This window comes from Erpetoichthys calabaricus, chromosome 3, assembly GCF_900747795.2.
Source record: "Erpetoichthys calabaricus chromosome 3, fErpCal1.3, whole genome shotgun sequence".
In the NCBI taxonomy this organism is placed as follows: domain Eukaryota; kingdom Metazoa; phylum Chordata; class Cladistia; order Polypteriformes; family Polypteridae; genus Erpetoichthys; species Erpetoichthys calabaricus.
This window is the reverse complement of record NC_041396.2, coordinates 79,214,775-79,286,863: the sequence shown is the minus strand read 5'-3', so window position 1 is coordinate 79,286,863 and position 72,089 is coordinate 79,214,775. Positions and strand designations below refer to the sequence as shown.

General features: G+C 38.0%; 1 long non-coding RNA gene across 2 annotated transcripts; it reads left to right on the top strand.

The window, feature by feature from the left end:
* Window positions 1–21,021: 21,021 nt before the first annotated feature.
* LOC114648128 (uncharacterized) lies at window positions 21,022–58,693 on the top strand. 2 transcript variants are annotated; one of them, XR_003715653.2, is made up of 3 exons: window positions 21,022–21,307; window positions 21,807–21,923; window positions 58,386–58,693. It is a non-coding gene; the product is annotated as an uncharacterized LOC114648128 (long non-coding RNA). The 2 variants fall into 2 exon arrangements; XR_007934429.1 differs by lacking the exon at window positions 21,022–21,307 and having other exon boundaries at window positions 21,314–21,923.
* The last annotated feature ends 13,396 nt before the right edge of the window (window positions 58,694–72,089 follow it).

Sequence of the window (72,089 nt, the reverse complement as noted above, 5' to 3'; positions counted from 1 at the left end):
TTTTAGCTTGGCTGTGCGATTGATCCCTGCAAAGAATCCAGTATGTTTACTTCTTGCCTTAATCCCCAGTGCTGCTGGAATAATATTAACATAGGTATTTTAACTTCAATAAAATACATATGGTGTTAGGTTACTCGTTACTTTAAAAAGTAAACTGACTATGTAATGAATGTTACTTTTAATGTACTGCTTTTAAGATTGAGTTCCTGAGTTTAGCACTGTATGTTCAGCCCATCAACATAAATTTAGTGATTTCTGAAATACTGAGTGTGACAGGTGGCTGGCCATTTATCCCGGCCAATACCCCCAGGCCGCCAGGTGGAGCTCTCCTTGCAGTATGGAGGTACCCCGAATGCCAGCAGGGAATTATGGACATTGGAGTTTTCCTTTAAAACCCTGCTGGATACCACGGGGGTCACCAGAAGGCACTGCAGGGAGGAGCAGTAATTATTTTCCCTATGCCCTGGAAGTATATCAGAGTCACATGAACAAGAGAAATGACGTGCTTCCGGGGTGAAGAAAAGGATTTTTTTCTGACTCGGAAGTGTTCCTAGTCACGTGGACAGAGAGGGTGAAACACTTCTGGGTCAAGGACTATAAAAGACTCAGAGAAACACCAGAGCGTTGAGCTGAGCTGGGTGGAAGGGTGGCAACACGTCTGGGAGTGTGGAGGATTGTTATTGATTTGTTTATTTATGAGTATAGTGGAGTGGAGGGTGCTTTGCACACTTTATTATTATAATAAATATTCATTTTGGACTTTTATCTAGTGTCTGACGTCTGGTCTGAGGGTTCAAGGAGTCGACAGTGCTTCTATCTTTCACAGTGGCGTAGTCTCGGCAGGATTCTCTGGCCGTCGGTTTGGCAGAGGACCTGAATTTAAAAAATATCTGTGGACAGAGAACCCCAATAAGACAGCGTCAGGACGCTCAAGAAAACCACCACACTCAGTAGGATGCACTGCATAACAGAAAGCCTCCGTAAACATTGGTACGTGATGGGGAAGAAGTCTGGGAAGAAGAATGGGGATCGCCCAAAGGAACAGACCCTAAATGACGCCGAGCGGTTATGGACATACCTGACGGGAAGCGAAGAAGACAGAGCAATGATTGATGCCGAGAGGACCCGGGCATTACGGCAGTGGGATGGCTGTCAGGCTTCAGACGTACAGGACAACCTCTATAAAATAAGAGGACGCAATCAGAGTCCGGAGGTATGTGCCACAAAAACGTCCGATTTGCCGGGACCTTATTTTAATTACTTTTCAGAGGCTTGTTTTCTCGTTTCTGACGACGAGTCGGAGATATACTTCCCACCCAGGCAAGATGGCCGCGATGACGAGGAATCTAGCCCATCTAGGAGTCGAAAACTGGGGATCCTATTCGACGAGAATAGTCACGTGGACTATCCCGGAGCAGGCTGGGAACACCTAAAGGACTACAGCTGATCATATGACCATGAGGGCCACCTCCCATTCGCCGAAACTGGGCACATGATCTCCCCAAATGGATTATGGGAAGGAGAAGGTCAACAACAGTCCATAGGTGAGGTCGTCGTTTCCCTGACAGAATCGAGCTCCCAAAGGGGGAAGGGGGAGGCAATCGAAGCAGCGCTAGCCTTAAATACAGGTAATGAGGGACAGGATAGGACTGAACGGTCTGCCGCTAAATTAGAAAAGGCGGATCGCAGTCGGCCAGTGGCGCCACCCCGGCCCTCTAAAATGCGAGACTCCAATTCCCAAGAACCTGTGCGCAACCCAGCCGAGCACGTGTCAGGAGCGGACGTGCTCATTGGCTCCCGGCCGGTAGGTAAGGCAAACAAGGAAGTAAGCTTGCCTCCGGCCGAAGTAAATAACATTTTGGACTTGCACGAACTCGAGAAGTTGCTCGAGCCCGTACACAGTTTCTTCCAGGTATTGGCGGATGTGAAGAAACGGGTGGAGGAGCTGGGAGCAACAGCCGAAGCGCCACTGAAAAGGACAGAGGATTACCTACGGCGATTTGGTCGGGAGTCTCCCGTCATGATTGATGCGGTGGTACAGGTGAGTGTGACCGGTACCGTACAGCATACAGGGACGCAGTGTGATCCGGCCCGCGTTTAATAAGTAGCGGGTGCCAAATCACTGCGTGACCTACAAGAGAGTGCGGAACGTTGACCGAGTGGTCGGGGGAAGGACCAATCGAACCGGAACAGCTGGATGGTGCTGCGTCTCAGAGCAATTCGATCCTGAAGACCCCGACCCGTATTATAAATAAATCGAGAGGGGTGCAAACAGTAAAGGGGCTCTCTTTTATTAATAGAGAGACTCAGACTGTGGGAAAGCCCCAGAGTAAGCAGGAGATCCCAAAAATACAATGTGGGTCTCCTGACAAAATAGAAAAGAGAGCTGAAAGCTCAAGGGCGGCTATGGGACGTCCCTCGGTGGAGAAAAGGGCGGAGACAGAGTTCCCAGGGTGTTTCCAGTCTCATGGAGGAAGGCTACCAGGAGGACAGCGGATCTGCTATAACTGTCGTCGGCCGGGCCATGTATGGCGAAGTTGTCCTCGGAGGACAGGGGATCAGAGGGATTCCTGTTATAACGTTCCCCCTAGGTTCTCCGGGGGGGCTAGACAACGCAGCCAAGACCCGTTCTACAGATCCTCCTGGAGGAAGATGTCCCTCGCGGGGCAACCCACGGTTTTCCGCTGGGGGAGAACTACTGTGATAGGTGGCCAGCCATTTATCCCAGCCAATACCCCCAGGCTGCCAGGTGGAGCTCTCCTTGCAGTATGGAGGTACCCCGAATGCCAGCAGGGAATTATGGACATTAGAGTTTTCCTTTACAACCCTGCTGGATACCACCGGGGCCGCTAGAAGGCGCTGCAAGGAGGAGCAGTAATTATTTTCCCTACGCCCCGGAAGTATGTCAGAGTCACAAGAACAAGAGGAATGACGTGCTTCCGGGGTGAAGAAAAGGATTTTTTTCTGACTCGGAAGTGTTCCTAGTCACATGGACAGAAAGGGCGAAACACGTCCGGGTCAAGGACTATAAAAGACTCAGAGAAACACCAGAGCATTCAGCTGAGCTAGGTGGAAGGGTGGCAACGCGTCCAGGAGTGTGGAGGATTGTTATTGATTATTGATTTATTTATGAGTATAGTGGAGTGGAGGGTGCTTTGTGCACTTTAAAAGGCAAAGCCCTCACTGACTGATTCACTCACTCACTGACTGACTGACTCACTCATCACTAATTGTCCAACTTCCCGTGTAGGTGGAAGGCTGAAATTTGGCAGGCTCATTCCTTACAGCTTACTTACAAAAGTTAGGCAGGTTTCATTTCAAAATTATACGCGTAATGGTCATAACTGGAACCTCTTTTTTGTCCATATACTGTAATGGAAGGCAGCAAGATGGCCGTAGGAGACTGAGTTGCGTGTCGCGTCATCACGCCTCCACGTAATCACGTGAACTGACTGTGAACTCAGTACGTAGAAAAGAAGGAGGAGCCCCAAATAGCGCTGAAGAAAAACATTCATTACACAATTGACAAGGCAGCGAAACAATAAGAAGCAAGTGAGTGACGCATACAAGCATCTTCATAAGACACGAGGTATAAAAAAGCACGGTGTAAACCGTAAGTCTAAATTAACTTTATAGAAACGCTCCCGCTGCCGTTTGCAATACCATATTCGCGAGATACAAGTTTAATGAGAAGACACGAGGTATAAAAAAGCACGGTGTAAAGCGTAACCTTAAATTAACTTTATAGAAACGCTTCCGCTGCCGTTTGCAATGCCATATTCGCGAGATACAAGTTTAATGAGAAGACACGAGGTATAAACGAGAGTTTGCATCACTTTGTAACAGAGTTAAAATTGCTGTAGTGAGAAACTTTTAACTGCCGGGTCTTAGCTAACATTAAATAAACCCGTGGACATCGCAACATCACACAAGAGAGCGGCTCACGTGAAGTGACTGAACGCAGCAGGAGTGATCACTTCCATGAATCAAACCTGTTCAAAAAACACATTACACAATTGATAAGGTAGGAAAAGAATATGAAACAAAGCACGGTATAAACTGTAACTTTAAATTAAGTTTATAGAAACGCTGCCGTTTGCAATACCATATTCGCCCCTGCGAAGCGCGGTGATTTTGCTATATATATTAAACTATTTCAACCATTGTATGATCTGCTTCTCGCAACTGAAAGAGGGCACCGCGGCAGAAGTTAGCCGACTTGCTCACCAACCACAAGCGTTACCTGGTAGGTAACCACTCATACAATCAGATTGTGAATCAGACTACGAATGCCTGCAATGTAATTTCCCCGATCTACATGCTGTCAAATGAACGAACCACACGCCGTGGCACAACGTTAGGGGCTTCGCCTCTACGTCCGAGGATCGATTCCTGTAAGGGAGTGCAGTGACTGTGTACTCCTGATGAGCCCACAATTACGGCGAAACACGTGTCGCATACTATGCATCTTCAAAGCACGGTGTAAACAGTAAGTTTAAATTGAGTTTATAGAAACGCTCCCGCTGCCGTTTGCAATACCATATTAGATGACTTTGTAACGGAGTTAAAAATTGCTGGAGCGATAAATTTTTAACTGCCGGGTCATGTCGCGTGTTCTTGGGTAGGTACACCAAAAAATGTATACATTTATGCATGTAATGGGCAAACAAAAAATGTACTATACCCGAAAGCACTACAGTAGTACTCAATGTATCTTTACTTCTTAAATGTTAATGTTTTACTGTTTAATAATTTATACGCTTCTTATATGTTATTCAGATTCTTTTATCAAAATACCAGTAACAGCGCACTGCATGATAACGTGGAGTGAATACACTTGACATGACCATTCATAGTATTTATCCCCTTTCACTGTACGTTTACCATTCGTTTGCTCAGAGGTTGATGCGCTTGCTGCTTAATGAGCAGCTCTTCACCCTAGCGTCCCGCTGCTTTCTTCTTTCGTCGGCATCTTTTCCCGTTAAAACTGATTTTTTTTAAAACTTAGTATGTTTTCTTTAATTTTTCAGTTAAGCTGGCACTTAAGTCTTCAATCTGCCTCAAGAATGATTAGCGAAGGTGGTAGACAATGAAAACGTCAGCCGTACGCATCCGCCACGCACGCACTGGTGCGCGCAGCTGTGACTTGATTCTACAATAAAATAAAATAAAGATAAAAAGAGTAATAACTTGCAGCACCGCTATTCAATTACACTTGTCTAACGCCTCTCCTAAGGGGAAATACTGTGGGATCTGGGCATCCGTCAAAGCAGCAATCACAAGCCCGATTAGAAAGCGGGAAGCTGTGATTTGTCCTCTCCCTCCCATGTAACAATCACAGCCCGTGTTGCAACGCACTATGTATGTATATGTATATATGTGTATGTGTGTGTATATATATATATATATATATATATATATATATATATATATGTATGTTCATATGTGTGGGAAAGCGAATAGTAGACTTGACGTAGTATATGTGTACCAAATTTCAAGTCAATAGGTGAAACGGTTTGCGAGCTACAGCTGATTTAAAATCCTGGACAGACAAACGAATAGCCACGGTAGCGTATTATAGAAGAACATTTTACTGTTAAATAATTTATATTTATATGCAATGTGCTTCATTTATATTACTTCATATTCTCATATGATAATGATGTTAATGTTGTTTATATTGATTTCTATGTTATTGTAAGTGCTCTTTATTTGTGGAAAAATAAATTTGGCAATTAAACTTATTTTATACATACATTTTATGTTTTTCTCTTGCACTTAGTGAGCGAATCCACTGGGTAATCAGCTATATATATATATATATATATATATATATATATATATATAATATAGATAGATAGATATATGTGTATGTATGTAGATATACAAATATGTATATGTATATATGTGTATATATGTGTATATATGTATATATGTGTATATATATGTAGATATACAAATATGTATATGTATATATATGTATATATGTGTATATATATGTAGATATACAAATATGTATATATATATGTAGATATACAAATATGTATATATATGTGTCTGTATGTGTCTATATATATATATATATATATATATATATATGTGTGTGTGTGTATGTATGTATGTATGTGTGTATATGTATGTGTATATATATATGTTGATATATGTTTATATATGTGGATGTGTATATGTATATATAAATGTATATATGTATATATGTTTATGTATATATATATATATATGTTTACATAACCTCTTTAAACACACTTCTTCTCCGCTGCGAAGCGCGGGTATTTTGCTAGTAATAAATATTCATTCTGGACTTTTATCTGGTGTCTGACGTCTGGTCTGAGGGTTCAAGGGGTCGACAGTGCCTCTATCTTTCACATGAGACATAATTTCAGTCAGGAGATGGAACAATGCGATCCCCCGAACATTTGCTTCTGGAAATGTATTTTGTGGACGCTACTAACCAGGGCTGCTGAAAACATGTGCAAAGCAAATACATGTGTAGTCTGATACAATTCAAACAGACAATTGCAGACTATAAAATCCTAAATAGTAACCCGATTAAGGGTTTACATGCCACATAATCGTGTTATTCCTCTGTTAATCGGGTTTCTCAGAGGCACATAACCCAATTTCTTACCGGAATAAGGGTTTACATGGTATTTTAGAAACCTGGTTTCTATGAATAATCAGGTTTCTGTGCTACATGTAAATGCACCTACTGAGTAAATGATATGTGAAAAAAGGGCTGTGTCATTGTCTTGACATGTAAAGTAAAAGATACTCAACTTAGGAATGATGATTATGTTGGTAAGTATTCCTCATAAGAGGGTAATAAAATTAATATATATTAGAGAATAAACATAGCATTTTTCATGAAGATTTGGAGAATAATAATGTCATCAAAAATAAAGATGTGCAATTTCACCTGTAGATGCAAAATGTCAAAATTAGGAAGAAGAGAGAGACAGTTTCAAAGTAATCAAAAATTATAATTAAGATGAAGCTAAACCATGTCCTCAAGTACACTTAAACTGCACATGAATGGAGAACAAATTGCTTTTGACAAAATGTGTATTATTTTATTAAAAAATATACATTGTAAAGACTTTCAACTAAATCTAAGTTTTACTAAAATTTAAACTGTAAAAGATTTACAAAAAATGTGGTGTGTCTAACGTGAAATTCTCTACACAGATCTGAGATTTTACCCTTAAAATATTGTACACCAGTATAATGTAGAATAAAGATTTATACCCTTCTTCTCCAGCTGTGCTAATGTTTGGGCAAAAATCTATGTGAAAAAACAAAAAAATGCATTACTTCTGTAGAGTTACATTTTCAGAGACAATTTTTTCAACATTTTACAGGTAGTAAATATGTGATTTGCATTTGAGATATTGTGTCCACAGATTCACACACAAATGTCATTCTGAAAGTGGTCAAGTTATGTTCAGGGATACTTAAAATGTGTAAATTTGTTGAAAAATAGAAGTCAAAATTATAACCCTGTAACAGTACTTTTCCCTATGTGCATACCGTATATATACCATAAATTATACATACCAACTACCATGCAATAGAGTGGAGTGCAAAAGTAAATATGCACCATGAAAAGGTGTGCCTTTTTTAAAATTTTTAGACAAAAGAATATTTGATTGTGTAACACGTGAGTTTGGCATGCATTTTGGGAGGATCACTGTAAAGGCACAGGAGAGCAATGACAGAAAAACAAAAAACAAACCTTTAACCAAATCCATGCTTTCCTTTCTAGTGTTGAAATGCAAAAAGCTGGCGGACATTGATGGCATCACTTCTGGTTGAGTGATAGCTCTGATGCTTCTGGCCAATAGAGATAAAAGGGTGACGCTGACCAATAATGAACTGTCATCTGATAAACCACATCCAAGGAGGAAACAACCCAACCAGAATCCACTGTCATTTCTTACATCTTTATTTTTGAAAAACCTTGTGGCAATTAATTGGGGTGTCCAACCCTTTTGGCAATCTGTCAGGCTCTCATACTAAAAAAACTAAGCATCAACGTTTCAGATGAGGCCTGGCCCCAAACTTGAGAAGCAGGCTTCATGGTCTGAACGGGTCAAAATCAACAATGCTGGGAAAGATAGAGAGTAACCATAAAATCCCTGGCTGACAATAAAACAATAGAGTTCCTTTAAATTTAAAGATTTAACAAACATTTATGAAAAATAGAAAAAAAACAGGAACAAAAAAGGAAGCAAAAAATGTACCCCTAAATGGTAAACCTAATGCAAACAACACCAATCTCTAATTCAATAATCAGAAACCAAACATAAGAGCAGAGTTTATAACCAGAAGATCACAAGAAGTAAACAAAAAATTTAAAAAAATTAAAATTCAAAAATCACAAGACAGAGCCAAACAAACATGAACAAATGTCAATGCCTAAGCGGTATGAAGCTTTTGCAAGTTTATATAGGCCTGAGGACTATCTCACAGCGCAGTGTTAGGGGCCCCTAGCCCCTCTGCCTCAACACACAGGACAAGGTACAGAACTAAAAAGTATACAATCAGTATGATACAATAATATAAAATAAATGAATAACAGGACAGTATTGTTTAATAATTAATAAAATAAAACAGAAAGAAAACATAAACAGAACTTAAAAAGTGCCTGTAATAACCCAAGCCTTCAGCAATTTCCAGCCACGCAATATGGTGGCCATATAAAGAGACCTCTGTGGTCTCTTTAATCTTGTATCACTAAAACAAGTTAGACATCGTTTTACTGCCATTTTCCAGGCAATTGGCCGTGAGCAATCTGCACATTGTAAACTTCTACTAAAACTTGTTAATACAGAATTAATGTGATAAAAATTCAAAGTTCAAATGAAAGCCTCAATGTATCTTTTAATTTTGCTCTAGGCAATGCAAGGACATAGTATCTCATTTTACTCTACAAATGAGACAAAGGCTGTAGATAATTTGCAAAAGGTTTCTTGAAGATAACTGATGATCCAGGATGCATCGTTGTTTTATCCTGCTAGGATTGTAGAAATTATTTTTAGGTATAATTTCCAGGGCCTGTTAACTTCTAGATCTTTTGCAGTTTCCATGAAACAAACTTGGATTGTTATATACCTGACATTTCAAACTTTACATGAACTATGCAACAGTTCTTTGCTTAGCAGGGGTCCAGAAACAGACCCATGGTAGACCTCAAGAAAGACAAAGAGGCCTGAGGACAGCCCTTTGGCATGTACATCCATTGCACAAATGGTGACAGAACAGAGTCAAGGAAGCTTAAGATTGCCAATGTAATATTAATAATGTGGGCAACTGAGACTCAATGAGGCTATGCATTTGTCAGCCCTTTTCACATCTTGTGCATTCAAAGGTATATATACTGAATACAAGCAGGCAGCAGTGATGCACTTCTTTTTCCTGCCCATTAGAAAAAGGTTAAAGATAGTTCTTTGTGTCAGCATAATATACCATTTTCTGATTATCAAAAACATATTGGGTAGGTGGCTAAAAATTTACGGTTAACTTTGAAAATGCCTGTTGATCAAAGCCAACTTGTATGCTAGAACACAGTCCAGGAGTTATTGACAAAACTTTATTATTAGAGATGAACATTTTGATAACTTTAGTATTCAGTTACTATTACATTAAACCCTCATGTTCAAATAATTGGGGAAAATAATATAATGTGCTGTATCAATTGAGTGAAATTGCCATATCATCAGTTTACGCCAGCTCTGAACATACTACAATTTCCTGTAGTAAGGTTTATCTGTATGATAATAGGAACCTGTTTAGTTTTAAATTTTGTGCATTAAGAACAGACAATGAGTAATATTCGGACACTTGGCAGAGACTACCAGATCTACAAAATATACAGGAGATTGGATGAGATGGGAGTCACAATTGAACAATGGTATTTCTTGGTGGGAACAGTGGAAGACAGAGCTCCATTAAACTACAAGAATACTCCACACAAAAATGATTTTTTTGTATCTGTTACTTACCCATCATTGTTTGTAGTGATGGCACATTTAATCTCATGCTTTAATGGAGAATAGATATTTTAAGATTTCTAATAAAATAGGCTTCAATGGGGGCGGCGCAGTGGTAGCGCTGCAGCCTCGCAGTTAGGAGACCCGGGTTCGCTTCCCGGGTCCTCCCTGCGTGGAGTTTGCATGTTCTCCCCATGTCTGCGTGGGTTTCCTCCGGGCGCTCCGGTTTCCTCCCACAGTCCAAAGACATGCAGGTTAGGTGAATTGGCGATTCTAAATTGCCCTAGTGTGTGCTTGGTGTGTGGGTGTGTCCTGCCTGGGATTGGTTCCTGCCTTGTGCCCTGTGTTGGCTGGGATTGGCTCCAGCAGACCCCCGTGACCCTGTGTTCGGATTCAGCGGGTTGGAAAATGGATGGACGGATAGGCTTCAATGGAGACCCAGCTTGAACAAAAGCAAAAAATACCAAAATATCCATTAAAAAATCTTAAATTTCTTGTATCAAATAATCCAATTATCAAATATCCAGTTGTATGCTCACAACATTCCAAACACATGTGTTTTGGCAAGAATTTTATTAAACAAGCCACTTCTATAAAATGCCCTCATGCATTACAGATAAACACATTCTAACAAGTCTTGGCTCTCTTTCATTTGTTGTGCATTGAATATTGTCATTGTTTGGGTGAAAAATTCCTTTACATTTTCACTTGCGCTTAAAACATCTAAATTAAACAGGCTGACAGCATCATGCATGAACTTTAAACATCTAAAGCAGACGTTCTTAAACTTTTTAATCTGAGGACCCAAATTTTAAAAAAAACTGGTACTGTATAAGGACCTAAGGAGAGGATTATTATCATAGTGACAAAGGAATCATAAGCATACATATAACAAATGTCATATAATAAACAGTAAATCTTTTTGCTTTCTCTCAAGCATATTTTCTCACATGAATATTACTAAAAAAGAAAAGGTTTATCCATATTCCAAATATGTTGATTCAGAGAAGGGTTATGGAGCAGCTGGAGCCTAGCCAAACCATAGGGTGCAAGGTAAGAAAAATCTCTGGACACAATGTCAAGCCAGGACCAGCAGTCCACCTAACCTGCAGGACTGTAGGTGGAAACTGGAGCACCAGGAAGAAGCCCACACAGGCATGGGGAGAACATGCAAAATCCGCACAGAGACATCCTGGAGCTTAAACCTAAAACAAATATTATTATTTAAAACAGGAATAGATTCATAAGGTGTGTCACTGTCAGTGGAAATGCTTAGTTTAAGCTGTAGTAAAGCTGAAAGAAGGAATTCTTTGGTCTGTAGTGTGAGGATATGATTTTTATTTGACTCATGGCACCAATTAAGAAATGAAGTAGATAAAAAATGAATCAATCTATGCACCTTATTCACATTGTCTTAAATATTAAACAAAAAAAAGATTTTTCAAATGAGCTCCACCATTAACAATACATTTTTCTATGAGTGCAAATAGTTTAAGATACTCAAGTTCAATTAAGCAGAAAAAAATGTAACTTATTCCTAAAATATACATACACTGTAAACTTTATCCAGGTAGTAGGATAAATCTTGCTGAATAATTTAGTGAACAGTCCACTTTTAATTGTTTAAGTCTACTGGCTAATATCATGCTGAATATCTACTGCTTGTCTCACCCTTTTGATAATTTCCAGTGTTCTTGCAGTTCTCAATGGTTTAAAGACAAGTCTTTCACAGTACCAGTAGATTGATATTTATCAAACTACTTTAAAATTGTGTGACAAGAAGGAATTCTTCTTCACGAGGGCATGTTAAACTTAATAACGTTTACTTTCCACCTCAGTTGCCAGATATACAGTAGATTCAATGTATATCATAAAGTTGAACATTAGAAGTACCAACCAGTTGAGCATGAACACTGAAACTTCATTTAGCATTAAACACTGCCATGGTGCTTTATATACCCTTACAAACCCCCAAAAGTTGTCACATCCTTGTGCCGCCCCTGCTTTTTCCATTTCAACATTTCAAACTAGCGTCAGTCATGTCTTCCTCTCTCTTACTTTCTTATAGGTGTCTTTGCAGCCAGTCTTACCATTTTGATTTTTTCACTGGTTGAGAGATGGAAGGTGGGAATATTTATATTGCCACAGAAACAAAAGCTCTCCGCATTGTGTAAATGGCATTGTTTCACATGGTGTGTGCCATAAACAGTATTATTGATAGCAGGTGGTTTATCAGTCGATACAGAATTTGCACTTGGACAAACTTGGTTACTTTTACCACATGATTATTCTGCAGCCCATCACAGACATGTCCATGACCAATAGTTTAAAAAAGACTACAGTGGAGTTCTACTGAATCGATTACAGATGAAATGAAAAGAGCCCTTCAGAAAGAATGAACAGTTCATTTGACTGTAAAATGTAACACATTGCCATATAGAAATGGAGTGGAGTAGAAAGTCGAGATATTTGTCAAAAGTATCCACAGCAAAATCTACTTAAGTAAAGAACACATATGTGAAAAATGCATTTAAGTATAGTAACGAAGTAACTGTACTTTGTTACTTTCCACACCTTACAGTAAGTAACCTACAAATATAAAAGTTGTGAAAGTGCCAAAACAAGTGAAGATGCTTTTTTAAAAGGGATCATTTTTTTTCTCTTTTACCATTTCCGTTTGCACGTCTCTATGCAAGTTACAGCTGCTGCTCTATTTTAACATAATTTTCCCTAAAAATTTAAGTTAGCTTTAGCTCTAAATTTTTTGGCATGAATTATGTAATTGCGATCATGTACAGACGAACTAGAATGCCAATGCAGTAATGCCTTCAAAATCTTGCCTCATCTAAATAAACATTTTATGATCTAAAGGTTTATAATAGATAACAGTGAACTGAAAATTTTGTAGACATACATTTCTAGAAAATATTCTGCATAAACACTATTTAAGGAAATCTTGGTGATGTTTTTCAGAATTTCACTTTATTGTAAGCTCTACAAATCTCAGCTTACAGCAGAAAATGTTCTTTAGCAAAACTCAGTTTTGGAATAATCACAGCATTTTAGAATTTAAGCCTTTTTTTGCAGAAGTTGCTCACACTGAAGAAACTTGATATATAAATAAAACACACACACATTCATATTCTACCAGACTTACTTGCCATTACTCTGAAAATACATGTAATGACTGACATTTTAGAAAACCGTAAAAAGAAAAACATTTTTCTTTTTGTAAGGCATGGATATTTATACTGTTTATCCTGCAAGGGGGCAACTTATCCAGGAGAAAGTAAGAGCAGGCGTAGAGGAGACATGCATAAGTAGAATGGTAGGAATGAGGTAGCAGGGGGCCTGGACTTGATGGCAGAATGTGCTAGAAGTGGAAGGACACCTGGTCTGACATCTGGCAGGCAGAGCCCTAGCGCATAAAATTCCTGATCCAGGCAGTGTATGATGTTTTACCAAGTCCAGCAAATCTTCACACCTTGGGCAAGAGTGAGACACCGACTTCCTCCTTATGCTCAGGAAGGGAGTCATTAGAACACATCCTCAGTAGCTGCCCAAAAGCCTGTGGAGATGGTCGCTATCATTTGCAACATGACCAGGTGTTATGAACAGTGGCAAAAACTGTTTCCTTGGCCATCTTTGCCAGCAATCATCATCGCCCACCTAGCAGGAACACATCCCAGTGCAGATAGCAATAACATTGAAACAACCAGACATGGCTGTACTATCAGATGCCACGAAATAACTAGTAATTATAGAACTCAATGTTTCCTGGTAGGATCGCGTACAGGAGTCATACGAGGGGAAGTATGCCAAGTACAGGGACCTTCTGGAGCAGTGCTGGAGACAAGAATGGCGAGTTTGATGCCTACCAGTGGAAGAAGGGTTGTAGGGGCTTTGCCGGCCACTCACTCTAGAGAGCCTTCAACCTGCTAGGCATGACAGGAGTCGAAAAAAGAAGAGCAATCAGTGCCATGACAGAAACTGCAAAAAGAGCCTCAAGGTAAGAAATTGGAAAGGGCATCTCTTTTGTAGTGATATTTAAAACGTTTTAAAAATCCAAAATATAAAATAAATAGGAAGATTAAAGCAGATTATAATGGAAGCCAAGTATGATATTTATGGTTCTAGTGCACCTAATACTCAGATAGACTTAAATGAGACACAGTGAAAGGATTTGAGTATGATATAGACACTCGCTTGTTTTCCTTTTCATTCATAAAACAAGATAATGCAAGAGGAAGATAAAAGCATAATATGTCTGTAGTCAAAAGTGGTCTACCTCTGAGGCAATTCCACTTACAGGTAGAGATAAGCCTAAATGATAAAAGAAAAGTTGAATAATAGCTGGTGCAGTGGTAACGCTGCTGCCTCGCAGTTAGGAGACCTGGGTTTGCTTCCTGGGTCCTCTCTGCGTGGAGTTTGCATGTTTTCCCCGTGTCTGCGTGGGTTTCCTCCGGGCGCTCTGGTTTCCTCCCATAGTCCAAAGACATGCAGGTTAGGTGGATTGGTGATTCTAAATTGGCCCTAGTGTGTGCTTGGTGTGTGGGTGTGTTTGTGTGTGTCCTGCGGTGGGTTGGCACCCTGCCCGGGATTGGTTCCTGCCTGGTGCCCTGTGTTGGCTGGGATTGTCTGCAGCAGACCCCCGTGACCCTGTGTTCGGATTCAGCGGGTTGGAAAATGGATGGATGGCTGAATTAATAGCTCATTGTTTTGAAATAACAGGCCAGGCAAAAATTATGAGTGGCAAGGAGTTTGAGGAAGAGTACAACTAAATGAACTATCCTCCCAAGGAGGTAGTGAACAACCTGTGAACCATGGCCTTTTTTATTATTTTTTACTTTCTTGTTACTTTAAGTTCTTCCTTATAAATTTCTTTCTTAGTTATGTTTTATTCTGTAAAAAAAGGGATACTTATTTCTGATATACCTTTGACTCCTTGGCATTGTTCTAGGTTCAGAGATAAAGAAAGTGGGTAAGAAGAAAAAAAAAAAGGATTACCATTAAAAATAAGGAGAATAAGCAGATGATTAAAAGGGGATTTCAAATTACTGGTGTAAGTCATGAAAAATGATTTCCAGCGGTCACACACCATGTTGCTGTGTCCACAATGAATAAAAATCTGGACCTAAATAGGGTATTAAATATATACAGGAACTCAAATGAAATTGCCATATTTGGAAGTGTCCTAGAGGATTGCAATACTGCTAGCTCCCTTTCTCCAAGCTCCTAGACTGCACTTGGCATTTCCAGAGTCATGGTACTCAGACATCATCCTTTGAACCATTTAGCATAAAACAGAAAACAAGGTTGTATAGCACAATTGGTCACCAAGCCATCATCATCATCAATTGGTCATCAGCCATTTTTCATCTGCTGTTTGTGAAACTGGGCAGCACGGTGGCGCAGTGGGTAGTGCTGCTGCCTCGCAGTTGGGAGATCTGGGGACCTGGGTTCGATTCCCGGGTCCTCCCTGCGTGGAGTTTGCATGCTCTCCCCCATGTCTGCGTGGGTTTCCTCTGGGCGCTCCGGTTTCCTCCCACATTCTAAAGACATGCAGGTTAGGTGGATTGGCGATTCTAAATTGGCCCTAGTGTGTGCTTGGTGTGTGGGTGTGTTTGTGTGTGTCCTGCGGTGGGGTTGGCACCCTGCCCGGGATTGTTTCCTGCCTTGTGCCCTGTGTTGGCTGGGATTAGCTCCAGCAGACCCCCGTGACCCTGTATTCGGATTCAGCGGGTTGGAAAATGGATGGATGGATGTTTGGGAAACTTGCACCAATGATGTGACATTCTGCTTGTTGAAGCACCTCATACTGTATATTCACAAATATGAGGCATATTTTCCATCTGATAACATTTCTGTTCATCTTTCTTTACTTTTAAATTTTAATTGTACACCTCTCTCAGGCCACTCTCTGCAATGTTGGTAACACACAAAGCTCCATATTAGCTACTAAATGAGCTGTTACTGACAGAAATCCTAGTCAATGAATGAGAAGAGAGATGAGTCTCTGCCATTCATGAGAGCATTTTCCGGAGGTGTGCGGGTGTTTTTTGCGCTTTTTCTTTTTTTTTTAAACAATATTTTAGCAGAAAATACATGTTTAGGATGTTTCAAGTATCTGACATTTAGGTTAGGCAACATGAGTAATTTGAGGTGTTTTGATATGATTGCAGTTGTTACAATGGAATCCCACTGTTCCAAGAACTTTGGTGATCTCTGTTCTCCATAAACAAGACTTTAACTGTTTTGCTGAACCATCTACAAACAACCAGGGGTAATTAACAGAGACAAAAATTATCATGGGAATATGGAGTATTCCTTATGAAAAACCCTCTAACACCTGAAGATTTTCTGGGATTACATTAGAAGTAAGTCCAACTTGGGAATAATTTCTAGCGCAGAGGTCATTAATTCTGGAAACTGTAGGAAAGTGGGGAGATAGTTTATAAGGGGAGAAGTACTGCTAGACGATACAGAAGCAGTATTGAAGGCGAGACAGGGCTTTCATTAGAATGTTTTGTTGAATGTAAGTGCATGACTCATTCACCCTAGAGGACTGGGCCAAGCACCTGTCTAATAAAGACCAGAGACGTGGGCAGAGCTTTGATTGCTCTTAATACTACTTTGGTTCATATCCAGCTTTATCTGTTCTTCATATCTGTAAATAAACAGTTTACTTTAAAGTTCTTTTTACCCATTATATTTTTTGTTAATATGTTCTGCCTCTATGTACATTCTATTTTATGAAAATTGTTTTAGAATAGGAAAGTGTTTTAAATCATCTTACATAACTTTTAGTACAAAATCTCTGACATAATTTATTAAACAGTGAAGGAAATTCTAGCATATCATCGTATAGTTACAGTGATACCTCGCTATATCGCGCTTCGCCTTTCGCGGCTTCACTCCATCGCAGATTTTATATGAAGATATTTAAATATATATCGCGGATTTTTCGCTGCTTCGCGGGTTTCTGCGGACAATGGGTCTTTTAATTTCTGGTACATTGCTTCCTCAGTTGGTTTGCCCAGTTGATTTCATACAAGGGACGCTATTGGCAGATGCTGAGAAGCTACCCAACTTACTTTCTCTCTCTCTCTCTCTTGTGCTGACGTAGGGGGGTGTGAGCAGGGGGGCTGTTCGCACACCTAGACGATAGGGACGTTGCTACCTTCTGTGTGCAGCTGCTTCCTGAAGGACATGCTGCACGGTGCTTCGCATACTATAAAAGCTCAAAGGGCACGTATTGATTTTTGACTTTGTTTTTCTCTGGCTCTCTCTCTCCTCCCTGCTCCTGACGGATGGGGGTGTGAGCTGCCGCCTTCAACAGCTTTGTACCAGCGGTGCTTCGCATACTTAAAAGCCAAACAGCCCTATTGATTTTTTTTTGACTGCTTGCTTTGTTCTCGCTCTCTCTCCTGACGCGCACTCCTTTGAAAAGGAAGATATGTTTGCATTCTTTTAATTGTGAGACGGAACTGTCATCTCTGTCTTGTCATGGAGCACAGTTTAAAACTTTTGAAAAAGAGACAAATGTTTGTTTTGCAGTGTTTGAATAATGTTCCTGTCTCTCTACAACCTCCTGTGTTTTCTGCACAAATCTGTGACCCAAGCATGACAATATAAAAATAACCATATAAACATATGGTTTCTACTTCGCGGATTTTCTTATTTCGCGGGTGGCTCTGGAACGCAACCCCCGCGAAGGAGGAGGGATTACTGTATAGTTCTTGTAAAAAACCTATACAATCATACCAGCTAAATCAATATTTTAAAAATGCCATGCACTTGTCTCTGCTTGAGCCAGCTCATTTGGGCCTATTTTAATAAAATGCTATAATACCGCAGAATTGTGATTTCTTATTTTAATGTTCAGGAAGAGCAAGATCAATTTAAATTTTATCTAAAATCAACTGTTTGAAATGGCTCTCTCAACACACACAAATTTAAATTAAAGGGAAAAATAAACTTTCACATTGGTAGCTATGAGAGCAAGTAGTGATGTATAAGAAGAACACTTCATTTCTAATTTATTAGCATGACCTGTTTCAAAGCCCTATTTTTGTAGTACTAGTTGTGTTGTTACCGTGTTAGCCATTATGAATGTAGTGAGAAGTCAAGCATCTTCAGGCCAGATATTTTTAAAAGATATAGGCTATTGATTTTGACAATGCACTTTGATGCTCAAGCAGAAATAAATTTTGGATTTGCACTAAGGACAAAAATATCAGTATGTCAACTCTATCTATAATTTATGACATAAACAGTAATGTTCATGTACCAATTATGTAGATCTAATTATGCTGCACCTTTGAATGTTGGATAAATACATCAAAAGGAAAATTTGTTTTAATAAAGCAAAACTTTAGACTGAGTATTTGTTTTCAAAAATGTAGATAATTTTTGTAAACAAATGAGTCAAACAACACATCTATGTGGCAAATATTACTATCCAGCCAGAACTGCAATCATAGACCCTATTATAAAAATTACTCAACTGCAAAATATCTGTTGAAATGTAAACAGACAGTTGTTACAGTATATGCAATTAAGAATATCTGGATTCACTTACAGAATACAGGGTTTTTAGAAACATTCTGTCTTTAAGTACTAAGATATAAGAAAGATGTGATTAGATGTGTGATTCCTTTACATCTAAATGCAGACAGTGATAGTGCATGCACAACCCTGAGTCATGTCAATACATTTCTAAGCAAGTTCACCATGAGAAGGCAAAGCTTCATAGTTACGTCACTCTGGACAAGCCACTTGATCTTCACATGTGTACTGCAATCCAGAGAAGCATTAAAAGTCAAATGACAAACCAGTACACTCCAAAATGTCTTAAACTTCTCCAAAGAAAATATATGATACTTTTACTCAAACAGCATTTTTTTGGGGTCTTGTTACATTGTGTTGATGGTAGACTTTCAAAATGTATCTAGTAATTACCATTGAAGCACTTTCTAAACCATCCATGTCATTTTAACTAAAACTTCCTTAAGCAAATGGTTTGTTTTTATTGACAAAATTCAGTCAATTCTGAACCTCCCAGTAATTCTACCACCTAATCCTTTAGTCAAATAAACACATTAGTCTCGGCACCACAGAAATGAGATATGAGTTATATTTAACCAAGTCTAGGAACACAAGGAAATTTTCACCTGCAGAAAAAGCTATTCAGAATCATCAATTAATAATAAACTGAACTATCAAGACAGAATCAAAAATTGTATGTTTTAATCTTCAATAGAGTACCATAAAACAGTATCATCTGCACATATCACATAACTATAATTTTTTATATATTTAATTAAATAATGCAAATATGTGTGTACTTTATTACTACAGTATTTAGTTCAAGACAATCATCTTTTCTGTTCTGTTGAAAGCAGGGTCATTATATGCAATTCTCTGTGCTCATGGCTTTTCATCTAATTTGAGTGTTGGAATACTTTCCTTTTATATGACATATTTTTCTTGAATACCTCCCAGTTTATTTCCTTTTAACCTGTTCCTCAGTACAAGTCCAATGAAAAGGAAGATAAATTACATATTATCTGTTTGAAGCTTACCTTTTCTAAGCATAAAGTAAATGTATACAATTTGTTTTGTTCATATTGCCAACTCACATGCTACACCCTGATAAGTGCACTACAAATGTTTTTATCACTGGCTTCATTCTCCCGAGATCCTGATCTTTTCACCATAAACATTTAATAGGTTTAAAATTCCCTACTCAAACCTGATATTATACTTTGGGGCTTTAGTTGTATGAAAGTGTTAAGAGGGGTGCCATAAGCATTTTTTTTACAATGCACTCTCTAAATGTTTTGCATCTGTATTGCAATTGCTCATTATTCTAGCTTACCAACCCCTTCACTCACACCAATTTGCCAGAAAACAGGTAGTTCAGGTGACAAATAAAGTGGTAGAAGCATGCAACTGGTAGACAGAGCAAAAGAAAAAGTTGTATTCACTTGCAAGGGCTTATTCTGCTCTCTAAAGGAAAGAAACTTTCCACTTTGAAAGTTATTAGCAGGTTGTTCTTACTTATCCTCCAAAACAAAGTGTTATATGAAAGACTGTTCTTTGTGCCAAGACAGAATATTCAATACAGCATATAATTTAATGTTATTCTTTTTGCTTTATCTTAAAGGCTATATGATAAATACTGTAGTAAAAAGTCGCCTGTGGTTCCAAACCATGAGGAGCAGCTAGAAAAGGAGTGGGAAGAGGCTTTTCTGTGACACTGTGCAGCACAGCTGTAGAAACAGGAGACGCATGCTTAGGGTGGAGCTCAGCGTGCTTCTTTGAAACATGCCCTGCTCTCTTTGAGCTTTTTGAAAGTCTGCCAGGCTTGCTGCTTTCAAACTGAACATGAAGAGAGACAGCTAGAAAATGTTAAACCACGCCTCTCTACTCCCATTTCTGATTTGTGTTTAATTTTTTTTAATGTAAGAAAGTGTTTTGTAAGAGGAGGGGTTAAGTCAAATCGCGCCTTCTTCTGAAGGCTAGCTTCTTAAAAAAGAGAGAGAGAGAGACAGATATAAAACGAAAGGAATTGACGTCACTTGTGTGGCTGTCCAAGACAATGCCTGAGAGAGGAAGACAGGAAGAGAAGTGAGACTGTGACAGGCCAGGCCACGGGATACCATAGCCTTGCCAAGTGCACAAGGTTTCTGGTATTCCTATCTCTGGCAGACATGCACATCTGCGGTTATGGCACGCTGCAAAGATTTGCCACTCAGCCACTTACTGGGTGACTGGCTGCTTTTTAAATATCTACACTTTTTCAAAGGAACTTCCACCACGTTTCACTCTGTGCAAACCACCAACATGCATCTCTTACCATAAGCGGAAGAGCATGGTGATTGGTGCCCTTTAGTTGCCACAGCAAACACGCTTTCAAATCAAATCACGCCGCTTAGAAGGAGCCTGCACTAATGCTCTCATTAGTATTCATCATGTGGCGTTTTTTTTTTTTGGGGTGTTGAAATGGGGTAGCGGGGAGCAGAAAGGTAGTCATATCTGAAGGATGCAGTATATATATTTTGTGTAATTCAGTCAGGCGAAGGATAATAGTCAAAGACCTGTTAAATGGTTAGCAGGGACGAGAAAAGTCAGGCATGCAATACCTGGGATGCGTGCCAACTACCGACAAAAGACTCCAAAGCATGCTCACAAGAAACGTTTCCATTTGTCTTTTTCATGCTTGCTTTTTTATTTATGGAAGCATCTGCAATTGTGACGAAAAACCCCTGCAACTCACAGCTGGTACATCAAGTCATGTAAGTATCTTTTTATTACTGTGCCCACTTGTGACAAAGCTTTCTGGAAGACAGAGTGTCCTTAAAAAGGGGGAAGATAAACCTTGATCTGTGTCTTTAATGTATTATATATGTCTTTTAAATATGAGTCCAACTGCTACAAGTTTTGCTACTTGAAAGAATTAACATGTGAAAGATGCGACTTGTCCCTCTCTTTCCTGACATTGCCTATTCAGCGCAGAGGAGACAGTGTTATTTAATGGCTGTGTCTGTGCCAACCGTCTCTCTCTCTCTCTCTCTCCCTCTTGCTCCCTCCCTCCCTCTCTCCCTCCCTCCCTCCCTCCCTCGTTTCGGTCTCTCCCACTTGGCAGCCAGGCCAAAGTGGGCAGGGAGATTGCAGAAAGAAAACAGTTTACAGAGAAAACGGAGGCCGCAAAGCTGCCTGGGCCTGGAGCCACATCCCCTGTTTGAGTGTGACTGACTGTGAGCGCACCCCTCTGCCTTTTCTCTCCCTTTGCAGAGAAGCACGGGGCAAACCAACGTGTTCTCCAGTCCGCGCCCAAGTTTCGCCATGACCCTTTCGGCTTCAGTCTCCTGAGATCCTCACCCTCTCACCTTATACCCATCACACCTCCAGGTATTTAATACTTTTGATATTCCTTAAGCAATACTGATATCGTGTTTTGGGGCTTTAGTTGTAGTCATATCTAAATTTTTTTTAGCCTGTGTCGTTCTCGGCGTGCCACGCCATTTTACCAAGAGTAGGCCCCTGTCAGGTCGGAGACGGTGAACATTGGAAAAGGTGCTTAATGCAATCGAAGCCCTTCTCCGATATAAGAAAGCTTGCCATTTTTCACATCGTTTTAGCAGAGGCATCGGGCCATGAACTTGTGCAAGAAACATTTTACATTTTCAATGAGGAAAAAAAATCATTGGTTACTACAAGAAAGATTTGCACAAGTTTGTGTCTTGTATGTTTTCTTTGAAAAAATGTGTAAAGTAAGAGACTGGCATCTTTTCGTGTGTGCCATAAAGATGGTCTAAACTGAACACAGCAATCAAACCTCTGCCGCCATACTGTGTAGAAATGCTGGAAATGAAGCAGGGTTGGCGCGCCAAAATGGACGCGCACAAAATAATTTTTCAAAGATTTAATTTTACGCTGTCTTTTCTAAGTTTCGATGGAACCATGATATTGCGTGTGTTAATATATGATTAGACAGTTAAAGCCTAAGATACAAGAAACATTGCCATTGTTGAGCATCGTGCATAAAACATTCTCATTTCTCTGTTGAAACCTTTCCCTCGTGTCTTTCATGTGCTGGGTACGCTTGCCTTTCACAACATGTGGTGATCATTTTTGCTACAGTGTCAAAAATATTACTACCACGATCATAAGCTTTCTTCTTATGCACCTACCAGTATCCTGCCTGTTGTCCGAATAAAGGTATATACATTTAAGTTTTTTTTTTCATGTATTTAGAAATGGCACATTTATTTCATTCTCAACCTCACAACGAGCTACGTAAAATATATGCACTTATACGAATATATATAAATGCATGTTTAGTACAAAAAACAGCAACTGTTATTTTTTAAAAATGAACAACTTGTGGGCAGTCACACTGAAAAAAATGGCATAGATGAAAAAGAACACAGGAACCATGGCTTCATTTATCTGAGTACCACAAAAAGCATGTTCTTGTGAGAGAGCAATATAAGCAATTTGCAATAGAACTGTTCAGTATTGTAAATACTGTTTCTGAAGACTCACACCACTATTCCTAAAGACTCCTTTAAGTGAAAATACTTTTTTACAACTTCTTCTGGAAACTCTTACAGCACTGCTCACAGTTTAAGTTGTTCTACGCACACACACATTTTTATCCTGGCCATGCTTCCCTGTAAAATACTAACTTGATAGGTATTGCTCTTCTAATTTGTTTTTTTTATTTAATTCTGAATAACTTGAACAGTAAATCTGAAAATCAAATACTAAAGCAATAATATAAAATATGATCATCCAGACTATGCTTACAAAACTCAATGCTCCACCCTGACGTGGAAAAAGATTTCTTTTTGTAAGTAGGTAAACTTCAAATTATTGTGAAAATGGTTTCATTGTGTCTAGTTGCTGAATTATATTTTAACATAAAATTAATCTCTCTGGTGAAACTTAGTAATACTAAATTAAAGGTAAAGGTGCTAAAAGTGCTACTCCAGGTGCTCCAGAAATTATTCTTGCCTGGGAAATCTCCCTCAAACCATTCTGGGTTAATAATTTAACATTGCCTTTTGAAATGCCAGTCCTGTGTGTGTGCAAGTGCACACATTTCACAGGAACTCAAATCCTCCACTAACAGCAGTCTGAGTGTGTTTTTTTTCTGTTTTAATGACCGAACGGCAATGACTTGTTTTTTTGTACTCAGATTTATCATGTACTTCCTTCTGGCGATGGCTCTCCTCAGATGAACTCTGCTGCATGTTTTTGTGTGAACAAGGCAGCTTTGCTTTCCATTTGTAGTGCTTACAATCCCGCCTTGTCTGCTCACCTAAAACCACAGTGACATGGTTGCGAAGTGCAAAGTCCTATTTCTATATAAAGCAGACGCTGAACATGCAGGCTGTATGAAGAAAAAACTTCTCTCAGCAGGCATTGTTTCGAAAGCTGACCAGGAAATACTTCTTCCTTACCCACTGCATTTTATATTTCTGTCTTGATATGTTTATTCATATCTGCAGTACAAAACATTGGGAGACAAATTAACTTAAGCAAAACTTCTTCCATACAGTCAGACATTCATGTAGAGAAATTCTCTTGGGGCATTTTAGTTATTTATTGTTTTTAATTCTCTATTTTTTAAAGTTAGATCTTCCTTTTTGCAAAGGTAATTTTTTTAAATTATAGTGCAATATTTCAACTATGTAAAATAGACATACAGGCCACAAATGTAGAAAATGTAATATGTTATTCTGGTAAAAGTCCAGCACTCACATTACTTTACACATCTGAAAGCTAGAAGATATATACTTAGTTTCCACAATAGGAACAACTAAAATTCATACAGAGTGAAAACAAGCAGATAGAATCAAGGTGACTAGAATTCTTTGAGGACGCTGACAAGGGCAACCAATCATGGTTCAGCCTATTTGGTGTGTGTGTGTATGGGGGGGTGGGGGTGGGGGTGTTGGTGCTGCTTTCAATTTGTAATTGTAATATTATGTTATTATGTTTGACCCTTGCAATGAGTTTTCCACACTGCTCCTTCCTTTATGGAAAATCCTAAGGGTAAGGAGACATTAGGTATGTCTTTTTCTATTAAATAAAATGAAAATGCATATTTTAATATGTTTTTATTTACCATGGCACTATAATGTGGTAATCTGTTGTATGGGTAGAAATGCAAGTAACAATTTCACTGTACTATGCACATGTGACAATACTTCAACTACTTTTACTACAACAATTTGATTTCCACTAAATCAGATTAGACCTGAGTAACCTTGGTATGGAAGAAGAAAGCAACTTCAGATAGTCAAAATGTTGCATATTTAGCTCAGCTATCGTCTAATAAAGTAAAAGACTGATCATCAAATAAAAACCTTGAACCATAGCTACGTTTACAAAGGCACATGGAGAGTGGCTAATAAAATGAAGGAAGGTAGAAAAGAATGAGTCAAAGACAAGCAAAATTTTAATACAGAAATTAATCCATAGAAAATGAAACATTTGCGAAAAAGGCTTAGAATATTTTATACTGTTTCTGGAATCTATATGCATTTTCTCATGCATGATCTATGAAGCAACATGGCTTAAAAATGATTCTAAGCAACTGACTTGCGCAGTTAATTTTTAGATACGAGAAAAACATAAAACATAACCGGTTTGGGGGTTCTATAAAAAGGATGAAAGATCAATTCCCATTCAGTTTTAAAGCATTAAAATATTACATATTTTTATATTGTACCTATGGGCAGCTATAGTGGCAAAGTTTAGTCTTGGAACATACCAAAAAATTCTTCTACATGAACTAGATCCAGTCCACCAGAAACTGATCATTTATTTTGCATTGAATGAATGTTGAATTTCCAAAAAACTAGTTAGAATTAGGCTTTCAATCCATTCTGGCCAGCTGACTGCCTATAACAAGCGTAACTGACATTAGATATCAAAAGTTATGTCCACGACAGCAAGGTCCAGGATGCCTTTCACTGCTCCCTGTTCATTCCTGGCTGCCAGGACAATAGTTAGACTATCGGCTGCTGAACTCTCAGGAGACCACAAGCACAAGTCAAACGAAGGTCAATGGCAGTGTTACTTCTGTTGTACAGTTGCTGTGTGTGCAAGTTGGGCCGTTTGTCGTTAACATGGATCAATGTAAGAAATGTTTGCTGTGCTTCAAAAGAAGAAAGGTAGCTCAGTACTATTTTACCGAGGTACAGAAACTACTTGGATTTTTTTTCTTTTAATTCAGCAAAGACAAATTTTACTGTATTTTCCCTCATACCGACAAGCACATTTTGAAAAAAGCACTTATGTGTTTGCACGTGGAGCTACAGTACAGGCATAAAAAAACGACTTTACTACTGGTAGAAGCTAGGGAATAAGAAGTCTGTGTTTGAGAGGTTAAGTTTTGTTTGAATATTTTATTTGCTAAAATTAAATTATATAATTTGAGCACTTTGCTCTGTGTGCTCATGTACATTTTGTAATGCACATTATTAAACTGAATTCAGAGAAAAAAAATAATTTAGGGTTAACAATAAGCCACTATTTTGTTTTACTTTTTCAATTTTTATTTTTCAATAACAAACCTCAACATGCTAAATAATCTACAGTATGCTTCTAGGTAATGGTACAAATTAAAAGTTCATATTTTTTTTTTTAATATTACTTTCCAGTTGCTGCCCAAGTGGAGTATACATGTTTTTCTCATATACCCAAACATCTCAATTTCTGGTCAAATGACAACTAGAAACCAACTTCGTACAGGGCTTAGAGTGTTTGTGAGTGGGCTTTACAATATGAATTTACAGTTGGTAGAATTTACTTAATATTAAGCAATTAAATTCTAAATCTATTAGGCTAATATCTGAACATTTCACTTTACCTCTTCACCAAGTATTGCTTTATGTCCTAGATTGAAACAGTATTGAGTTTAAATAAGTCAAACAATAGTTCAGATGTGTCATGAAATATGAAAAACATCTGCACATACAGTACTTAACCTTTTACATAAATCACATTACAGTACTACCCTTGTGCAGTGGGCCCTTGCTTGTACAAAGGTACATAATGCATCGAAAATATTTTAAACTTGTGCACGGATAATTTGAAAACAAAGTTAATGGTCATATAAAAGTATAAAACATACATATTTAAATTAAATAGAAAATTTGGCAACGTTGTTAATTCATATTTTTAAAATATGTTATTCATTAATGAATTCTTCAATAACTATGTCAGAAAAATCACATTACACACTATACTGGTTATATGTAAGGATGTTTATGTATTTAATATAATACAAATTAATATTTAGAAGATTTACATGTTTTACAATTGTATATATTTTGCTTTTAAATGTATACATTTCTTTTTTATCTGCTACTGATAATAAATACTAAAAACTGTATGATATATGAGGAATATTATGAAATTACCGCAGGAAATACAAATACTGATATTTATAAAGTAAATAATGGACATCATTTAAAATTATTCTTCTATCAAACTACTTTATTTATCAGAAACTAAATATTGCTTTATAAAAGGCACTAAACAAATAGCTTTAGAGAAGTGTGACTGAGAACTTGACTTCTCTAATACCAAGTATGTTTTTAGCTGTTAAAAAATTCAAACTACATAACATAAGCATGACTGAACAGATTTACAACATTATTAAAATAATGGATATTTGAAATTGCGCAAAATGAGTTGAAGTGATCTGTAATATTAGTAAGCTATATTCAAAGTGTGTGGAAAAAATAAAGAATGCATTTTATGCCAATACAAATTTTAGAATGTATAAACTACGTTTGTAAATCCTCCTTAGGCTTTTCAGTTTTTTTATAGCCGACTGCTTGACTTTGCAATATTTTGAAAAGGTCCTTAAGGTCAGATCCTTAATGCAATCATTTCTTTTTAAATTTCCTTCCTCTAGCTTTTTGCATTTCTTTATATAGATCATATTATCTTTCTGATACTTTTGTCACTTTTTAAATTTCTTTTTAGTAATACAAGCTCATGTGTTCAAGTTAACCTAAGAAGCAGGACCTGATTTTACATTAGATACCCAATATAAAGAATTCCCTCAGAAGGGGCCGCCAGAGAGATTTGGTTTTTGAAAAATTCAAACGTTGCACAATTTTTCAAGATGATTTCATCATTTCCAACAGGAAAAGCTTGCCGAGTAGTACTTTACAATAGTGCTTAAGTTGAAGTATATTCAGAAGTACTTATAATGTATTCGTATTAATGCTTATTTCGACACTGATGTCAGAATTTTTATTGTTTTCCGCCATTGCATTTAATTCTTTTATTTGGGGAAGTGCGAAGCTCTAAGCTGAAGACAGCAGATTTACAGTATATCACTAACATTATAAAACAAAGGGAATTCTCTTAGTTTACACTACCTGCTTGTAGCAATATCTGCTGTCTTTATAGGACTAAGAAAGAAGTTAATAAAAAAGTAGGTAACCACTTAATTAGTTTGCAAAATACACAGTTATACATACATATGTTTTTGTCACATTATTATAACATTTGATACTTTTACAATCACTTTCATTATATTCAGCAAAAAATGATTACAAACAGAGCATTAAAAGCATTTAAGAACCATTCAGAATGCAAAAAAGCATTATGCAGGAAAAAAATATGTCTATGAGCTAGTAATCTCAGACTGATAACTTTACTTTGATCTTAGTGGATTGATACAAACAAGAGGAAAACATTAGTATGTTAGTATTTCCTGCTAGCAGACCCCTGTTTGCTTTTTCCTTTCAAAACAAACATCAAAATAAATTGTAGTATGAGAATGCTGTAACACAAATGAATAGTCCCACTGCATATTTGCAAACAGCAAAATTTTAAATCTGTAAAGCTTCAGTAAAAAAAAATAAGGAAATAAAAAAAAAATTCAGGAAAATAAACATGATGGTATTTGCTGGCAATACCAAAAATGTTTATGCTGGAGTTATTTCCAATACCATTAGTACTATAGTTTCAGTAAAATGCTGCTAGATTAGAAATCTGAAATCAAAATATAGGCTTATACTGTTGTTTTAAATAGAATATGTATGAGAGTATTTACTAATACATAAAAACAAATTCTGGCAAATGATGAACATGATATAAACTGGACTGAATACTCCTATTGCCATCTCCCTAAAAATATGCCAGTGCTGCATGCACCAGCATTTTAACTAAACTTCACCAGGAGAGGACAAAAGTTGAAATAGTATTCTGGACGCACCTACCATGTAGTGTATAAAAAATTTAATTGTACCTTGAAATAAATAAACAAAACAGAAACTAAGAAGCAGTCTGGGTACATAAATTGTAGCTTTTCACGAGTAAAAGCATAGATCTCCAATGATGGACTAAAATACACTAACCTCTTTCCATTATCACAGTGAGCCTTATCTGTAGATAGCTATGGCTTGTATAAAGCTTCGTGGGGTTTCTGATGGACTTTGTTTTTACACTAATGCTGGTGGTACCTGTGCACTGAAAGGCATCATACATAAAACCTTTAGATTGGATGATGAAAATATTAAAGAGGAAGAGTTGGGTTTAAAGTGAATGTATTAATTGAACACATTTTGAAGGATGTGAATAGAAAAAAAATTACTGTGGTCATTCAGTTATAGATGAGTGCATCCTGACTGCATGCTCTCTGTAGATGGGATAAGGTGAGATGCCTCCAGTTTTGATAACTGTGAAATCTCTGTAGAGCACAATATTACCACCAGATGTAGGGATGTTAGTAGTGGGTGTTTATGAGAGTGGTGCATGGCTAGAAGTGGGTGATACTTTGAATGAGCACAAACAGCTCTGGACTCAGGAGCTGACAGTGAATACCCACAGAGTCTAAGCTATCAAAATCTGATGTCCTACCACTGTCTAAAGTACAAAATCAATAAAATAAGCAAAAAAATGAACTGTTAACAATTATTTATCCAGGAAAGCTGTAAATGTAGAAGATTATTAAATTACAAAATGAAAACGTCTACAGTATTCATTTCCTGGGCTATACTTTAGTCACATGACTATGTACCAGAAATATCCTCTCTTCCTCTGGCTACAAATGCAATTACCTCAGGTACATCCCATAACCAGAAACAGGAGATTATTTTAAACCAGTACTATGAAAGCAGTTGAAAACTAGTTTTATGTTGTGCTAATGGCTAAGCACAGTAGTGGAAAGGGGCTGTTTGTGGATAAAGTGCGCTAAAACGGATCAGGAAATGAAAGCACATGAAAAAAGATAAGAACAAAGTGGTTGATTTTGCAGAGGTTTGTCCTACTGCTCTCATAAACAACACTGAAGTTATTCTCATCCATCAGCATATACTTACCATACTTTAAAAAAATAAAACATAAAAACGAAAATATACAACTGTCACTATGCTAGTAAGTGTGAGCATACATCTGCAGAATCATATCAAAAAGTTTTACAAAAGAACACCACTAAACACCTAACATTTTATGCTTTGTACCTAATCACTAACACTTTACAGTGTTACTGAAAAAAAAAACAAAAAAAAAACCGAAAACTTAAAAAAATATTACTCATTACAGAGGTATCATACGGACATGTGTCCAAACCAATTTGAAAATGAACACTCACAGTTTTTCCTTAATCTTTTCTTAATCTTCCAAGTTCAATATTACATCCTAGATCTTTTGTAGCATATCATCATGGTTAACACAGCAATCCATACCCCTTTCAAGCTCCACAAAATGGGAAAAAATTAACGGCATCTCTAAAATGTGGTACATACTACATGTATATGTGATACTTTGCTTTTTAACAATATATTTCAATCACTCTGTACATTTGAATTGCTAAGTATTCAAACTGGGCCTTCAGAATATGATTTCCATTTTTAGTGCACATACAGTCATATGAAAAAGTTTGGGGACCCCTCTCAGCCTGCATAATAATTTACTTTCAACAAAAAAGATAACAGTGGTATGTCTTTCATTTCCCAAGGAACATCTGAGTACTGGGGTGTTTTCCGAACAAAGATTTTAGTGAAGCAGTATTTAGTTGTATGAAATGAAATCAAATGAGAAAAACTGGCTGTGCAAAAATTTGGGTCCCCTTATAATTTTGCTGATTTTAATGCATGTAACTGCTCAATACTGATTACTGGCAGCACCAAATTGGTTGGATTAGCTCGTTAAGCATTGAACTTCATAGACAGGTGTGTCCAATCATGAGAAAGGGTATTTAAGGTGGTTAATTGTAAGTTGTGCTTCCCTTTGACTTTCCTCTGAAGAGTGACAGCATGAGATCCTCAAAGCAACTCTCAAAATATCTTAAAACAAAGATTGTTCAGTATCATAGTTTAGAGGAACGCTACAGAAAGCTATCTCAGAGGTTAAAACTGTCAGTTTCAACTGTAAGGAATGTAATCAGGAAATGGAAGGCCACAGGCACAGTTGATGTTAAACCCAGGTCTGGCAGGCCAAGAAAAATACAAGAGCAGGATATACGCAGTATTGTGAGAATGGTTACAGACAACCCATAGATCACCTCCAAAAACCTACAAGATGGTAGGTTTGCTACCTTGCTGCAGATGGTGTATCTGTACATCGTTCTACAATTCAGCACAATCTGCACAAAGAAAATCTGTATGGCAGGGTGATGAGAAAGAAGCCCATTCTGCACTCACGCCACAAAGAGAGTCGCTTGTTGTATGCAATTGCTCATTTAGACAAGCCAGATTCATTTTGGAACCAAGTGTTTTGGACTGATGAGACAAAAATTGAGTTATTTGGTCACAACAAAAAGCGCTTTGCATGGCGGATGAAGAACACCGCATTCCAACAAAAACACCTGCTACCTACTGTCAAATTTGCTGGAGGTTCCATCATGCTGTGGGGCTGAGTGGCTAGTTCAGGGACTGGGGTTCTTGTTAAAGTCGAGGGTCAGATAAATTCAACCCAATATTACCAAATTCTTCAGGATAATGTTCAAGCATCAGTCACAAAGTTGAAGTTATGCAGGGGTTGGATATTCTAACAAGACAATGACCCAAAACACAGTTCAAAATCTACACAGGCATTCATGCAGAGGGAGAAGTACAATGTTCTGGAATGGCCGTCACAGTCCTCTGACTTGAATATCATCGAAAATCTATGGGATGATTTGAAGCAGACTGTCCATGCTCGGCAGCCATCAAATTTAACTGAACTGGAGAGATTTTGTATGGAAGAATGATCAAAATACCTCCATCCAGAAACCAGACACTCATCAAAGGCTATAGGAGGTGTCTAGAGGCTGTTATATTTGCAAAAGGAGGCTCAACTAAGCATTGATGTAATATCTCTGTTGGGGTGCCCAAATTTATGCACCTGTCTAATATTGCATATTTTCTGTTAATCCAATAAACTTAATGTCACTGCAGAAATACTACTGTTTCCATAAGGCATGTCATATGTTAAAAGGAAGTTGCTACTTTGAAAGGTCAGCCAATGATAAACAAAAATCCAAAGAATTAAGAGGGGTTCCCAAACTTTTTCATATAACTGTATTAATGTCAATTACTGTGCTTCTTGCCACACTTAATACAGGCTGTTTGACTTCGTAATGTATGAAGATATTTAGTTAAATATTGAAATCACATGCTTCCTAGTTCTGTCCTAAAGTTTGAGCATGCAACCGCTACATATTTAAGCATAATTTATACCATACAGCATGTAAAGGTGCAATTATTAAAATAATTATACCTCCACTTTAAAGACAATATTTAGTGCAACAAAAATAACTCATTGTTTCTTGACACATGCCATTTGAATCAGATAATGAAGGACACAAAGAAAAAAATGCAGGACTGAAGCTATACAGTCAGAGAGAAGGGACTAGTGGCTCTCCGCCACCCTGCACAGCACATCCAAGATGAGCAGAATGCTATTTGCACAACTGAGCAGACCTTGTCCCCCTAATATTCAACAGCTTGGGCTTAATGCTTGTGACATCAAATGTGGCCAGATGGTGAGCTGCTTGCTGCCAACAAGACTGTAGCTGTGCTGAAGCCAAAGTAGAGAGACAGTAGGTGGGAGGATGCAGCCTCCAAGTATTACAAACAAAAACAAGGAAACAAGGAAGAAAGTGAATTAATGATGAAAGCTGAGCTAACTAAAGGGAAAAATTCACAACAACTGCATTGTTTAAGTTCAAGTTCAAAATTGCTGTCAAGTATCCATAATATATTGTTAGTCTTACTTGCATGTAGTCCCACAGACTACTGACAGGAGTACACTACTAACAACAAGCAAATAGTATACCAATAACCGTGAATGCAACACCATACATTAAATAAAGTTCAAGCAGTAGCAAGTGCATTAAATAATGTACAAGCATTCATGCAATTGTCTGTACTAACCTTATGACCTGTGGGAAAAATACTCCTGAAAGATGTGGTGTGAGTACTAACAGTAGTGTACAGTTTGCCTGAACAGAGAAAGAGGAAAATGCCCGTGCTGGATGTACAAAATCTCATAAATAATTCTGTTTGCCTTTCTTAGGAAACAAGTGTTACTGTATATATGCTGAGTTGAACGTAAACAGTATTTTGAGACAGCTTCTCCTGCCTCTGTAGTGCTTTTCACTTCTGATCTGAATAAATAAAACATCAGGATTTAATGTAGCCATAGAGGACAGACTCAACTGTGCTCCAATTAAAAAAAATGGTGAGCATAGAAGGAGACGTGCAGACTTTGCCCAGACACCCAAAGAAGTAATGGTGCTGACAAGCCTTCTTGATTATACTTGAGATGTATTGTGCCCATTACAGGTTGTCAATAATAGTGACTTCTACAAATTTAAAACTGCTGACCCTCTCCACAACAACCCCTCTGAAGCAGACCTAATATTCACATAATATTAGACACAGATTGCCGTCCAGAGTATTCAGCACCAATGTAATTAACTCTACAAAGGAGTAAAGCTCATTGCATCCTCTATGGGCACTCTGACTACATTAACCTCTTCCACATTTCACTGTTTCATTAATTAGTAAAAATTCATCACTTGTTTATACATGTCTCTATTGCTCATAGGAAGTTAGGTGGGTCATTTTGATGTAAAAGACAAAAAAGATACATCAGTCAAATGAAGCCTTGCCTAATAAACAAAAGTGACTATGCTTCTGCAAGGGTGAACAAGATGCTTAATGTACTAATTACCTCAAGATGAGAAGTTCATATTGGCACTAACTATTAAAACATGAAGATACTGTAAGTTCAAGTCACAAAATGTCATTTAAAGGGTGGCAATAGAGCAGCATACAAGAAATAAAATGTTAATTGTTATCATGCCACAATATTGAATTGCAGCACACATGGTCTTAAAAATACTTTTACTTAATTTACAGTGTTACATTAAAGTATGCTTCTAAGAAGCAAACATAAAATCAGATGAAGAATAGTTATTGCCTAGAGTTTAAATTAGAATTGTTTTTTTGCTCTTCAACTTGACAGTTACCTCTCACCATCTACTACTTCTTCCTGCTCCTTGATGTTTAGACAGACATCTATACAATGGGCTCAGAAATGGAGATAAAGTAGACGTTTTAATTACAATATGCACTTTTGAAATATATAACCTACTATATGTATGTATAGTATAGACCAATTTTTGGATATTTGCACAATTATTGTTTTTTTCTTGTTCTAGCTTGCAAATGTGCCAGTGAGATGTTGCTTCCTTTTAAAATGTTGAATTATATAATTTAAACTGAGCTAGAATTACATTTACTAGTATGCGAAAAGCCTAAGGCAATCCAATAGGGCAGCTAGCAGTTTTCACATCAGATTGTACTGCTGAATTTGTGTAGCATGCCTGAGGGAATGAATATATTCCTTCACTTTAAACAGATGTATCAGAAGAAGGAGACCCCCTTTCCACTGACATGTTTTACATAGTTTCCATACCAGTTTTTTTCTGATAAAGGCTGCAGTGAGCTGATATGTGTGGTACGTCACTGGCACACATGTATCATTTTTGACGTACATTAGTGCAGTTCACAGCAAACACATTTCAAGGCATGTTACAAAATTATTCAAACTATGGACTGCATGTGACATTAGAAGACAGAAGATGAAATTGTCACACAAAAAATGCCAAAAAGTACATATAAAAATATAGCAGAGGAAATGTATCTCTTTTCAATTCAGGCTCACTTTTGCTTACTTTAAGACAATCTTAGATTCTAAAAAAAAGAGTCAAGATTATTTAAATAGGACAGGAATGCTGCAGGATAAGTATACAAATATATTTAAAGGGTTTCAGCTGTTAAAATCTAACTTAGATACAGTATATGCTATGTGCAGGGTTCCCAAGAATTAAGAGTAAAATAAAGTGTAAGAAATCATTTTTCTTAAGAGAAGAAAAATGCTTACATTTTATGTCCACACTCATTGAACTATTTTGCTTTGATGAAAACAGCATAAGTAACAATTTAAGGTAACAAAAGTATATTTAATCAACCTACAAATAATTTAAAAAATTAAAAGTAAATATTTTAGTTTAAAAATTCATTCCCATAAATTGATTCTTTGAACAAAAGCCACTGGAAACAATTTCAGCTTTAAGCTTTCTTGGATATGTTCACATTAGCTTGTACAACTCGACCCAACCCACTGTTTTTGACAGACTTAGTCAAGCTCTGTCAGGCCTAATGGACAGCATAATGAACTACATTCTCTATGTCTTTCCTTATAAATTCAATGGACTCAAAACTTGGCTTTAGATTATACTGTATGTGCCATTATTAATAATATTATATTAAATTAATGTTTTATATAAGGTCTTTATTTTGTCTCACTTTCTTGAGCATAATATACCTTTTGGTACCACAAAATGATTTACAATTTACAGCACCACCAATCATGTTCCAACCCTAGGAGGGTTATTTCAGCTGTAGGTATTGTGTGTTTTTCCTGTGGAAAGATGAATTACTGCCCCATTTACTTGTGTACTAAATAAGGCTGTCCCTCAGAAGATTTTTTTCAATACTTGGCTCCATTCATTGTTTTGTCTATCATGATGGTGACACAATGGCTGCTGCTGAAAGGGTTGCCCTTAACATGACACTGCCAACTTCAATCTTTATGAAAGGGATGATATAACTCTTGAGATGAGCTGTTGTACAGTATGCTCCAGACATACTCTTTGCATTTGGGTAATAGTGTTGCATTTCTTTTCTATCATATCAGAAAATTCTTTTACCATATTGTCTTAGAAATGGCCACATGCCTTTTAACAAATTCCAGAATTCTCTTACATGGCTTCCAGCTATCCAGTCCTCCAGACAGACTAGTATATCACAGACGAAAGAGGCTAAACCTTTGAAGTACTGCAAACATTGCTGGCCAGTTGCACTCATGTCTAGAATTAAACTCTTCTGTCATGTGATTTTTGGTCTTCTTGCACTATCTGGGTACCGTGGGATAAACGTCCGCTCTACTATGAGCTGCTTTACATTATAATTGATTTCACAAACCTTTCTGAATGTAGAAATATTCTGTATTCGGACTTGGTCCTCAGGCTAAGGTGGCTATTCTGACAACTGTAGTATTTTATGCTATAAAAAGAGGTGTATTTCTCCTAAAATCATAATAACCAATTAAAGTGCCAAGGGAAGGACTCCATTCATGGTCTAGAACTGGACAACATTATAAAGTAATCTGCTTAAATAAGTGACAGGAAACTGAGTTTAGAAGATAACAAAATTAAACAATCCAAGGGAAGCTGAATATTTTGTGAAGGCTCTGTATAAACTCAACTTAAAGCTACTAGAACAATCAAAATAATTACTCACACTTCATTTCTGACAAAATCAATGTCTTTAAACAATGGTATTAAAGAAATAACATTACATATGATTCATAAACCTTATTGCTTATTTAAATTAACAGTTACATTGTTATTCATACCTTTAGGAATGTTGCAGTCCATTTCTTTGGTTTCCAGTATTTTTTGAATTTTGTAAACTGGCCCTAAAGCATTTACTTGCACCATGTTCATAACAAAATAAGAAAGGTGCAACAAAGCACAGATGTTTAGCTACAACAATCTGCATTTAAATATAGTAATACTGATAATGTAGGTAGTGTTATTTTGATTGTCACAGCATCAAGTGTCACAGGAGGCTGGGGGTGGTACCCAGCCGGGACGCCCAGGAGGACCGGAGGAGGGCTTATGCCTCCCCCAGACCATGTGGAGGCGACCGCCCTGGTGGCTTTGGGGACCACGGGAACAGAGCTTTGAAGCACAACCCTATAGGGGCCTGTGGTCACCTCCTGGGGGCACCCCAATGCCTATGGAGCCCTGGCCCTCGGCACTTCCGCCACACCCAGAAGTGCTGGTGGGAAGAAGACCAGGGACACCCGGAGTGCTTCCAGGTGCACAGCCGGTACTTCCGCCACACTGGGGAATGCCAGCGAAGGCTAATCGGGAGGTACCTGGAGCACATCCGGGTGTGTATAAAAGGGGCCGCCTCCCTCCATTCGATGGCTGGAGTCGGGTGGAAGAGGACGAAGCTCAGAGGAGAGGAGTGGAGGCGGACCAGAGAAAGAGAGAAGAGGCATTATGAGGCCTGGACTTTGGGGTGATTGGTGCTGCGGCACTGGGTTGTGTGTGTGTTTCATTTGTATATAATTGTAAACAAACGTGTCGTGGTGCTTTAAACATGTCTACCTGTCTGTGTCTGGACTGTTCCCCACACATGACATTAGAAGCTAATAAATAAAATCTTATTGAGACATTGTTTTGAATCGGGGAAAACTTGAGTTTTATTGTTGTACTTCATGAACTGATTTGCAGACGAGTAGTTTAAGGTGGCAACTGAAGTTACTTTAGTCTATCATATTGTATGAAAACAATATCTGGAACAAGGGTGGTAGAGGATCTACTGTTGAGAAGAGCTGTAGCACTCTGAGCCAGGATATTTTCATCTGAATTCAGACAAGTACAAAATGATTACTTGCTATCAATTATGTAAGTTCTGGCCATCACACTCATCCAGGGTATTTCCCCAAACTATTCTGTGATCGTGATTATGTTTCTTACAACAAAATGATGGAGGAAAACAAACAACAAAGAAAACCTTGAACAAATTACTTATGACATTCAGCTATAGGAAGCATTTTTTTAATTTGCCAAAGCCGTCAATCTATACTAATAAAAGGCAAAGCCCTCACTGACTCACTCACTCACTCACTCACTGACCGACTCACTCATCACTAATTCTCCAACTTCCCGTGTAGGTGGAAGGCTGAAATTTGGCAGGCTCATTCCTTACAGCTTACTTACAAAAGTTAGGCAGGTTTCATTTCGAAATTCTACGCGTAATGGTCATAACTGGAACCTCTTTTTTGTCCATATACTGTAATAGAGTGCAGCTCAATGGCCGTGGGAGGCGGAGTTGCGTATGGCGTCATCACGCCTCCCACGTAATCACGTGAACTGACTGTGAACGCAGTACGTTCAAAACATGGAAGAGCCCCAAAGAGCGCTGAAGAAAACATTCATTACACAATTGAGAAGGCAGCGAAACAATAAGAAGCGAGCGAGTAACGCATACAAGCATATTCATAAGTGCAGCTACTGCGGAAACAAAGCACGGTGTAAACCGTAAGTTTAAATTAAATTTATAGAAACGCTCCCGCTGCCGTTTGCAATACCATATTGCGACATACAAGTTTAATGAGAAGACACGAGGTATAAACAAGACTTTGGATCACTTTGTAACGGAGTTAAAAATTGCTGTAGCAAGAAACTTTAAAGTGCCGGGTCTTAGCTAACATTAAATAAAGCCGTGGACAAGAGCCCCACAGAGTGCTGAAGAAAACATTCATTACACAATTCAGAAGGCAGCGAAACAATAAGAAGCGAGCGAGTGACGCATACAAGCATATTCATAAGTGCAGCTACTGCGGAAACAAAGCACGGTGTAAACCATAAGTTTAAATTAAGTTTATTGAAACGCTCCCGCTGCTGTTTGCAATACCATAGTCGCGACATACAAGTTTAATGAGAAGACACGAGGTATAAACGAGACTTTGGATCACTTTGTAACGGAGTTAAAATTGCTGTAGCGAGAAACTTTTAAGTGCGGGTCTTAGCTAAAACTAAATAGTTCATAGACCTACAAAAGGTTGCCATTGATTTGAGGCAAGATTGTTTTCTCCTGTACAACTATACGTTGCATTCTCAACAGTAAGCTTGCATGGCTTGGTCATATTACAACCGGAGTGCTGAACTAGCAACGTGGTATACAAACAGAACTATAACAATCGTGATAAACGAACAATAAAACAGCGGAGAACCCGTGGATTAAATAAAAAGGCTGCTTCCTTGGCAAAGCAAGGAAAAAGGATGACCTTATATGGCGTTCGTTTATAAAACAGCGGAGAAGCTGTGTAAAGTCTGCTTCACAAAAAAACAGCAGAGCGCCTTATATGAGCAGGCAGTCAGCTAAAGAAGGGAATCAATAAATAACTATAATCGTAATAAACAAACAAAAAATAGCGGAGAATCCGCGGACTACATAAAGGAAATGGTTACCTGAACAGAAAAGTGAGTCTCAAATAGCTACACAATAACTATAACAATCGTAATAAATGAACAATAACATACATTCATACAGAACCGCTAAGCAAGGAGATAGGATGGCCTTATATGGCGATTGTTTATAAAACAGCGGAGAGGCTGTGTAAAGGCAGCTTCACAAAAAAAAACAGATCCTTAACAAATTATTATTGGTATATTTTCCCTCAATTTAAAAAGGTTTTCTTTTCTTCTTAATAAAAATTTAAAAGCAGTACTTCGCCGCTGCAAAGCGCGGGGATTTGGCTATTATATATATGTGAAAGTATGTATGTATATATGTATGTCTATTTATATATATATATATATATATTATATATATATATATATATATATATATATATATATATATATATATATATATATATATATATATATATGTAGATATGTATATATATGTAGATATGTATACAGTAATCCCTCCTCCATCGCGGGGGTTGCGTTCCAGAGCCACCCGCGAAATAAGAAAATCCGCGAAGTAGAAACCATATGTTTATATGGTTATTTTTATATTGTCATGCTTGGGTCACAGATTTGCGCAGAAACACAGGAGGTTGTAGAGAGACAGGAACGTTATTCAAACACTGCAAACAAACATTTGTCTCTTTTTCAAAAGTTTAAACTGTGCTCCATGACAAGACAGAGATCACAGTTCCGTCTCACAATTAAAAGAATGCAAACATATCTTCCTCTTCAAAGGAGTGCTTGTCAGGAGCAGATCATGTCACAGAGATAGACAGAGACAAAAGCAAATAAATCAATAGGGCTGTTTGCCTTTTAAGTATGCGAAGCACCGCGGCACAAAGCTGTTGAAGGCGGCAGCTCACACCCCCTCCGTCAGGAGCAGACAAAGAGAGAGAGAGAGAGAGTTTGTTTTTCAAGCAAAAATCAATACGTGCCCTTCGAGCTTTTAAGTATGCGAAGCACTGTGCAGCATGTCCTTCAGGAAGCAGCTGCACACAGAAGGTATCAACGCCCTATCGTCTAGGTGTGCGAACAGCCCCCCTGCTCACACCCCCCTACGTCAGCGCAAGAGAGAGAGAGAGAGAAAGTAAGTTGGGTAGCTTCTCAGCCATCTGCTAATAGCGTCCCTTGTATGAAATCAACTGGGCAAACCAACTGAGGAAGCATGTACCAGAAATTAAAAGACTCATTGTCCGCAGAAACCCGCGAAGCAGCGAAAAATCCGCGATATATATTTAAATATGCTTACATATAAAATCCGCGATGGAGTGAAGCCGCGAAAGGCGAAGCGCGATATAGCGAGGGATCACTGTATATATGTGTATATATGTAGATATGTATATATATGTAGATATGTAAATATGTATATGTATATATATGTGTCTGTATGTGTATATATATATATATATATCTGTGTATGTATGTATGTATGTATGTATGTATGTGTGTATATATATGTGTGTGTATATATATGTATGTGTATGTATTTATGTGTATAAGTATATGCGTGTGTATATGTATGTGTATATATATATTGATATGTGTGTATATATATATATATATATTTATGTATATATATGTGGATGTGTATATGTATATATATATATATATATACAGGTGCTGGTCATAAAATTAGAATATCATGACAAAGTTGATTTATTTCAGTAATTCCATTCAAAAAGTGAAACTTGTATATTAGATTCATTCATTACACACAGACCGATGTATTTCAAATGTTTATTTCTTTTAATGTTGATGATTATAACTGACAACTAATGAAAGTCCCAAATTCAGTATCTCGGAAAATTAGAATATCAATTAAGACCAATGCAAAAAAAGGATTTTTAGAAATGTTGGCCAACTGAAAGGTATGAACATGAAAATTATGAGCATGTACAGCACTCAATATTTAGTTGGGGCTCCTTTGGCCTGGATTACTGCAGCAATGCGGCGTGGCATGGAGTCGATCAGTCTGTGGCACTGCTCAGGTGTTATGGGAGCCCATGTTGCTCTGATAGTGGCCTTCAGCTCTTCTGAATTGTTGGGTCTGGCGTATTTGCTAGCCAATTAAGAACAGGGATACCATGGTCCTTAAACCAGGTACTGGTAGCTTTGGCACTGTGTGCAGGGCCAGGTCCTGTTGGAAAATTAAATCTGCATCTCCATAAAGTTCGTCAGCAGCAGGAAGCATGAAGTGCTCTAAAACTTCCTGGTAGACGGCTGCGTTGACCTTGGACCTCAGAAAACACAATGGACCAAAACCAGCAGATGACATGGCACCCCAAACCATCACTGACTGTGGAAATTTTACACTGGACCTCACGCAATGTGGATTCTGTGCCTCTCCTCTCTTCCTCCAGACTCTGGGACCTTGATTTCCAAACGAAATGCAAAATTTACTTTCATCAGAGAACATAACTTTGGACCACTCAGCAGCAGTCCAAAGGCGAGACGCTTCTGACGCTGTCTCTTGTTCAAGAGTGGCTTGACACAAGGAATGCGACAGCTGAAACCCATGTCTCGCATACGTCTGTGCGTGGTGGTTCTTGAAGCACTGACTCCAGATGCAGTCCACTCTTTGTGAATCTCCCCCACATTTTTGAATGGGTTTTGTTTCACAATCCTCTCCAGGGTGCGGTTATCCCTATTGCTTGTACACTTTTTTCTACCACATCTTGTCCTTCCCTTCGCCTCTCTATTAATGTGCTTGGACACAGACCTCTGTGAACAGCCAGCCTCTTTAGCAATGACCTTTTTTGTCTTGCACTCCTTGTGCAAGGTGTCAGTGGTCGTCTTTTGGACAACTGTCAAGTCAGCAGTCTTCCCCATGATTGTGTAGCCTACAGAACTAGACTGAGAGACAATTTAAAGGCTTTTGCAGGTGTTTTGAGTTAATTAGCTGATTAGAGTGTGGCACCAGGTGCCTTCAATATTGAACCTTTTCACAATATTCTAATTTTCCGAGATACTGAATTTGGGACTTTCATTAGTTGTCAGTTATAATCATCAAAGTTAAAAGAAATAAACATTTGAAATACATCAGTCTGTGTGTAATGAATGAATCTAATATACAAGTTTCACTTTTTGAACGGAATTACTGAAATAAATCAACTTTGTCATATTCTAATTTTATGACCAGCACCTGTATGTATATATATATGCATATATATGTATATGTAGATATGTGTATATGTAGATATGTATATATGTATATGTATGTTTACATAACCTCTTTAACACACTACTTCTCCGCTGCGAAGCGCGGGTATTTTGCTAATGTTATACTAAAATTAAAATTCTGTGTTGCAAATGAAGTACTGTTGTTATTTCCATAAAGCCATGCTTGTTAAAACATTCTTAATCAACTGTCAAAACTATGTTATTGCAGAAAAATGTTTTTGTAGATGAAAGAAGAGCTGTGAGCAGTAATCTAAATGAAAGCATGATGCTTAAGTTTAATAACCTATCATTATTTTATATTGGAACTTTTACGGGTTCAATGACAGGTTCATCACTTTGTTCTCACTAACCTAGGCATAATAAACCTTTTGGTTTCCTGAGTGGACGGAGTAATCAACAACACCATACAGTGAGGTCATTAATCAGTTCTGGTTAAAGCCTGCCTCCCCTCTTTAGTCCCTCTCATTTCTGCCATCATTCACTCTTCTCTTACTACTGGTATTATTCCCTTATCTTTTAAAACTGCTGCTATAACCCCAATACTGAAAAAACCTGGTGCTGATCCTAGTAATTTCAATCATTTTCACCCTATTTCTAACTTCCCCTTTATCTCCTAAATTCTTGAAAAAATAGCTATCCAACTTCACACCCACTTATCTCATAATAATCTATATGAAAAGTTCCAGTCTTTTGCCCAGTCTTTCGTTCCAGTCTTTCTCAGTTTTCGCCCTCTTCATAGTACAGAAACGCACTTATTAAAATTACCAATGACCTCCTTATGGCTGCTGACTCCGGTCTAATTACTATTCTCATCCTCCTTGATCTAAGTGCGGCCTTTGATACTATTTGTCATATCACTCTCCTTAATAGATTATCTTTGATTGGCATTACTCACACTCCACTTGATTGGTTTAGATCCTACCTCTCAGGCTGCACTCAGTTCATATAGCTTAAAACCTTCACATCCCAACCCACCGCTGTTACTTCTGGTGTGCCCTAGGGCTCTGTCCTGGGGCCTCTTCTTTTTATTATTTACCTTCTTCCCCTTGGCAATATTTTTCGTAAATATAACATTAATTTTCACTGTTATGCTGATGACACCCAGCTCTACCTTGCTAGTAAACCCACCTCCTCTTTTCTACCACCTTCGCTTATTGACTGCATTGCTGAAATTAAATCCTGGTTTTCTTCGAATTTTCTTAAATTAAACTGTGACAAAACTGAGGTTCTCCTCATTGGTTCAAAATCATCATTATCCAAAACCAATAATCTTTCTCTTATTATTGATAACTCTGTTGTTTCCCCATCACCTCAGGTCAAGAGTCTGGGTGTCATCCTCGACAGTACTCTATCTTTCCAATCTCACATTAATAACATCACCCAGTCTGCTTACTTCCACCTACGTAATATTAATCGCATTCGCCCCTCCCTCACTCCTCATACCACTGCCATTCTTGTTCATAGTCTTGTTACTTCTCGGCTAGACTACTGCAGTTCACTCGTCTTTGGTCCCCCTAATAAATCTCTTCATAAGCTTCAGTTAGTCCAGAATTCTGCAGCACGCATCATTACTCAAACCTCATCTATTCACCATATTACTCCGGTCTTGCAGCAGCTTCATTGGCTCCCGATTAAGTTTCGAACTGATTTTAAGATTCTGCTATTAACATTTAAGGCCATTCATAACCTCGCCCCTCCATATCTGTCTAACCTTCTTCATGTTGCCATTCCCTCCCATAACCTTAGATCCTCTTCCTCCATCCATCTGACCGTCCCTCTCGCCCGTCTAACCACCATGGGGAGCGGAGCATTCAGCCGTTCTGCTCCCAAACTCTGGAATTCATTACCTACTGAGCTCTGAAACATCAAATCATATTCATTCTTCAAATGTAAACTTAAAATGCACCTGTTTAAAATGGCTTTTTCTTTTTCTTTATGATTACAGTGGTTTTGTTTGGTTTTCATTTTTAGATTTTCTGATGTTTTAAGTTGTTTATAATTGTGTCTTTTATTTATTTATCCATCCATCCATTATCCAACCTGCTGATTTATTTATTTATTTATTGTATGTTTGGTGTCCTTGAGTTCTCTGAAAGGTACCTTGTATAAATAAAATGTATTATTATTATTATAATTATTATTAATCATGTTTATTCATATAGCCAATGTTTCCTGAAGGCATAACAATTTCACAAGATGACTTTACATTATGATTTCTTCAGATAAATAATGGAATATTAGCAAATATTTCAGCATCAATGAGCTTTCAAATGAATAAACACATATACATAGATATAGCTGATTTAGGAAAGTATTCAGACCCCTTTACTTTTTTCACATTTTTTGCAGCTTTGTGCTAAAATTATTTCCTCTACATCAAGCAACAGTCAATACCCAAAAATGACAGAGTGAAAACAAAATTGTAGACGTTTTTGCAAATTTATTAAAAATAAAAAAAATGAGTATCATATTGACACAAGTATTCAGACCCTATGCTCTGACACTTGACAGTTTCTAGTTGAAACAAACTCAGGGCAGAAAACAATATTGAGCGGGATGTCAGATGCCCAGAGGACACACTTTTGAATGCATGGTTAAATGAATACTCTACCCAAAAATGGTATTTTTATGTTATTTACCCCATGTACTCTGTAGCAATGGCAGCAAAAAAATGAATCTAATTAATTTAATTTAATCTTATGTTTTCATGCTGAACAGTGATTAAAAAAAAAGCTTACAACATGATACAAGCCAATGGTGACCAATGCTAAACAACAGTAACCAATATGAAAAACATTGAAGGGGGAAAAAACAAAAACTCAACATTACTCGTGTAACAAAATCCTATGTTAGTTATCTAGTCACATGATCAAAGCCTGCAAAATGCATACATTTTTGCTATAATTCTGTTATACAGATACTACAGGAAAAATCGGCACACATCATAAACAGGAAAAGCAAGCCCCATGGGACTTCCTTTTTGAAATTAAGATAATACCATTGACCAACAAATAAGGTGGAGAGAAGGATAATCAATTCAAAAAGGCAATCCCAAGGGCACTTGCATTTTCTATTTATGATGTATAAATACCGTAAAATTTCAAAAATGCCTTGACAGATTTGAATGAAATGGTGATGTTTTAGAAAAACAAAACTTAGCCAACATATATTTTTTACTGTTTGATACACGTCATTAATAATGCTCTAGTAATAATCTAGTAACATTGGGACATTCTAACGCACTGCATCTCCCGTTCTGTCATAGCGCTGAGAACGACTGCACAGAGAAATGGGGCATACCCATTTATGCAGATGAATGGCATTTGTTGAAGCGAAGTGAGAGGAGCAAATTTTGGTGAAGCTTAAAAAAAACACATTTAACAAGTGCTTGCCAGGTGCTGTGGCTATGAGCATAGTTAATTTTGCGTAACTGATCCAGTTAGTACATATCACCCCCCCCCCCCCCTTCATTTTATCTGCAACCTTCTGCAAATGCTGAACTGGGGACTACAATTCCCATCAGCAAGTATGCAGCTCCAGACAATTTAATCACAAAGTTTAAATAACAGCATAGATAAAACCATCATGTAATCAAAGGTAGCAACTGCTGCCATTTTTTACCTTTAACCACCTTTGGATAACTATTTTATTGTCTCACTGAGTTACAGTGTTTATCTTGGAGCAGTGTTTCCCAACCTTTATGTACTTGGGACCCATTTTTACCTTTTAAAGTTTCTTGACAAATCACAGACAGAATCTGAATAGTGGGGGAGGAGAGTCCCCTTGGTGAAACAAGCACAGTTAGAAACAGAGAAAAATATCCCAAAGCGTTTTTAATCACTTCAGTGGACAGGGGATGGGACACATGTGACAATAAATCTGAGATAAATTAATTACACAACATTTCATTTTAATCAGTGCACAGCCTTGTGTTTTTGCGTATCATCATAATGATCAGCGTTAAGCACTTTTTGAAGTTAAAACAAAAAAAAACAAAGACGAATAAAAAAAGAAAAGAAAATACATACTGTGGAGCCAAGCCAAGATTGAATGGAATGAAGCAAGATTTTTTACAGTTGTTGGTGATGTTGTTTTTCAGAATGTGATAAGAAATAAAGAGGAGAAAGTTTGAGTGAGTAACAGTAATTAGTAACTTTTGTTCAAATTCATTGTATATTGAGGTAGTACAAATTTTATGGGTTGATGCTAATGGAAAGTTAAGACTTTTAGCAGTTTATAGCTTTGAATGAATCAATTTTAAATCACCTTTGTAACATTAGAGAATAGTACTTTAATACAGAGTTCTGCTACAATCTCTTTCACACCAGCACAACCAACAGTAAGCAGCTCAGGTGAGCTAATAATAATAGACCCTGTTTTGCAAAATACAAATATTGTATACAGAAAAGTACTTAGTCACATTAGCTACAGTTACAGTAACATAGTTTTGAATATGCAATGGGAAGTCTGAAAATCAAAGTATACCTTATGAGAAGGATTTAGGAGTTGTAGTGGCCTCAACACTGTCAACTTCAAGACAGTGTTCAGAAGCCTTTAGGAAAGCTAACAAAATGTTAGGTTATATAGTGGCCTGATATGTAGAGTACAAGTGCAAGGAGGCTATGCCCAACCTTTATAATGCACTGGTGAGGCCTCATCTTGATTACCATGTGCAGTTTTGATCTCCAGGCTACAAAAAGGACATAGTAGTGCTGGAAAAAGTCTAAAGAAGAGCGACTAGGATGATTCCAGGGCTACAGGGGATGAATTATGAGGAAAGATTAAAAGAGCTGAGCCTTTTCAGTTTAAGCAAAAGGAGTCAAAGTGTAGACATGATTGAAGTGTTTAAAATTATGGAGGGATTTAGTGTAGTGGACGGAGACTGTTATTTTTAAATTAGTTCATCAAGAACACAGGGACACAGTTGGAAACCTCTTAAGAGTAAATTTTCCAAAAATACTAGGAAGTTTTTCTTTATACAGAGAACTAGAGACAAATGGAATAAACTACCAAGTAGTGTGTTTGACATTTCATTTTTTATGGACTTTAAAAACTAGAATTGATGTTTTTAAAGAAGAATTAAGTGGATAGGACTGGTGAACTTTGTTGGGCTGAATGACCTGTTCTTGTCTAGATTGTTCTAATGTTTCCAGGTATTTCTGATTTATCCACTTAACCAATGGCACTACAACTGAGGCCCATTGTCCTAGAAAATTTCACACAGCTAGTAGAGCATATACATGAACTTATAACACCTTATAACTGAATCTCATGTAGAAGCAGATTTCAATTTGCCAAGGGTGTTTTATTTAGCTTAAATAGAAAACATCAAACATGAAATAAAATCAAAGAATTGGAGAATAACAAATGAAAATATATACCAATAAAATGTTATTATCTCCAGTAATACAAGAGTGTTTTGATTATGGTAAATACTCCACAGCCATGTAACTTTTGAAATCTACAAAAGAGCAAAATATAAAACATTTAGAACAGGTATTCCAGTTCTAAATATATATAAGCATGTTGGCTTATTTTGTTGAATACTGACAATAATGGAAATATTGTATGTGTTGTTTGTCAGCTGAGGTAAGACTTAACTAACCATCATCTAGCTCCTTGCCAAATCATAAAATTAGATAAGTCATGATATGGAAAACCACAGAATTTAAGGAGGGTTTACTTTCTTTTTTATATGCCAGGACAGCATTCCTAGGTACATCTTCAGTCTAGAATAAATGTCACTATGTTAGAAATGCTTTTATTATACAAAACCAAATCAGACAGGAAAGGTAAATAAAGTGAGAATACAACGTAGTACATGAAATTGACAATAAATTATCCCTGGTGCTACACCATACCTCTATACAGTTTTCCAAATACTAAAGAAACTATTACCTCTCACGTTCAGTCTCTTCATCTAAAGCAGGGGTCCCCAACCCCCGGTCCGTGGCCCACTACTGGGCCACAGCCGTCTGACAGCCGGGTCACGAGAGAACAGCCGGCAACAGAGACTCACTCAGACTTTTCAGAACGTTTGGCGGGCGGGGCTTTGCAGCAGCGCAGAGAGAGGAGAGAGACCGAGGTGAGAGAGTATTACAACAAAGTTATTTTTATGGTCCCGACAGTTTCCCCATATGACACGAGTCTATAGAAATCGCGTTACTACGAAGTGCATTCAGCAGATGCTTTCATTACAATGAAGTGACCTTGAAATGCTTGAACGAATCATCCACAGAGCAGTTAGATCTGTGGTCACAGCTCAGTTGTGCACATTTGTACAACGATCCCCAAACAGAAACATTGTAAAAAAAAAAAAATCTCTTTCTTCGAACTTTCCTTGTACTGTTTTTTTTTTTTTTTTTGCTGTTTTTGTTTTCTGTGGTTTTCAGTGATACCTTTTGCTTATTGCTTGTCAACATTTGAAAAACATCCATTGGAATTTAACTCATTGTCACCCTCCTATAGAAACAGCAGACACGAAAGAAAGATAGCAATGTTAATGTTTGTGATGTGCAATCTGTTGGAATGACAAATGCAAAGCATATGTCTTTGTTATATGCAAAAAAAAAAAAGAAAAATCTCGGGTTGCAAATGTATGCGAACTGCTTAACAACTTAATAATAATAGAAATGTTATGCAAATTGTGTATAAAACTGCCAATCCCCCCCACCCCCACCCCCACCCCCACCGACCAGTCTGTGGAAAAATTTGCATCTAATAAAGTGGTCCTTGCTGTCAAGAAGGTTGGGGACCACTGATCTAAAGCCATATTTGCAATATAGCTGTTTTTAGAGTTGCAATTTGTCAGGTGACATTGTTATTAATTTGCTTCTTGATTTCTCCAAAGATTATATATTTTTTCTTGAAAATATTAAAAAAAGACTATGACGGAAAGGTTTCAGCCTTGTGCCCACTGCTGCAAGGATAGGTTCCTTACTCATCAAGATCCTAAACTGGATTAAGTAGGTTTAACAATATTTTATTAAACAAAAGAAAATATGCTATTTGGGTGTTTCATTACTCATTTATGGCTGAATAGATTATTTCTATTTTCTATATAACAAAATTAAGTGAAATGCCAGGGTTACAGAAACCTGAGCAATCCTTTGCTTTTAATTAGCCAGGCCTCAAAGGCAGCTTGTGGTCTGACTGCTGCTTTCACTCTTTGGCATCCTAGGCCGGATATCTCTGCTGCCACCTTCAAGCTCAGAGGAATGTCTCCCTCTGGCTTTGGCACCCTTAGGTAATTTATTTCAGAGGCATACTTCACATTGGCATACATAAAATAGTAGTTTCCATCAGCAACTGTGGATTTCTCCCTCACAAATCCTTTATATGTCTTACACCTGTACTGTGCCAACCATCTTTAATTTAAATAAGAATGAAACAATAAATTTCACTTTCACTAACTTGTATAAGAAATTATTCTTCAATTTGTTTTTGTATACAAACCTTTATTACAACATTACTGTTAAAGACAGTTTTTTAATCTACAAAAAGCAGAATATATTTTCTTTATCATAATAATCCCAATGTAGCCTATGTCACAAAATATCAATACTATTAAATCTTAATTACACCCTTCAGCTCATCCTCATTTATTCCAGCTCAGCAAACATAAGCCTGCTCTAATTTAACCTAATTGCTTGCCAAAATATTTTAAATAATGTCTATGTTAATTGGACTAAAGAAAAAGCCTAGATATTAATGAACGTGTCTGTGTTTTTTTTTTTTTGGAATTGCTTATCATGCAAATTTATGCAAAAAGTGTTAATCCCATCCTAGACTTGCACCAATATTTATCATTCCAGAGTCCTATGCCATTGCTCCTCTTGTGTCACTTTCTCCTGTTTATAAAAGTACACAATAGAGCCTTGAGCAAGTCTGAACAGTCACTAGTGTTCCTTCTCTTAAGTTAGCAATAATAGTAATGTTTGATCACAAAACAACAGTGAATTTGTTGCTGAAATGTTGTGAGAAAAACAGTGTGACCTTTGATCTTATACAGGAGATTTCAATCGACAACAGACATCTTTGAGTAAATTGTGGTTTTAAGCACATACAGTATTCTATCGCTGCCAATAAAGGTAAATAATTTTTGAAAACTTTGTTCAAAGTAATAAATAAAAGCTGAAGTGGGTTAGGATAGATTTAGGTTTAAGACAGACAATGAATTCATTTCTGAAGAGGAAGCTGTAGCTTATAAAAATAATATTTAGGAAATATGCAATGAAGGTAACACAAAAAGCACATTAGAAAGTGTCTGAAACTGGTTCACACTAAACAGAGGAAGCACAAGACAAACCTAGAAATTCAAATGAACAATGATCAGTGAATGAATACAAAATAATTTGTCAGTCATTTAAGACAAATCATTTCCCCAAATCTTTTCTCAACTGTGCACAAGTCTCATGAGTAACTGCCACTGCTGCTGAGAACATAGTAAATCAGAAAGTTCAGCAAACATCTTCAAAGCATAAAGACTTAATTCTAGATAGACTAAACCATTCATGATAGTGCATATGCTTACTCAGTTAGCAAATATTTACATGTAAACAACAGGACCAAATTAGCCTATTATATTTAGTATTTCATAACAACACTTGTGTGACACAAACTATCATTTGTACTCCTAGACTTTGTTGTAGTTCGGATGGTATCAAATCATATTGGAGTTTGTTAGATTTGATCAAATATACTAGTCACAGCAATGAGATACATGTCAAAACAAAGGTAGAAACTTTGTAATTGTGCCACAACAGCAGCACAGTTCAGACTAATTAGGAATTAAACTTTTTCTTTTTAGGCACCCAACTCATAAGAAAACATTCAAAAACAGTGTCAATTCACATTATGTGGAGGAGTGTTGATAAAAAATACTTTCACAGACCAAGAACTGAAACAAGTGGAGCTTAATGGTTTTATAAGATAAACTGCATAAAAGTGCAGGTGCTACTGTTCAAAGGGAAGCCACAGTAAAGCGGACTCCTGTTCAACATACCTAATTTCTATCTATCTATCTATCTATCTATCTATCTATCTATCTATCTATCTATCTATCTATCTATCTATCTATCTATCTATCTATCTATCTAATTGAAAATTATTGTTGGACATAAATGTTTGTCCTCTTTCTTAATGCTATGTCACTAATGTCAAAATACAGCACCTTACTGTCCTCTTTTTTATAAGCATTAAGTCATTGTATGGTGGAGGCATTGTGGGAAGAAGTACTACTTCAATAGAGCTGTTTCTTGTTCATCCTGAAATGAAACTCACAACTATTGCCATTCTGATATTTGTCTGTATATTGCATCCACAAATCTTGTGCTTCTTTATATTGTTACTGTCTGTTTCTTGACCATTTTATAATCATTTATATTATTTTACAAATTCATTTTACACAAAACTGATGCATCTAATTTTGGCATTTTCAACACTTCCAACGCCTTCCAAAAATACCATTTCTAATGATGATGTATAAAGGTCTTTTATCCATAAATTAATTTTCTGAACCCACTTATTCTAAATTAGAGTTATGGGGAACACAGACACTACCCAATCAGCTCCAAGAAGGTGGCAAGTACCAGCCCATTGCAGGGAACTCTTAGAGACATATTGACAAACTCATAAAGTTCAAAGCTAAAGTCACCAATCAACCAGTACTTACAATGTTTAGGTGTATGCAGATTGCACAGGGACAAAGCCAGGATTCCAACAGTCTGCCAGAACTGTGAGGGAGCAGCTTTAACCAATGACCCAAAGTACTATCTAGAATCTAAATACTTTAATGAAATTTAGATATTATCCAAACCTTTCACGAATACCAGACATTGTCTTTTACTCAGGAACTGACCTTTGAATGTCTCAATGGATGCCACAGCACAAGGCAGAGATTATTCCATAACCTTAGAGCAATAGTTTAAAAAGCACCATCACCACGTAGCTTCAGTCTAGTCTGTGGTACAGACAGTAGCCAATCTTTTCCGATTTTATGAGTTTGACCACCAATATAGTGATGCACTGTACGTGAGAACCAGGATCTTAAATTCAATTCTAAATTCTACTGGCAGCCAATGGAAGGATGATAACATTGGTGGAATAAGAGACCTTCTACTGGATCTAGTTAAAAGGCTGGCAGCTGTATTTTATATAGTTTACAGACAGTAGAAGGCAAATTTACTCAAACATGTAAACAATTAATTACAATTGTCTGGGTAAGATGAAATAAAAGCATGGACAAGGATTTTCACCCCTGTCTTAGTGACCACGGTTTTAAGCACAGAAATGTTTCTCAGATGGAAATAAAAACAACAACTGACAGACCTGACATGGGCATCAAAGATGAGAGATTAATTAAAAATGACACCCATGTTAAGAAGACACCTTTGAGTAGAAATAGATATCTTCACAAGCCTTTGACTAATGACAAGATATACTTCAGGAGCAGCAAAGATCAAGACCTCAGCCATCTTTGGATTTAACTGTAAATAATTGGCAGAAAACCAATTATTATCTTCCAGCAGGCAAAAAGCCAGGGATGCTTGCTTGTGTAACTGCTGAGGCTTGAAAGAGTAGTAAAGCTGGATGTCATCAGCATAAAAGTGATAGGAGACTCCAGTAAATGACAAAATAATCTGAGCTCAGGGTAAAATATATAACAAATAGAAGGGACCCAAGATAACCAAACACGCCACATGACAGCAAGAGACAGACAGAAGTGTACTCACCCACACAGATGGAAAAACTTCTCTCAGCTAGGTATGATGAGAACCAAGCCAAGACTGTACCCAAAATGCTCACAAGATTATGCAATCTGTTCAAGAGACCCATGCGGTCAGCAGTGTCAAAGGCTGCACTGAGATCTAACAAAATTTATACTTAACACTCTCCAGTATCAGCAGCCATAAGTAGATCATTGTAGTAGCACTTCTGGAAGCCTGACTGATAAGGGTGTAGCACCTTAAGAGTTTAAAACAAAATCATCCACTTGCAACTTAACAACTTGTTCCACAATTGTAGCAATAAATGAACACTAGAATTCCCAAAGCCTATGAAAAAACTCATAATCCCAGCCCACCTTAAATCCCTTCAAACCTCTACCATCAGCGTCTTCCATCCATCCATTGTCTCCCGCTTATCCGAGGTCGGGTCGCGGGGGCAGCAGCTTGAGCAGAGATGCCCAGACTTCCCTCTCCCCGGCCACTTCTTCTAGTTCTTCCGGGAGAATCCCAAGGCGTTCCCAGGCCAGTCGAGAGACATAGTCCCTCCAGCGTGTCCTGGGTCTTCCCCGGGGCCTCCTCCCGGTTGGACGTGCCTGGAACACCTCACCAGGGAGGCGTCCAGGAGGCATCCTGATCAGATGCCCGAGCCACCTCATCTGACTCCTCTCGATGCGGAGGAGCAGCGGCTCTACTCTGAGCCCCTCCCGGATGACTGAGCTTCTCACTCTATCTTTAAGGGAAAGCCCAGACACCCTGCGGAGGAAACTCATTTCAGCCGCTTGTATTCGCGATCTCGTTCTTTCGGTCACTACCCATAGCTCATGACCATAGGTGAGGGTAGGAACATAGATCGACTGGTAAATTGAGAGCTTCGCCTTGCGGCTCAGCTCCTTTTTCACCACGACAGACCGATGCAACGCCCGCATTACTGCGGATGCCACACCGATCCGCCTGTCGATCTCACGCTCCATTCTTCCCTCACTCGTGAACAAGACCCCGAGATACTTGAACTCCTCCACTTGGGGCAGGATCTCGCTACCAACCCTGAGAGGGCACTCCACCCTTTTCCGGTTGAGGACCATGGTCTCGGATTTGGAGGTGCTGATTCTCATCCCAGCCGCTTCACACTCGGCTGCGAACCGATCCAGAGAGAGCTGAAGATCACGGCCTGATGAAGCAAACAGGACAACATCATCTGCAAAAAGCAGTGACCCAATCCTGAGCCCACCAAACCGGACCCCCTCAACACCCTGGCTGCGCCTAGGAGGAACAGTGTGGTTTTCGTCCTGGTCGCGGAACAGTGGACCAGCTCTATACCCTTAGCAGGGTCCTGGAGGGTGCATGGGAGTTTGCCCAACCAGTCTACATGTGTTTTGTGGACTTAGAAAAGGCATTCGACCGTGTCCCTCGGGGAATCCTGTGGGGGGGTACTCCGAGAGTATGGGGTACCGGCCCCCCTGATAAGGGCTGTTCAGTCCCTGTACGATCAGTGCCAGAGCTTGGTCCGCATTGCCGGCAGTAAGTCGAACCATCAGCGTCTTTTGTTTTGTAAATGTGTCGATCAGCACAAGCAGCAAGCAGTCTGCTGTCCCATCCCCCGCCTTCATTATTTGGAATACATGCATTTCATGTGTGTTCAATGTCTACAAAGATCTGGGTAAGTGTAGGATGAAAGGAAATGCGAGAAATGCAAGAAATGCTGAACACATACCTAAAGCAGAAACTTTTTCTCTGTTATACTAATAATGATGAGAACTTTATAATGTGTATAATGTATAATGTGTAAAGTCCAAATATCAAATAAACATATGCACTTTTATTCAAGAATATGACCAAAGGAAAGATCTAAACACTAGCGTGGCGAATTGCCCATGAGCTGAGCTATGTCAAGGCAGGGGATGGGACAGCAAACTGTAGGCTTCAGGAATTCTAGTGTTAAAGGTTGAAGATGGTCCTATAATTGTTTTGGGATAAGAGAGATCAAGGCCTGCCTTTTTTAAACAATGTGTGAACAGTAGCATGCTTGCAGGAACTAGTTACACTGCCAGACTGCAGGGAACAGTTTATAACAGATAAAAGGCTAGGGCCAAAATAGCTGAGAACTTTTAAAAACAGTAGTGTATGCAAAACACCTAACCTATTATCTGATTAATTCACTTTTCTAATAATAGACATTAGATCATCAAGAGACATTAGAGAAAAAAAGTGAGATAGGTGATAGGAAAGTCAGCAAATAAAACTATGGAAGGAAATAAATTAGCTCTATTATCTTTACGTTTATTAACAAAATATCTGAAAAGGTCATCTTAATCACTATGAGATAACAGGAATATTAAAAGGGACTGGTGGAACGATATTAGAAATAGTAGCAAACAAAACTTTAGAACTGTGCTTGTTATATGAAATAAGATTCCTGAAACACAACTTCCTAGAAGCCCTAATTGTATTACTAAAGGTGGAAAATAGGTTTTTAAGATGAAAGAGTTGCACCTCCATGTTCGTAGTCCTCCATATACCCCAGAAAATACCCCAGAAAATACAATTATCCTCATTCAGCTATTATGATGAATTTAAAACAGTACTATGCCACGCTCTCTATGGAATTATTATATTCACTATGCTAATAAATTGGTTATTAAAAAACTGGGTCAGTGCTTCTACATAACAATAATTAAAATCTTCAAAACCAACAAGCAATGACTTATTGGAAATGGAATGAGCACTGGCCATGGCAATTTTATACATATATGATGAAGTACCAGCAGCATGGAGCTTTGGAGATTGAAGTAGAGCACGGAGTAGCCTATTGTTACGCCGAGAATGGACCATGCCTTTATTTACCGTAGGTCTAAGGCAATCCACCAGCCCATAAAAATTAGCAAGAATGATGAGCCCCTAATATGAAGCTCTAATCAAGCCTGAAGTAAAATTCTGGGAACAATAGCCTCAACTGCAACAGAGTCGGCAGCATCAGAACAAAAATGGATTTAGTGCCATTAAACACTTATGCAAACTTATAGTTTCTGCTTTCTTTTAAAGTAGGACACAAGCACCTTGCCATACTATTTTGTAGGAAATGTGGTACATTAAAGACTTTAAAATAATGTATTATCTTTAAATGCTGTAAAAGGATTTATTATTCTGTTGGTCTACAAAAGATTTGCTTGTTGTTGTAATAAGTGCTTTATTGGGTATTCTAAAAATTTCTAACAGAAGAGTGGGATGACACATACCTTCAGTGTAAATGTGAATCAAAACAATCTGAGCCTCATTGTGGTCCAAGGCCATGTTAAACCAAAATGTGCCATCTTACTAAAAACTATCCATTTGAACTCCCTAAGTTTACATTACAAACAGCTGAAAAACCACATATCATTCCACTGTTTTGATTTATCTATAAAATTGCATTTCTACAGAATGCCTTGTCTAATATTCAAGGTAAAATTTACAAATGTTTTCTACATGGATTTACAGAGTGTCATAATGACCCCAAAGTTAGGTTCTGCCAGAATGCTCCACAGAACTAAACTTGTCTTCTCAGGCAACGACAACTAAAATGGCTGATATGCAGCCATTTTGTTTCGGCAGCAGAGGCGTTTTTGTTTTTTTTTGTTTTTTTTTAACGTGTGCAGTGCTTTGGGAAGGCAGCTGTAGGAGGCCATGTTTAAATTCAGCTGTTTATTTCTGCCTGTTAAACAGCAAGCTTCCGAGGGATTGCCTGTTTGGATTCAGCCCAGATTTTGACGAAATGGGCATTAATTCCTGGCAAGCACAGAGCAGTTTTCTAAATCGAATGCCAGTGAGTTACTCTTAGAGATTTCACAAATGAACACAGTTTTTTTTTATGTTCTTTTCTGTATTTAATTACCTTGTTTAATTTTTTGTTAAACAATCCACAGTAGTTGCAGGTGTATTTACACCTGATATTGCCCCTATGTTTTGTGTGCTTATTTCTTTTTTGGTCACAAGACACATTGCCTGCTTTCAATGTGCTCTAGCACTGAACGAAATGCTGCTGCTTTCATTATCCAATATCATTATATTTGTTTTATCTGTTGTAGCTTTAGCTTATTCAGCTACAAAACAACATGCAGCATTTTCTTTTGGTGTATTAGTATGATTTTTCAATGCTGTATTATTTTTTCAGCTGAAAAGTAATTGCCCTTTTCAGCATACTAAATGCAAAACCAACTGCACAACTGCAACTGCTTATCTTTATAGAATTACATTTAGTACTTGTTATACTGCTCTACATGCTCTGGCATGTCTGCATTCAGATCTGTCCTCATCAAATGGGAGTGACGACTAATTCTGGAGACCCAAAACTCTCTCTCATTTTGAACAGGAAAACCTTTATGTAGCAGTGGCAGTATAGCACCATCAATCAAATGAAGTAGCAGAAGGAAGAGTGTCACTGACCTGCAGGTCTAAAGGCATTAGAGTCGAAATGTAAAAAAAATATGGCAAAGTACAGGGAAATTTTTAAACTCAATCAGCTTTAATATTTTTTTAATGAGTAATGGATACACTGTGTCAACGATGTCTTTCCACATAAAGTAAAACCCTATGCTTCACTGGAGGCGGGATGCCGTCATATGACATCGGACGTGATTTATCAGATGTTTATCACCTGTTTTGGATTAATATGAAAATTTAAAGGGCCCCTGATTGCTGATAAGAAGGGGTTCTTTTGTTTTTGTTTTTTTGTTCTTTATTTCGCCTTATACAATTTTTTGTATTAGGAATTTGTTAGTTTTCACATATCCCTTGGGGTCAGAGCGCAGGGTCAGCCATTGTACAGCGCCCCTGGAGCAATTGAAGGTTAAGGGCCTTGCTCAAGGGCCCAGCAGAGTAGGATCTCCTTTGGCAGTGACAGGGATTCAAACCAGCAACCATCGGGATACCAGTGCAGATCCTTAGCCTCAGAGCCTAAAATTTAAAAAATATTCTTCCAGGTGATTTAAAGATTAAAAAATTGACAATAATTTATTATTAAATCAGCTGTATATTATAGTGACCAACAGAAATTGTATTATGTGTCTGATGACTTTAGCAGGAAAGATCAAGGCAGTTACCCAAAATGTTTATGTAAATGATTTCCATACTTCTATTCCAAACATTTAGCAGTAAGATATATACTAGAAAGGTATTTGGCAAACTACATTTTTTTAATTAGCTGAAGATGATCTACAAAAAAAAATCAAAGAGACACGGCAGAAATTAAAATAAACAACCTAAAGGCATTGGAACCATATAATACTGTTACTTTATGAAACTGATCTAATGGCAAAGATCACAGGCAGGTGAATCTTTATTTTTGGTCTTTTAAGTTTTTGTACTGTTTAATGCTCACTCTAAACTTTTTCTTTTGTTTGCCTACAGGAAATGGAGTTTGCTTACCAGGACATAACCTCTTTTTTGATGCTGTCCTTGGGGCTGAGGTAGTAGATTGAATAGTTGTGGGGAATCATTCCTTCTTGTGTGATAACTATACAATCTACTGTCTTTCCTAAGGAGACAGCCGAATCACCTATAAGAAAAAGACTAAAGGTGGAACTCCACAAATAAAAAGCCAAGGACAAGATGGAATGGCATTCAAAAGGGCATTTTGATACTCAGAATTGTTCGATGGCCTTATTACTGCAGTATGAATGCTCATATCTAGAAAAGAGTTGAACTATATTATTTTAGTTTGTTCTGGAGTGTGCAATTGTTTTACTAACTCCAAGTCCTTCAGTGTTGGATAGTCATTGCATTTTCTTCTTTACATACTCTATGTCCCCTGGTTGGGGAAAACTCTTCAGATTAACAGGTGGGGAATTTACTACACTTTATTTAAAGGACAATTCATGCGAGCACACCCAGCTATTGCATATTTGGAAATATAATTTGATCAGAACCAGGAGAATTAGACTGCTGACCAAAAATAAAACACCTTTATATGCACTGTGCATTATCATATACCAATTCTTAACTTAATAACCTGTTCCACAACATATCATTAAAATATAAAAGCAAACTGTACTCTAGATAGAAGAGAACCCAATATGAGAGATGACACAACAAAGCCTCCTACTGCAAAAGACTCATTCTTACAATATGAGATGGCAGGCTAATTGTCTTATACAGGAAGGATCACACAGCAAGTCAACAGTAGGATAGGAACCTTCCTATCCACTTCACTACGCTTCCTGGCAATCTTATTAGGTACTTAAGATCATCCACTGCCAACTTGTAAAATTTTACATGACAATCAACTTAACTTACAAGCAGAACTTGCTTCCTAATATGTGCTACTATATCTGCAATCTACAATAGTGGATAAAACAGATTCAAAGCAAATTCACTAAAGATTCACCATTGCCTTCACATACACTTACAAATGGTACACACTATTGGATGACACAATGGGGATTTTGGTAAATGCAAGTCCTGAAATGCAAGAAAATATCTGGAGAGCCACTGATATGAATAATGTAAAATAAGCTACAAAATTGGTCATCTGCAGTATCATCCATGCTGCTGTATCTAAGATGAATTCTTACAATCAAGTTCTAAGCAGAACACCCAACAGAGAAATTACTGTTCATATTGACAAGGACCGAACCAGTACAGTACTTAAAGCTAATTTCTAACCATTCTAATATTACATAAAAAAAAGTTTTAGAAAAATCCCATATATTGCTTTGTTATTAATTATGAGAAATTATATTTTGCCTAATAATAAAAAAACATGCAAAGGAACTATCAGTAGTGTGACACCAGTAATTCAAATTGTTTCAGAGTATAACAATCGTATATGTCTAATTTACTACATCTATTTGAGATTTGTCACTACTTTCTGCACTTTAAAATTAAGGTGTGCTCTATTCTCTTCATTGTTCATGCTTGTCTTGTCAGCCTCAGCATGGAATTTCTGCATTCAGCACTACAGCTGTCTATTTTACAAGAAAACATACCTTTACCAGTAAATATTCATACTACTCATGAAATGTGAATCAGCCATGAATCAGCACAGAGCACATATATTGTTCAACACAACTAGCGCTGTCACATTCATGAGCTGCACAGAAGACAACTTGAAAATCTTAAGTCACATATGTACCAGCACTTAAAAATGAGCTGTGACCCTCCATTTTTTAAACTATGTTGTAACTCTCTTGAGTGAACTTGACCCTCCCTGTTAACAGAGGGTACATTTCAATTAGATTCAACCAACTTCACAAGGAGAGTTTATCTAAAATTATAAGGTGAAATGCACTAAGAGCATATGTGGACATCACTCAGATTCAAAAATGATCAGGATTTTCATATTCAGTATATCATACTCTTTTAATTTTAGTTCATCAAATAATTGTTACTGGCAGCTCCCTACAGAATAAATACTTACTAAAAACATTTCAGTATATCATCTATATATATAAAATTCTCTAAGCAGCCGCCAGAGCGGGCAAGACACCCATGAAAGCACGCAGGAAGGAGCCACGCCCACACCCATGAAAGCACGCAGGAAGGAGCCACACCCACCAACTCTAAGACCATTGGATACAACGAAAACTCACAGAGCCACGCCCACCAACTCGGACGCGACGCCTCGGAAAACACGGCGTCATTTCTGTTTGTGCTACAGTCCATATACAGCTCTGAGCCACATTGACTTTTTGGTTACGACACACGACCGCGTGCAACATCGCAAACTGTTTTACATGCTACATACAGCAATTTGCATCCACGACAAACATGCGTCTTCTTAGATGGTCCTGCAGGAACATGGAAAACGTTTCCCCGCCCACCAACACTCTTTATTCCCCAGCCCGCGTCCACCGCATCCGCAACAAACATGCATCTTCTTAGATGGTCCTGCAGAAACACGGAAAACGTTTCCCCGCCCACCAACACTCCTTATTCCCCGGCTCGCGTCCACCCTCGCTCTCTAGGCATTCCCACTGCCTGCTCATGTGCCCGGATGCAGCAACTCACCGACCACCCCGTAAGTCGCTTTCGTCTGTGCTAGGAGTCCACATGCACCTCTGAGCCACGTTGACTTTTCATTATTCTTTTCAGTTATGATGCACGCACCACCATCGCAAACTGTTTTACACGTCATGGTCTTAGAGTTGGTGGGCGGGTCTCCGTGAGTTGCTCTTGCGAGCGGGCACAAGACCAGGCGGTGTGTATGCTTTGAGAACGAGTGTGGACGCGGCAGGACCATGTAAGAAGAGGCATATTTGTCGCGGATGTGAATTGCTGAATGCAGCGTCTAAAACAGTTTGCGAGGGGTATCCCATGGGATCCTTAAAACAATCCTTTAAAACTGAGGTTAAAACACAATGAAGGAAGCAGTCTTTAAAAACCAATAAGCCCTGTGCCTCTGTTTCATTAGCGTCTCACCTGCTTCACCGATGCAGGCCCTGCAACAGTCGAGACGCTCTCTCAGCAGCTGACCTTCTCTGTGCCTGACTGCACTATAGGCTGCAACAAAATTATGAAAGTACAGGCGCATCTGTTTCACATAAGCTGTGTGTGTGGGTGGGTTGGTGTTAGTTAGTTAATTAGTTACTCGAAGGATTTCAAGATTTAATATGCACAAGCGGTAACACTGCAAAAGCAGCCCAAACCAGAAAAGACGGCTGGCAAAAAGTGGCCGACAAATTAAACGCGTGTGCATTGTACATGCTGAAATCAGCGTTACGGATTTTGCAAATGTTCATTTTTTTCCCTCTGCTTAAAAAACATTTAAAAAGCGCCGTAGTTATGCGGCGTATACTACGCTGCGGGTTGGTATGCAGCATGTAAAACAGTTTTTTGTCGCGGATAATTTGCCTTTTACTATTACATGAAAACAATTTCCTGTTAATATTTTTTTACATTGATATAGCGGTGTTCTAAGTATTCCAAGTGCTATCCACACAGGGAGGAACCGGGAATCGAAACCACAATCTTCCACAGTCTCCTTACTGCAAAGCAGCAGCACTACTACAGCGCCACAAGGCAGTTAAAGAATACACCGGGCTCGATTTTGTTTTCACTTCTGTTTACAGAGGTTGGGTCGTAGATAGCATTGTTGCAATGTTACTTTTCTTGGTGACTTATTACATTACGGATGTTTCACATTTTCATTTTTTTCCCCTGTGCTTAAAGGACATTAAAAAAGTGTTTCTCAACTGTGACTCCGGAACATCTCAGTACGCAAGCTATATTAAGCGTCAACAACGAAGACTCGCTACACCTTAATCTACAAGTACTAACACTTATCCCTACCGATGAAGTAACTTTCACCAGCGTGGCCTTCTTCGTCACAGACGATCCCGCTTTCAGTCACGGACAATTATATGTTGCTCTCTCCAGAGGTCTATCTTTTCATTCACTCACAGTGGTATCCACAAACCCACCCCATTTGGACAACTGTGTCGTTCAGGAAGTGTTCACCCATCAATACATAATTATGCGGTGTATGCTACGCCGTGGGTTGGTTAGTACAATTTTAATTTTAGTTCATCAATTAATTGTTACTGGCAGCCCCATACAGAATAAATACTTACTAAAAACATTGTTACAACAATCTTTGACTGGCCATTTTAAATACTGATACACATTTACCTATGAAACCTATCACTAAGGCAAATTACAGCACAAACACACTTTCTGAAAGTAGATAGAGCTAAATATTCAAAAAACAGGAATCATCTGTCAGAGCCATGCAGATAAGTTGTGCCTTTGCTTTCATTCACCCTCAAAGAGGTAAGTCTTCATCATAACTAATAATCAAAACTGCTTCTGCAAAGATGGCTACATAAGGGTGTGCTGCAAATCTACAGGTACTAGCTTGTGAATTATTTAGTTATTGGCTGATATGGTAAACATTTTTAACATGGTGATTTTTAGGCAGTTTGTCTCCTCTTCTAAATTAATTTCGATAGTAGAATACCAGAAGATGTGAAAGCCAGTGTCACCACAGGATGAGGTAGTAGGTTGTATAGTTTGAAGGGAGGAATTCTATCCCATCTAGGTGATAACTATACAGTCTACTGCCTTCCTTGAGGGGCACACAGTCTGCCATACAAGCTCAGCAGGACATCATGAAAAACATAATTGGAAAATTTCCAAATGGGCATGTGCATTAAAAGATGCCTGGACCATAGAAAATAATGACTAAATTATCAATAGTATAATAGTTATTGTCTAGAGGTGTGTAATGTTTTAATTCTCTCATTATATTAAGGTGGATGTTAAGATGTTTTTTTGTTGTTTTTTTGTAGAAAAGAACATAATGACCTCTCATATGCCAAATGACTTAAAAAAATAAATAAATGATTGATAATACCAGTTTCTACCAGTGATTAATGCCAGAACTAAATAAATAAACATAAAACATATAATAAGGAAAAGGCTACTTTAAACAAATTTCCACAAATGATTTCTGGAAAGTGTAACCACACCGATTTTTAAAATTCTTATTTGGGCATTATCATATTTGTAGGAATATGAATATAACCTTGTATAAATGAGATACAGTAGAGAAGCAGAATGTACTGCAGTCATGATGCATGGTAATTTGTTCCCTCTACACATATCGGATCAATGCGTCTGTGGGAAAAATAAAAGCTTGTCATTATGGAAAATGGCAATTTTTATCAGCTGTGCTCTAACATGACTCCGGAATTGTATCTTTTCATCTGAGCCACCATCTACATCTCTGCATTGCTTTGGAAAAAACACATCTCTGTTTCAGCTTCTCTAGGCACTGCTGTTTTATTACTTCCTGAAGAGAAGAGGGGATTAAAATGAAAACTATGTTATAGTACAAAATATGTTTATTGAAGTTTCAAGAATTTGGATGATTCTATATTAATTTATACAGAAAGATATCTAATTTATACCTTTTTTATTGATGATACGTAGTGTCATAACTTTCCCTGCATGATGAAGCAGTGGTTAGAACTGCTACTTCCTTGCAGCTCCAAAGTCCTGACACAGTCACTAAAGGCCAAGGGCACCCAAGACCCGAAAGAATTTTGGATTTAAAGAATATTAAAATTGACAGTATATGTATGTGACTCAGGGCATAGAAAACTGGTATGAGAGTAGTAGATTTTTATCTCTTACTCTGCCTAAGCATTGCAACATATTATTGTTACTCAACAAAAGAACCAAAATACATCCCATGAACTTTCACATTACAAAATTTAAATTATTTAACTCTTCTTTTCTTCCATCAAGGGTCATGACTACATTTATTTTATTAAACAAATAGTTTCAAAACAACCAACAGATGCTGAGAAAAGACACACTGATAGAACTGGATTTTTCAGTCTAAACAAACCAACACCTACTATTAGGCCAAAGAGAAAATTCAGAATATAAAAAATAAAAATATTCATTCACCTCTACTTTTATAAACCAGCTGATTCAATTACAGGTTGCTAAATTGAGCTTTATCCTGGCATCATCAGCCAAAATGCAGTAATGCACCATGGCTGGGATACCAGTTCATTACACATGAAAGGAATATATCAAGGTTTAAAATAAGTTTTCAAACAACGGGACAGACTCATGAGTGGAATTTATTTAACAGCCATTTTCTTTTAATCATCTACATAGTGACAACAATGTTATGGTGCTTTACATGTACAGTATAAAGTTCTAAGAAGTGTTTTTATATATACAAAAAAACATATTTCTTAAACTTGATCAATCAGAATCAGGGCTGCTTTGTCAGGAAATAGTCTTGGACAGGATATCAGTCCATCCTTTATATATATATATATATATATATATATATATATATATATATATATATATATATATATATATACAGTACACAGTATATATTTATGTGTGTATATATATGTCTGTGTATACATATATATATATATAGATATACAGTTAGGTCCATAAATATTTGGACAGAGACAACTTTTTTGTAATTTTGGTTCTGTACATTACCACAATGAATTTTAAATGAAACAACTCTGATGCAGTTGAAGTGCAGACTTTCAGCTTTAATTCAGTGGGGTGAACAAAACGATTGCATAAAAATGTGGGGCAACTAAAGCATTTTTTTAACACAATCCCTTCATTTCAGGGGCTCAAAAGTAATTGGACAAATTAAATAACTGGAAATAAAATGTTCATTTCTAATACTTGGTTGAAAACCCTTTGCTGGCAATGACAGCCTGAAGTCTTGAACTCATGGACATCACCAGATGCTGGGTTTCCTACTTTTTAATGCTCTGCCAGGCCTTTACTGCAGCGGCTTTCAGTTGCTGTTTGTTTGTGGGCCTTTCTGTCTGAAGTTTAGTCTTCAACAAGTGAAATGCATGCTCAATTGGGTTAAGATCAGGTGACTGACTTGGCCATTCAAGAATTTTCCACTTCTTTGCTTTAATAAACTCCTGGGTTGCTTTGGCTGTATGTTTTGGGTCATTGTCCATCTGTATCATGAAACACTGCCCAATCAATTTGACTGCATTTAGCTGGATTTGAGCAGACAGTATGTCTCTGAACACCTCAGAATTCATTCGTCTGCTTCTGTCCTCTGTCACATCATCAATAAACACTAGTGTCCCAGTGCCACTGGCAGCAATGCATGCCCAAGCCATCACACTGCCTCCACCGTGTTTTACAGATGATGTGGTATGCTTTGGATAATGAGCTGTTCCACGCCTTCTCCATACTTTTTTCTTGCCATCATTCTGGTAGAGGTTGATCTTGGTTTCATCTGTCCAAAGAATGTTTTTCTAGAACTGTGCTGGCTTTTTAGATGTTCTTTAGCAAAGTCCAATCCAGCCTTTCTATTGAGGCTTATGAGTGGCTTGCACCTTGCAGTGCACCCTCTGTATTTACTTTCATGCAGTCTTCTCTTTATGGTGCACTTGGATATCGATACGCCTACCCCCTGGAGAGTGTTGTTCACTTGGTTGGCTGTTGTGAAGGGGTTTCTCTTCACCATGGAAATGATTCTGCGATCATCCACCACTGTTGTTTTCCGTGGACGTCCAGGTCTTTTTGCGTTGCTGAGTTCACCAGTGCTTGCTTTCTTTCTCAGGATGTACCAAACTGTAGATTTTGCCACTCGTAATATTGGAGCAATTTCTCAGATGGGTTTTTTCTGTTTTCGCAGCTTAAGGATGGCTTCTTTCACCTGCACGGAGAGCTCCTTTGACCGCATGTTGTCTGTTCACAGCAAACTCTTCCACATGCAAGCACCACACCTCAAATCAACTCCAGGCCTTCTATCTGATCAACTGATAATGACATAATGACAGACTTACCCATACCTGCCCATGAAATAGCCTTTGAGTCAATTGTCCAATTACTTTTGAGCCCCTGAAATAAAGGGATTGTGTTAAAAAAATGCTTTAGTTGCCTCACATTTTTATGCAATCATTTTGTTCACCCCACTGAATTAAAGCTGAAAGTCTGCACTTCAACTGCATCTGAGTTGTTTCATTTAAAATTCATTGTGGTAATGTACAGAACCAACATTACAAAAAAGTTGTCTCTGTCCAAATATTTATGGACCTAACTGTATATATACACACACATATATCTTATATATAATTCGCCAGTCTACTCACTCACTCACTCACTCACTCACGTCCATCCAAAGCTGAACATGCAGTCGCCTTCTGCGCACGTCCAAAGCCGAATGCACAGTCGCCTTCTGTGCAGCTGCCCGAAAAACCTTACAAGACCGACATCATGGCAGGCGGCGGATTTACGGCCGCGAAAATTCAAAGAGAAAGGCGACTTCGACCAACATCGCGGCAGGCGGCGGATTTACGGCCACAAAAATTCAAAGAGAAAGGCAACTTCGACCAACATCGCGGCAGGCGGCGGATTTACGGCTGCAAAAATTCAAAGAGAAAGGCGACTTCGACCAACATCGCGGCAGGCGGTGGATTTACGGCCGCAAAAATTCAAAGAGAAAGGCGACTTCGATTAAAGCTCTAGAGGCCTGAAAGGCGATTTCGACTACAGCTCCAGGCCTAATTACGCATTCATTCAATACACCTATATCAGGTTTGTGGTGCTTATACTTATTACTATTCCACTCTTGCCCGTTTCAGCTTATGTTGTCGAAACGGGGCTCTTTGTCTAGTATATATATAAATTTATATATATACATACACACCTTGCAAAACATTTAACATTTTATTGAATTTATTAAAAGCAACTAACATTCCATACAAGCATGTCAAACTTGACAAAACTAAGTTCAAATCAAATCAACCCCCACCCATGAGAAAGAGAGCTAGGCCAAGAGACAGAGTAAAACTTTAAGAGTAGAAAAAATAAAAAAGGGAAGAAAAGACCTTGCAAAACTATTCAGTTCATTTGAGCAATGTTCTTATTATACTGAATGCCAAATCGTACAATGGAATTTTGTTGTTTACTGTATTGTATTTTTATTTTAATGCACAGCAATTCAAAATTGTTTTTTAAATGTTTTATATCAATAAAATCTTATGAAGAAAAAGGGATTTGCGGTAAGCGAATTTAATCTGCCTTTTAACATCCTTGCTACTCTTGTGTTAAACATTTAAATATTTGGGAGTCCAGTGCTAATCAAACAGAAACACCTGCTTGTTCCATACTATGCTGAAGATTTTCAAATGAGCTGTTTGCCTGTTAGTTTAACTAGTGGACACACCTTGGACCTGGCAAAGTGTGTGAATTAATTTGAACAGTGTGTGCATTTCGGCTGGTAAAACTCCCACTCAGCAAAACACAATGGTCATACCTGCTGCAAATACGAGGAAATAAAAGTGTCCCGATGTCATTTAAGTCCACAGAGTGCACATTATTGTAGTTCATCCAGCAATGCATTTGCCAGTTAAGTGTGTCCACACTGGCCTGAACAAGTGTCACTCCCAATCAAAATATATAATTTAACTCTTTGGGATTACTAAACTGGTCTAATGATATAAATACAACTACATGTTTTGAAACGCGTTCTCTTCCTGAACTTGTATTAGAGCGGAATAATTACGTAGCTGGGCTACGAGTAAGCAGCCAGTTTCAGCCTCGGCGGAATGTAATAGGTGGTAGAAATAATTAACATTGTACACGAAGACAACTCGGAAAAGGCAAGTATTTGGTTCACAAACGCACTGCATTTGTGGCACATGCCATCGGTTCTGGGAGACACTCAAAATGCACACAGAAGTTAATTTGCAGGCCATTACACAAAGTCGTCACACAAGCTGTGATGTGTAATGTTTATAAGCGCTGTTGCGTTAGAAGTTTAACGTCTTATGACAATTCCGTCCCTTCGGTATCATTCTGAGGATTGCAAATGCAAACAGTTACTCTTTTAAGTTTTATTTCCAGCTGCTAACATGGAAAAAGTCACACTTTCAAACAGGCGCGCCAGCTCAAAAAAACGATGTGCCTCCTACCACGTCGACGTCCATCTCTAGCGCCCGCCGCCCACATCTTATGCCTTCCTGCACATGCGCACCCGTAAAACACATCGCCTTTAAATGCGCATGTCTAGATTCGCTTCTAGCGCTGAAGGTTTTTTCTGCTCCACTTAATCGGCTGAATGTAAAGTTGGAAGTGCTTTGGCCATAGCTTCTATCCATCCAATTTCAGAGCTCAGTCTTTATTCGTGTTAGTGTCGGAGGTGTTAGCGCAGAGTCCTGGATCCGAAGTCAAGCTATTCTTTATAGCCTCGATTCCTTTCATTTTTCTCTCTCTCATTGTCACAATATTCTGTGTTTGTGTGTGCATTTGTTGCCCTCTACTGTTAGACTTCGCGATCGCTGCCATGAGAAAGTTTAACCTAGACTAGCTATTGTTGCTGAATATTGTTACTGGTCGCCAGTTATAGTGCCGTTTGTTAATTAGGTGTATCAAAAGTACCGTGTAACTAAGTACTATTCTGTATACATTATCGGCAGGCAGTGTGTTGTAGTGGTTAAGGCTTTGGACCTGGAACTTCAAACCCTTATGTTTGAATCCTACTACTGACACTGTGTGACCATTAACAAGTCGTTTCAACTTGAAAAACAAAAAAAAAATGTGCCAGTTGTATCTCAGATGTTTTCAGCTGCCTTGGATAAAGGCGTCAATCAAAAATATATAATAATATTAAGTCAGTGGAGCTCCTTACTCTTCAAAATGCTATTCTTATTGTCCTAGTGACTTGTTGATGGTGATTGCAAAACAAAACTTTTGTCCTTGAAATTTTTAGCACCACAACCAGGGAAGTGCGTAACAGTTGCGATAAAAGTTCTGGTAATCAGTACCTAAAACGGTGCTTGCTAACCATTGACATCTTATTTGAGGTTTGTCGAAGTGTCCCTTTCCATTTCATAATGGTATCGCATCATTTTTTTCCTGTCCAGGACCCCGCCCTCTATTCAGTTGTCAGCCCACCCTATTGGCTTCTGCTCTGTCTATCGTTTGCGTAAAGCACGCTCTCATCGCAGCAAAGAATATGTAAGTTACTATAAAACTAATAATCATAAACAAATAAAACAATTATTGACAATTAAAAAAAAAGTGTCAGCTAATTTTCTTTTCTTTATAATTTTACCAAATTTCAAATAAATCCGTAAAGGCGCTTTTGAGATTTTGGTATAAAGTTCTATATATTTTACCCCTAAATATTGATATATGTATGAAAATGTCCTTTCTTAGTGGATACCTAGTCCCCTAAATGTACTATCCTGCCAAATTACTGTTTTTAAACTAAATGGGAAAAACTGTTTTTGTTGATGAGCGAGTGAGTGAGTGAGCATATGAGTGAGTTTTTCAACATTGCATTGTACATATTAGATACTTGATGCTTTGAAGCCGGAAGAACAGCCTTCACTTATTTCGTGGTGCAGCTGTGGTGCCAGAAATGCAGGGATAGTCAGTCAGTCATTTTCCAACCCGCTACATCCGAACTACATGGGTGACGGGGGTCTGCTGGATCCAATCCCAGCCAACACAGGGCGCAAGGCAGGAACAAATCCCGGGCAGTGCGTCAGCCCACCGTAGATGCAGGGATATTTCTGACAAAATAAATAAATTAATGAATACTTAAATAAATAAATAAATATACTGTGACAATAAGTAAATGATAACAACGTGAAATGTGAGTACAATTATTCAGTGTATCATAAAATATTAGTGTTTGTTGCTTATTTACTTAATTATTTCTTCTTTTGTTTATTTCAGTGACACACGGGTAGCATGAAATACAGCTTGAAATGAAAACTGTCATCACAGAGGTGCTGTTGATGATAGTTTTCCAAGAGAGGGAGAAGGAAGAAAGGAGATCACCCTACCAGACACAGGCAGACACCTAGAGATCTAGCCGATACTTTTTATAGAGCTGCATATAAGAACACCACTAATTTTAATTTGGGAAACGATAAAGAAGAAAAATTACACAGCTGGATTTAAGGAAGAGAAGGGTATAATGCTATAGTATCTGCCTCAAGGACTGATTGGAGTTGGAGATAAAATAAGAAAAAAGAAAGGAGGAAAGAAAAACTGACCCTTAGTGAATAGAACGTTGCAAGCCTGGAGTTATTGTGGATGTTACAGTTTTTCCTAATCCCTTTATCTGCCCAGGATGGGAAAAGATCAGCTTGCCATTCATACTTTATGGAATGTGGGAGTTTGTGTATGCCTGGTCAGAGGACACCCAAAGATTATTCCCCACATTTGGGAGATTTGGAGAACACTTGAAACTTATGGACTCATATTACAGAAGAGTGATTTTTATCATCAGCAAATGGAAGTACAGCGATATGGTCTGGGATAGACCATATTAAGTTCAGTGAGAAACTATTTATGATTTATGATAAAAATTTATTTATGATAAATTTAGATTTATGGAAAGGTTTATCCAGTTTCGTACTGGTTTAAAAAATAAATGTCCAGTGCCATAGTCCTAAATCAGGGGAAAACACTATCCATAGAGGGTAATGACAGGACCGTTCTTAGGCATAGGCAAACTAGGCGACTGCCTAGGGCCCCCACTGCCAAGGGGGCCCTGCCGGGCACTTTTTTTTAACCAAATAGCCTACAACTTATAGGTCCATATATTTCAGAAGTACATATTTTCTCTGGTGGCGGAATTATCAATATGGTTATGCGAGAGCAAAGAGGAAACAGTGACGATGACAGGCAGAATCGAGTTGACGGAGTGGTGGGTGAGGCCCCAGTGGGAGGGCACTGATCATCCACCTCGCCTGCCTCCAAGCATCTGCGCAACAAATCGATCACGCTATAAATAGCGGAAGCTGGGAAGATAAAAACCATTTCACAAAGCGACTCGACAGTGGGTGATTTGCTCCGTCCCTCCGTCTGCTCTGATATAATTATACATGTAGGCTATCTTTTCCGTCGACTAGTCGCATTATCATTAGTCTGTGTATACATGTTCACGAGTTCTATCTGGCACTAATATAATCAAGAACACTGGTCTATGGTCTACTGTACCATCAGTATTTTTGTATGTACAAGTGAGTAATCATTAGTTAATAACGCAACTTGATTTTGTCCTCCCTGTTTGAAAATGAAGTGAGCTCATCAGTCTGGTGCTGCTAAATGTAAGAAAAAAGCTGCGGAACAGGCTTTTATTGCTTCGCAAAGAAGAGCTCTGTTGAACTTTGTCACTCGCAAAGATGAAGGTTCTAGTCTTAACACTAGTGGCAGGGACATAAATCTCTCGTCTGAGGTCCATTTTGCAACTTCACAATTCAGTTTTATCCTCAGCTCGGTGGGGGGTGGGTTGGGGGGGGGTTTGGCCCTTCTGGGACCCCCTACCAACGCTCCATGCCTAGGGCCCCCAAAATCCTAAGAACGGCCCTGGTAATGAGCAACAATATGTACTGTTTTTAAGCAAGTAAAAATCAGCACGGGCCAAGTCAAAACTGGGAAGGAAAGAAACCAAAACACCTAAACCCAAAACATTTCAAAAATTAAGTCAAAAATGGCTTCCCTAAATAAGAAAGCCTATAGAACAAAAATACTGTACTACAATATCACCACCAAACATACTGTCCAGTATCTTGGACAGTTTAATGGCAGCAGACCTTTCAGTGCAGCTAGCTCTCAGTGTTTTTTGCCTTTTTTTTG